This window comes from Sprattus sprattus (genome assembly GCF_963457725.1).
Source record: "Sprattus sprattus genome assembly, chromosome: 2".
Taxonomy (NCBI): Eukaryota; Metazoa; Chordata; class Actinopteri; order Clupeiformes; family Clupeidae; genus Sprattus; species Sprattus sprattus.
Window position 1 is genome coordinate 32009503 of NC_137921.1, and position 72089 is coordinate 32081591.

The 72089-nt window shown below is 40.1% G+C and overlaps 1 protein-coding gene across 1 annotated transcript; it reads right to left on the reverse strand.

Moving 5' to 3' along the window:
* Nucleotides 1-18995: 18995 nt before the first annotated feature.
* LOC308381954 (uncharacterized protein) lies at nt 18996-25435 on the reverse strand (the record flags this gene model as incomplete). The annotated part of the gene is made up of 6 exons (XM_080859625.1): nt 18996-19089; nt 24136-24407; nt 24501-24568; nt 24791-24950; nt 25042-25248; nt 25397-25435. 6 exons carry the CDS (start codon nt 25433-25435, stop codon nt 18996-18998), a joined length of 840 nt encoding a protein of 279 aa, XP_080715751.1.
* Nucleotides 25436-72089: the final 46654 nt, after the last annotated feature.

A 72089-nucleotide genomic window follows, 5' to 3' on the forward strand; every position in this document is an offset into this window, starting at 1 on the left:
GTAATTTATGTAACTGATAACTTAATGTTAAATGGCCATACATTTGTTCATAGAAATTAAGTGATTAAGAGCTTTTATGCTTATAGCATACCCAGGGCCTTAGAGCATCACCTCAAGTGACCAAAACAGTTTGTAACTGTGGTTCAGTATGTTTTTGACTATATTACTGTCAGGGGCTCTTCTCAGGGATGAGACCTGAGTTGCTGGATTTGGGGAACCAGCGCTTAACCCAGTGGGCTACAGACAGGACCCAGTTGCAGGATGTCGTCTTGAGCTTAGCTTCTTTTTATTTTCAAAAACACAAAAGATTTCTCGACAGGAGAAACTACAAAAACGCAGAAAATCAAGAACAGGGCAAAAGGCCATAAACTAAATACTACTAATGTGCTTGAGAGCACTACAAAACAATGTGCTTGAGAGCACGACAAAACTATGGCGCTTGAGAGCACTTCTCTCAACCATGGGGAACAAAGACAATACAACGACCAGAAACAGAGCAGGGAACCTAACCAGGTATTTAAAGGTGAGGGCACATAGTTAGAGGAGGGCACACAATGGGAAACAGGTGAGGGCACACAATTGGGAACAGGTGAGGGCACATAACGAGAAACAAAGGCACATGTGAACACAAACATAAAGTAAAATGTCCTTTTGGCCACTAGATGCCGTCAATGTGCCAAATTACGGGAATCGCCGCCCAAAGTCCTGACAGAACCCCCCCTCTAAGGGTCGGCTTCCAGACGACCCAAAGAACACTCAAAAAGTCCATACCGGGTGGGTGGAGGGGGTCCAGGGTAAGGAGCCAGGACGGCGGGGACTCAGCAGGGTCAGAGTGTCTGGTGGGCGGCCGTGCGGGCGTCCACATCGAGCCAGTGTGTCTGGTGGGCGGCCGTGCGGGCGTCCACATCGAGGCAGTGTGTCTGGTGGGCGGCCGTGCGGGCGTCCACATCGAGGCAGTGTGTCTGGTGGGCGGCCGGGCGGATGGCCACAGCGAGGCAGAGTCTTGTCGGGTGGACGACCAGGACGAGGCAAACGGTCTGGCAGGCGACTGGAAGCCTTGATGGAGCTGAGGAGACCAAGATGCCTCTCCTTGGCCAGGAACTGGAAGACCCCGTCAGAGGATGAGGTCAGGGTTGTAGCACCTGCGGTGGCTGTGGTTGCAGGACCAGTGGCTGGGGTTGACTCGGCACCGGGACAGCCAGGTTCACTGGAGCTGGCAGCACTGGATACTGGGACAGTGGAACCTAGGACAGAGGAGACGGGGGCAAGGCTGCCTGGTTCGCTCGGGGTGGCAGCATTCGAGCTGCCTGGTTCGCTCGGGCTGGCAGCATTCGGGCTGCCTGGTTCGCTCGGGCTGGCAGCATTCGGGCTGCCTGGTTCGCTCGGGCTGGCAGCAGTCGGGCTGCCAGGTTCGCCCAGGCACATATTCACAGAAGCACACACTTTAACACTCACACACACACACACGTGCATACATACACGTACACACAACTGTAAGACACAGAAAAAGATGCACACAGACACAGCCACACACACACACGCACACACGCACACTCGGTCAGGGCTTTTCTCGGGGATTGAACCCGAGTAGCTGGGGCTGGCGGCATCGGGGCTGCCTTCTTCGCCGGGGCTGGCGGTCTCCAGGACTGCTGCATCCAGGCTGGGTGCCTCTGGAACTGCAGCAGCTGGGGAGCCTGGGTCACTCAGGCTAGGGGTCTCCAGGACTGCTGCATCCAGGCTGGGTGCCTCTGGAACTGCAGCAGCTGGGGAGCCTGGTTCACTCAGGCTAGGGGTCTCCAGGACTGCTGCATCCAGGCTGGGTGCCTCTGGAACTGCAGCAGCTGGGGAGCCTGGTTCACTCAGGCTAGGGGTCTCCAGGACTGCTGCATCCAGGCTGGGTGCCTCTGGAACGGCAGCAGCTGGGGGCCCTGGTTCACTCAGGCTGGGGCTTCTGGGCTTGCGACCTCCGGGCTGGCGACCACCGGAACCATAGGAGCAGGGAGGTCGGGGACCGGAAGGGACCAGATATCCAGAGGAACTGCAGTACTCTGTGGAGCAGGGGTACGCCGGGGTGCTGGAACTGGAGCCCGGCGAGGGACAGGCACTGGCACAGGGAAACGCCGGGGTGCTTGCACAGGGAAACGCCGGGGTGCTGGCACAGGGAAACGCCGGGGTGCTGGCACAGGGAAACGCCGGGGTGCTGGCACAGGGAAACGCCGGGGTGCTGGCACAGGGAAACGCCGGGGTGCTGGCACTGGTGAGGGGGTTCCAGGAGGTGCCGGGAAGGAACAGGTTGCAGCGGGAACAAGGGAAGCAGCGGCTGTCGTCAAGTGAGCAGGAGTAGAGGCAGCGTCTCTCTTCAGAGTAGCCCTAATTTGCTCCAGTCCTGACATCCTCTGAAGGTAACGAGCAATGTCCTCCCGCTGGCGAGCGGGATCCCGCTGCTGGAGGATATCTTCCCGCTCCTGCTCCAAGACCTTCTCGCCATGAAGCAGTATCCCCAGTAGCGTCTCTCTCATCTGCTTCAACCATCGCTGTTGGACAACATCTGCTGGGTCCATGATGCTCTGGTCGTTCTGTCAGGGGCTCTTCTCAGGGATGAGACCCGAGTTGCTGGATTTGGGGAACCAGCGCTTAACCCAGTGGGCTACAGACAGGACCCAGTTGCAGGATGTCGTCTTGAGCTTAGCTTCTTTTTATTTTCAAAAACACAAAAGATTTCTCGACAGGAGAAACTACAAAAACGCAGAAAATCAAGAACAGGGCAAAAGGCCATAAACTAAATACTACTAATGTGCTTGAGAGCACTACAAAACAATGTGCTTGAGAGCACGACAAAACTATGGCGCTTGAGAGCACTTCTCTCAACCATGGGGAACAAAGACAATACAACGACCAGAAACAGAGCAGGGAACCTAACCAGGTATTTAAAGGTGAGGGCACATAGTTAGAGGAGGGCACACAATGGGAAACAGGTGAGGGCACACAATTGGGAACAGGTGAGGGCACATAACGAGAAACAAAGGCACATGTGAACACAAACATAAAGTAAAATGTCCTTTTGGCCACTAGATGCCGTCAATGTGCCAAATTACGGGAATCGCCGCCCAAAGTCCTGACAATTACAACACAAGCAAAAAACTGCTTTTCGTAGTATGATTATTTGATAAGGGTGACATGGATACTATTTACATATTATTTAACTTTGTGCATAACTCAAACAGAAAATGTGACTTTGAAACCACAGTTTTAAAGTTGCTTACATTTTCAAAAATATCCAAGCATGACAGAACCACAAATGTGCCTGAATCTAGCCTAAGCCTCCTGGGGGTGAAACAGATTACTGGATTTCCTCGTATGACTTCTCAGATTGTAGTCTCCCTTGTATAAAGCATCCACAGCAGGGAAGGGTGTTCGTTAAAATAGCTTTTCTATCAACACTTGTGCTTTGCAATTCAGATCACTCCGCAGTCATCAAGCATATACCAAGATGGTGACAGTTTGCATTTTTGTTTTGTGTATGAACTGAAATTGCTTCTGTATTCAACCAAAACATTATCTCATTTTTTCAGCATTAAGGCAAGCAGTCACATTTTGTGGTTTTGGATTTCCCGAATGCATGGCTGTTCCAGAAGCCACTGAATTCTGTGATGGAACCATCTCAGAGACATATCAAATATTTGCCTGTGTGCCATGTCTTCTTTGTCAGCAGGCCCTGTAGGGAAAATATGAGCTATTATTTTGTTGTAAGATAAGTGGGAGACACCTCTTGTCAAACTACAGATGAAGGCATGAGAAATGCATGACTATCGCCCCTTAAAATAAAAGGCAAAAGAAAAATGCCACTCAAACCAGACAGCTGTCAGTCGTACAAAAAAGTGTAATCCAGTCATGTTCAACACCGTCTGAGGAGACATTTGCCAATTCAACTTTTAGTGTAAGTCAGACAACAGTATTGTATCTGCTATCTGTTTGGAATACACAACTTTCACCCACTGAATTACACCTCATGTGGATTGGTATAAGGCTGAGCCCTTTCTAGATGAGCATGTTTAGCATAGCTTGATTGCTTCACAGAAATTCTGCCTCTATTTCATGAATTAATGACATTAGAGACTCAAAAAGACCAAAGTAATTCTGAGTGGAGCTGTCCAGTGGTATCTCGCAAATGTCCAAATGACCTTGGAATCCAATTTATACTCCAGTCACGTTACTCCCATACCTTCACCCTCTCTCACATGACATGCAAATGAATGTATCTAAAATGAGATTGAAGGGGTAAACGTTTCCAATTCAAGTAGAACTAATTAATTCCCCAGCAGTCGTATAACGTGCAAGACAACCTCAAATATACAAATCTGTTACTTCAGACACTCAGGTGTCCCCCAACAAATTTACAGTCAGACTTATAATGAGATTTATTAGCAAACCAAGCTTGTTTCTTATAATTTGTCACTGTATATTAAAATCCACTCGCACACAATTTGCAGTTGGTAATAGGGCAAACGGTGCTGCAGAGTTTTCAAAGTCAGTGGAGACCTCCTCCTTTCATCTGAAACCCCGGCTGATACTCTATGGTGTACGTCAGGTATACCAATGAGAACGCCGCTTTGCCTTAAGGAGATGTTAAAGAGAGGGTAGGGTGTCAGTGCTGGTTAGAGAGGCAATATTTCCAGACCAAGTGGGACACTTGTTAATTGACTCAAATATATGTTTGCCAAATACAATTAAGTAGCAGTGAGCATTTGGAGTTGCATACAAGCATATGAAAACGCAGACTGGTCAAAGCAACAATAACAAAAATAAGTGTCTGTGGTGATGAGCGTTTTCCCAATTAGAGCTCTGCTCCTGTGTGCAATGTTTACATGTTTTGGCCAAAACATGCCAGCTTACCAAAGGGAATTACAGTACATCACATGTTCCAGACTCTTTGCTTACAGAGTTTTTTTATGTCATGGAATAGTTTTATGCACACTGGTTGTTATAAGCCTATCTTTGTGGAATTGCGTGGTATTGTATCATTTGTTCATAAAATATATATGGCTTGGTTTTCAGTGAAAAGACAGTTTTTGCCAAAATGCTGTTTTTGCCACAATGTTTCCTTCACTGGGAATATGGCCTGTCATTTTGGCATGCATTAGTCCTCCCAACTAATGGCACGGTTCTTTCAATGCGGCCTGCACAGTTCAAAGTGACAGTATCCTGCCAATTTAAAAAAAAATGAAACATTCATGAAGGATCCATGCTTCACTGTCAACAGATTTAGTCTGCTGGGTAAACGAGTGAAATAAATCAATGCATAGGAACGTGTTAATTTCATTCATTAAAGAGATTAATTTAAGAGTCTTGCATGTAACCAGACTGTCAATGTGAGTGCAGCTATTGTAAAAAAGGGGGTCCACCATCATAAACTGAAGGAGTTTTAATGGCCTTAACCTTGCCACCATTTTGCCATTGGAATGACGCCACAAATACTGATTAACAACAGACCACATTGGGCCGTGGCAGCTCAACTGTATGGGTCCAGTGCCTGAAAGCCCAGGATTTTCACAATTTTTTTCACCTCATGTTCTGTCCTTCCCAGTTGATACTTTTGCTGATGAGACATTTCTTGGTAGAACATCTCAGACAAGCAGACAGTCACAGGTCACTGCCATGCTGATGAGTGTTTCAGCTGATCTGACATGTCCTCAAGCATGGAACATCTCTAGCTGAATATCCTTACGACAGAAACAGACTCTTTTCTTTGACCTGGGACTTGGGGGTTTACAGATAAAGCTGGTGATTGTCGTGGGCTAACAATTAGATATCCAAGTGTGAGGATCCAGTGTTTCCTTGCTGTAATATATAAAAATTACCCTGCAATTTATGCAAATAATGTTGCCAGTGGTTGTGCGGTGGTCATTATTGCAGCATATTCCAGACAGAAAGGGGACTTTCTCAGTTGTTGGTGCTTTTAATAGCTTTTCCATGGCAAGTTTGTTAGTTAAGTCTTCCATTTAGATGCCTCACATGAAGTCGATAGTATGCAAGCAAAGCATCTTAGCATGTGTAGGTGCTTGTGCTTGCAACTGTGATTGTTTTGGCCCTATTTCTTAGCAACACCAACACTTATTTAGATGACTGACATTTATAATCTGATTCTACATTGTTCGGGCCTAATAGCTGACAGTTGGGCCCAGGCTATACCTAATTTCAGAGACAAAGCTGAGAAAATGTGCTCATATTTTGGCATGGCACATGTTCTTAGCCATGTTTTAACAGTTCATTTCATTTATGTATCTTTTCAAGCCTGGAGCACTAGCCAGTTCTTTCCCCCATAACTTACAATCAATGCTCAAATTGAAGCCTGATCCCACTGTAGTTTACCTGCCTCCTACATATTACCAATGACTTTCCATTGCCTACTCCTTAAGCACGATAAGTAAGAGGAAAATGTGAGACATTATAGAGTAGAAAATGTGTGAACTAACTGTGTCATCCAACTTTTAGTCTGGTCAAGCAGATCGGTGCTTCTATCAAGAGAGAGGTTTTCTTTGAATGCAACAGCCACCTAATGAGGAGTTGCTTGATTCTTTCCCTCCGTTATGTTAACTCTCAGTGGAAGTTACTTATATAGCTAAAGATTTTTGGGGTGATTTATATACTGGTGTGATCCAATTAGCTCAAAGCAAAGCGGCTACACTATGGACTACATGACAAAGGAAGGGCAAAGGTGTTCAACGCTCTTCTTGAGTGTTAGTCTAACTGATTGCTTCATCGATCAAGTGCAGATCTTTATTTCTGACTGATTTATGCCATCACAGGAACATGAACTAGGGCACGGGAAGAAAGTGTGGTGGCAGTGAACTAACTTCTGTGTGACTATACATACGTAAGTGTGAAACTCTATGTCAGTGTGAATAAGTGTGTGTGTGTGTGTGAGTGTGTGTGTGTGTGTGTGTGTGTGTGTGTGTGTGTGTGTGTGTGTGTGTGTGTGTGTGTGTGTGTGTGTGTGTGTGTGTGTGTTATGTCCCACTTATGCCAGAGTTTCCTCAGTTGTTTACATATTACACTTTTTGCCATACAGACCAACAATGAAGCCTTGAGTATAACCATGTCCTGTGAAAATGCATTTGTTGTTAATTAGTGTGCTTGCCCGAAGGGAAGCACACTATTGTTCTTCGTTTTTTACTATTTTTTTTATTCTAGTAGTTTTTCTTGCAGCTAACTACTCCTCGCCCGATTGAGATAGAGACGCCGTTCAAACACCAAAACGTCCGGCCCGATCCGGTGCAAGCTGCTATGACTTTTCGTGGCGGTACTCCTTGCCACTCCTTTTTTATTCCTCTTTTTCCATCACCTTTTTTCTCCATAGACTTGCATGGCAGAACTTTGAGGCATTATGACATCATAATAGGCTCATTAAACTGGCTTGCACCTGTGATTCACTGACAACTCTCACTGACACCTGCGCACGGTTCCTCTTCTCTCTCTGTCCCTCTCCATTCAACTGTATAACTAGGAATATTAAGAGACACCTTCCATACCAGGGCTCTACTCACTCATGCATACTCACTCATGTTTACTCACTCGTGCATACTCACTCGTGCATACTCACTCATGCATACTTACTCATGTTTACTCACTCATGTTTACTCACTCATGCGTACTCACTCATGCGTACTCACTCATGTTTACTCACTCATGCATACTCACTCATGTTTACTCACTCATGCATACTCACTCATGTTTACTCACTCATGTTTACTCACTCATGTTTACTCACTCATGCATACTCACTCATGCATACTCACTCATGCATACTCACTCATGCACACTCACTCATGTTTACTCACTCATGCATACTCACTCATGCATACTCACTCATGCATACTCATTTGTGCATACTCATTAGTGCATGCTCATCCAGCAGGGAGAGCTGGAGAGCTGACACCTGCCCCAATTCCAAGGCACTTGTTCTGTCGGTCATGGCCGCAACAGAGCAAGCACACTCTCGCAGTTCGTTCACGAAACGCATTCTAGTTAAGTATGCAATTGCAATGTGATGAAAAGAATGGAACTGAAAATAGACTGGACATTTTGCAGCACAATATAATACATAATTATATAGTGGCATAATAGAAGACACATAAACTAACACTAAACTAGCAACAGTGGAAATCCTGAAAAGAAATACCTGTATCTGTATAACATCAAACAAGCCCAGGTGTGTGAGTACATTAGAGGTAATTGGAAATTACTTAGCTGGCATTGATTGAACTTCCAGGGCCAAATATGCAACCGACAGTATTAGCCAACTGCCAAGCACTAGTACTGAACCTTACATCACAATACAAGTAAGACAGGACAAAGTCCATACAGTGGCTAGTAGAGATGCACCGAAATGAAAATTTGAGGCCGAAACCGAAACCGAAAAATAATGAATCGCTTGGCCGAATACCGAAACCGAAACCGAAAATGACGTTTAAAGTTGTCAAAACACTATTTTTAAATATTGCTTAAATCTACTGCTTACAATAAATGTTTAGACATGTTTTTCAAGGAAAAATGTTTTTGAAATCTTCAAATGTTGGAGAACTGATATTGAGGAACTGTAAGTTTTAGATTTTGAGCTCAGATGTTGGAAGCGACATAGTTTTTTGACTGTGCAAACTTGTATTTCTATTTTTGATCTAGTAAACATTTTTTATTGAAGTTTATGTCGTTTCACGCGTGTCAATTAATAGCTTTAGAACTGGACTCAAAAAACGTGGTACAGAAGACTCATACAGACGGAGTGCCACTACATTTTAGTCAAAAAACTAGCTTATCTGAACTTCGCTGGATTGCCTGTACAAGGAGTGGAACGCAGCTAGCTTGCTGCACCGGTGAAAAGGACGTCTCCGTTGGAACTGGTAATTCATTGAAGCATTCTACGAGAACAGGTATCGAAAAATCCTTTCTATCTTTCAGTATTAAGAAGATACGAAGATATACGGATGAATGAAGATAACTATTGAAATTGGATAAAAACGAAAGTTAAACTGTAACTGCTCCATGCTGGAAATAGCATCGTGATTCACCCTAGCACGAATCTACACTGATAGCCTGCCTTGAATCAGTCATGTGGAGTTTTTAGCGATTTTTGAGAAGCTGCTTTGCACTCGTTTATAAAGAAAAGTTCCGTGTAAGAAAGAGCTTTTGAGCTGTGGCATACAGCTTGAGCATTAACTCTGCAACGTGTACGATGTCTGATGGGGAAGAACAGAGAAGTGTAGAGGATATGATGGCGCAGGGAAGATCACGTAAGCTAGCTGAGAAGGCATTAGAAGACAAATTGCAGAAATACATTGCATTGAGGAGACGGAAATTAGGAACTCTGACGACCCATAAAAAGCTTGAGGGGTGGCGTCATTGTTACATTTTACTATTTTGAGACCGTATAGGTGGCCTGTGCTCCTTGCTTGTGTAATCAGACAAGATTGTATAATTTTGCGTCATCACCACTTTTCGGCCTCCGATTCGGCCACTCATTTGGCTTTTGTGTCTTTTTTTGCGTTTTCGGAAATTTTCGGTGCACCTCTAGTGGCTAGACTTGCAGATGTAGCCTTAAATCACAACAGCATCAAGAAGGTGCTACACGAAAATAAAAAAATTAGGCAGAACATGGATTGTAAACACAGAGGGAGATGCCAGTAGTGGTATAATTTGGGTTAGTGGCCTCCATAGATCCCAGGAATAAAACCTGAACAACCTGAAAAACAACTAGGCCAAAGCACAGCAAAGACATTGTATAGAACACTGCCAGAATTATTTGACCTGATGACCCAGTATTGAGGAAATATAAAATAATCGCAATTTCATCAACTTCATAATGCAGATATAAAACATTCAAACAAATTGCATATCTTGTATACTAGGGGCCTGATTTACTAACAGGATTGCGCCCATTTCTGGCGTAAAATAGCGGTCGTAAACATAAAACGGTATTTACTAAGGGGCCGCAGCGCATATTAACGCCTGTGGGTGTGAACAGGGGCGGTAACGTGGACGTGGGTGGTAACGTAGGCGTGAGTCGCAATTTACATGGGAGGAGAGAAGGTAAGTGCGCCTAATGATGTCATGCGTGGTATTTACTAAACTGCCTGTCGAGCGCACGTCTCCAATTTGCAGGATAATTCTCCGCCTCATAAAAGCACGTCTTAACCAGGAAGCGCATTTCCACTGAGTCTGAATACGTTGATATGGCAGCAGTAATAAGAGCAAAGCGAAGACATAGACAGAGGCAGCGCACGGAAAGAATTTTTTAAACTCGTATAACACTTTTTCAATTAAGCGAACCAGAAATCATTAGACAGTACAGGTTAACCAGCCACGCAATACTTAAATTACTGGACCAGATCAGAGACGACATCGAACCCTCCACCCAGCGATCACATTCCATTCCATCACTTGTTAAACTCCTGGCAACATTGCAAATCTTGGCATCCGGATCATTTCAAACAGTCATAGCATCAGCAGTTGGTATATCTCAGCCTTCACTCAGCCACATATTCACCCAGGTACTCGATGCGTTGCTACACCGCACTAGTCAATACATACATTTCCCCACTACCATAGCCGAAATTACAGCCACCAAACAGGACTTTCTTCAAATTGCAAACTTTCCCAACGTAATTGGAGCTATTGATTGCACCCACATTCAAACAGTCCCACCTTCAATCCATGAACACATTTACCAGAACAGAAAGCACACATATTCCATGAATGTCCAGGTTATATGTGATGCACTCATGACGATTACAAACGTGGTAGCCAAATACCCTGGATCCAGTGGTGGTCCGTCAGGGCCTTCAAGGCCTTCTCTGCTGGCCTAAACATCATCAGAAAATAAATGTAATAAATACATTTAATTTTAATATTTTCTTTTCATAAATATGTATTCAATTATTCCTCATAGTCCATTATCTTCATTTCATAGCTTCCAGCGTTGTTAATTTATGTTAGAGCTTTCATCCAATCATATTTCTATGGAGGATTATCGGGGCCAAAACTAAATAAATAAATAACTAACTAAATAAATAAATGAATGGTTAAATACTTGGATAAATACATAATTATATTTATTTATACCTACATTTATTTATGTATACTTACATATATTTATTTATACTTACATATATTTATTTATACTTACATTTTGTCATACATTTTGTCATACATTTTGTCAAACATTTTGTCATACTTACATTTTGTCATACATTTTGTCATACATTTTGTCATACTTATTGTCATACTTATTGTCATACTTATTGTCATACTTATTGTCCACGGTGTAACTTGCTTGCAGCAAAATAAATCCGTCATCCCCCGTCACCAAGTCAGGGGGCGGGTTAAAGCCTCTGATTGGTGGTTCAACTTGAATTGACTGCTTTTGACTAATTCAAGATGGCAGCACCCGGTGTGGATTAAATAAATGGAATATTGCATGCTACAGTAGTCGAAATGTTGGCTGTAGCTGAGGAGATGGAGGCAACTGCAATTCACATTGTTTTTAAAATCATATTGAGGGCCTCGCTGAGATTATATCAACGGTATCGGCCCTGACTGACACAGACATAGATGAAAATGTGTTCACGATCCTCAGCGAGATGGTAGCAGATGAGGCTGAGTGATGGTCATACATCCTGGAGGTGGTCGTACTCTGTGTGATCTTCGGCTGGCACAATTGAACACTTCGCACTCTCTGGCCTGAAAATACAAGATATTGCGAACCTTTTTCGAGTGTCCAAGCGCACTATCAAGCGACAAATGCAGCAGAGTGGTATCAGGTATTAATAAGAGTAGAATGTGTCTGTGTCAGGGGTATAGATGTTCGGGATCTGGAGAAAGTAATGGGTAAACGTCCCTTGTCATGACTAAAAGGAGAGCTCCAACTATTAACTCTCTAGTCTGAGAGTTGTCATTTGTTGGGGAGCTGTGAGACTCTTTCTCTGAGACTGTTGTAACGTCATTACTGCTTGACTGTCACTATGTTTATAGTATTGTGCCCTATAAAAGATGGTCCTCCGGCCTTCAGAGCGGAGAGAGACATGATTGAGACCTAAGCCTGGTGTTGTGTTGTTTTTTATTGTCAGAGGTCTGGGTTTCTCTCCCAATCTACAGATTGATAAACGTATTAAAATCCAGAACTCAACTGAACGTAGACCCCGTTTATACGGTGGGAAAACGTATATATTTTCATGCGGTTTGGCCTTTCATTTACGAGAAAAAACGGAGGTTTTATCACGGGAAACGATCATTTCTAAAAACTCCGGCCAAAGTGGAGATTTCAGGAAAACTCAGTTTTTGCGTGTGCACTGGGTCAAACGGAGTTTGCGTCACATATGCGCCTAAAATGCATTCGTGATGTGAGTGTCCTATATTTACTGTTTACTGATCATGGATGCTGTTAACGTAGTGCTCATTTATACGTTAATGCAAACGCAGGATTGCATTCTTTCAACCCTATAACTGAATCTCTCAACCCTTCCCCAGTGTGTGACTATTGGCTTTAACAATGGTATCCCCTGCACTTCCACCAGTGGACTACGAGTTTTACATTCCATCTTGTCTACCTGTTGTAGCCAAATAAACGTAAAGGACATATCTAGGACTCATAGCCAATTTAATGGATTAGCAGCCTACTTATGCAAACCTACAGGTTTAGCATAGTTATGATGGCGTTTGGGGGCGTATATGCGGGTTCATGTAAACAGAAAGTTTTTTGGAAAAAGACCTTGTGTGTACGACGTTATTTTTGAACGGAAGGGCAGAAATATTCTCTATTCTGTAATTACCCGGCTATGTGTAAATGTGGTCTTACTCTTAGTCATCCGTTTATGAAGAGACGGACAAAACACTTTCTTCATCACTGGTGATTCAAAAACTGAGGACATAAGAACCATGCTACAGCGTAACATTCTAATAGCAGCCTGATGCAAACTATGGAAGAGATAGACGTGATGGGGTAACGACAGCGCTACGACCTGGCTACGACTACTACGGCCAGTGCACCCAGTAGGCCACATTAAACCCAACATTTCATAACACTACTAGAAATACTACTAGTAGTAGACGAGTTGAGGGCCTCTTAAATTAAGGATGCAGCCTCACGCAGCAGCTGAGGGTATGTCTTCTGGGACATTCTGGTATCTTGATTTATTTAAATAATGCTCAAAAACTTTCATTAAACTAAATCTGGCGCTTGGCATCCATAAACGCCAAAATTCAGTATCCCTCGAGCCTGATCGACTGGTTGAGCCTGCCTGGTGTGTAACACCAATCAGAGGCTTTAACCCGCCCCCTGACTTGGTGACGGGGGATGACGGATTTATTTTGCTGCAAGCAAGTTACACCGTGGACAATAAGTATGACAATAAGTATGACAATAAGTATGACAATAAGTATGACAAAATGTATGACAAAATGTATGACAAAATGTAAGTATGACAAAATGTTTGACAAAATGTATGACAAAATGTATGACAAAATGTAAGTATAAATAAATATATGTAAGTATAAATAAATATATGTAAGTATAAATAAATAAATGTAGGTATATATAAATCTAATTATGTATTTATCCAAGTATTTAACCATTCATTTATTTATTTAGTTAGTTATTTATTTATTTAGTTTTGGCCCCGATAATCCTCCATATATTTCAGCTATCATGTGTTGCCACGCTCAGAGAAACCTTCCCCGAGAACAGAATTCTTCCCTGAGGCCTTCAGAATTCACATTGAAGGCCCGTGTACATCTGATTGGCTTTCACAACTGGCTGTTTCAGTTCATTTAAGTTGAATGAACTGAAACAGACAGTTGTGACAACCAATCAGATTTCGAGTTGGCGACACTGGGCCTTCTAGAAGGCCCGGAATATTTCTTTCCTCGCGTTGAACGTGACACGTAAACGTCCTTTGATTGGATACTGAGGCAGACCGGTGCAGTGCTTCAGTGCTCAGTTTAGCTGGCTAATGCGAAAACGGAGAACGACGTACATCGGTTTCAATGCTTATTATGCTAGTTGTTTCAATTGGTAAGACTAAACTAGTTTACACCAACTTCATAATTCCAGTTTTTGATACAATTACAACGCCATTTTCAAGACGGAACTTTCAAGAAAAACTGGATATCGTGAGGATGGGAAGTTTAATGAAACTGCTTTGCAGGTGGGACAATGCGATGTTTAGTGGACAAACTTGTTTAAGCTCTCATAGGCTACTTTCGGTAGACTTAATAAAACTTTGTAGACTAATCCCTGAAAATCGCCTTTTATTTTTAAGTTGTGACAGTAATATCCAAGCGATCATATAACTGAGAGTTTACTACTCTCAATGTATTGTTAATACGGGTGTATTGATTTTAAATGCTCCGGAAATATTAATAAAGTCTGTTGTACTCGACTATGTTAAGGTGATGCAATGCTCACTTATACTGCCTTTCTGGATAAATATAATGGTTCGAGAGCCATGGCGTCATAGTGATAGTATTAGGAGGTGGATTCACTCAGTTTAACATCGTGTAGGACATCGCTGAAGGCCCAGTCGTGAAATGCACGGACCGCCACTGCCTGGATCTGTCCATGACAGTTTCATATTCAGGAATAGTGCCATCTATCCAAAATTGAGCAACGGGGATTTTGGAGAGGCCTGGCTACTTGGTAAGTTTATTTGTTTCAGTGGGGATATATTGTAGTGAACCCATGTCTCTTGTAGAAATTATTAATCACGCCATGTACACATCTATATTGTTATATTAGACATTTTATGCATTAATGCCACCCAATAGCATATTCTTTATAATCTTGTTCTTTTAAACATCTCGCTGTAGGTGATGGCGGGTATCCCCAACAGCCATGGATTATGACTCCTTGTCCCAACCCAGCATCGGCGGCAGAGCAAGACTATAACCGCGCGCACATCCAGACAAGGGGAGTAGTTGATCGAACGTTTGGTGTCCTAAAAAGCCGTCTGCGCAGCTTGGACCGAACAGGGGGAGCGTTATTATACTTGCCACAGAAAGTTTGCAAGATTGTGGTGGCTTCCTGTATTGTCCACAATATAGCGATCCGACACGGTATGCCTCTGGAGGCTCCAGGGGACGTAGAACATAGATGCCCCTCCCTACGTAGGGAATGAAGTGGCTGAGGGAAGAAGGTCGCGCCAAGCAATCATCGACAGATATTTCACTTAAATTACGTTTCAATGTTTTGTATCTGTAAATAAAATTGGAATAATGTCACAAACAAACCAGACTGTTTTATAAAGTGATTTATTTCGCAGGTCTAGTCCTTAGACTTCGAGTCTGCTGTGAGGTGGATGGCCCGTCGCCAGAATCAAAGCCTCGCTCTGGTCTGCCTCGCACTGCTCTCCCTCGCACTGGTCTGCCTCGCACTGGTCTGCCTCGCACTGCAGGTCTGCGGGGTAAGGGTATGGGTGGCGCAGGTGCTGGAGGGTCCTCCTTCGCACCACCTGCAATGCTTGCAGTGATGGCTTTTAAGCATACATTTGTCTCCTGCTGGTGGCGAGACAACGTTTTAATCGCCCTCACCAGCCCATTCACAGCGCCCACGAGCTGGCCTGAATCCCGCCTGAGACTCTTCCTCATCAGGCGGACGTCCTGCGACAAGGCTTTAAGAGCCCTCGTCTGCCCGTGTTGCTCTGTCAGGAGCTGGAGGTCAATCTCCTCGACATTGGCAATCCGTGCAGGGCGTTGAGAGGAGGCGGCTGTAGGTACAGCAGAGGCTGTCGGTCCGGGTTCTCTGCTTGCTAAAGGGCAAACACAGGATTACACGTTACAAGCATGACACATTATCACACCAACGAAATAAAAACAGTTACAGGTCCGTTCCATTTGTAACGAAACAAGTTGTTTTAACATGACAGGCTGCTAAATGAAAAATATGTGCGTGCGACATCAGGGTTGTTATACAGGTAAAATACAGGTATTTGTTAAAATGTTATATGTATATTTCAAATATCATTTAATATAGGAATATAATAATGCTGTAATTTGTCCAAGTTCACAACCCGGTACTAGACCATACATACCTTGAACAGAGGGCTCCACGGTATCGATACCCCCCTCCACACCTTCCACCTGTTCCGACACCAGTGTTTGGTGGACCAATGCCTCCAAAACGGTTAGTGGTTCGGATACTGGGGGGCCTGAACCAGTCACCCTGGTCTGTGCAAGATTGAACGCGGCCTTCTCCTTAGTGCGCCTCTTTATATCCTGCTACCTCTTCTTAATCTCCTCCACTTCCCGGCGTTCTAGTGAGATGTCATTCACTGTTGCGGTAATTGACTGCCAGATGGCAGTTTTTTTCCGCGGGCAGTGTATCCCTACCTTGAATTTGGTTTATGTTCGCAGCCACCTCGCAAACCAAAACTTCAATCTCCTCCTGGCTGAACTTTTGCTTTCTTTTTTTTTGTTGACTCATGTTGGCAGCTAACATGCAGGCGATTTCTCCCGTCTTTTAACGGCGCACTAATTAACACGCGTAGTAAGGCGCTGTTTGCCCAACGCGGATCTGGCTTGATAAATACGGAAAAACAGCGTGCGTTAATGTGCGCTTGGCAAAGGCGCAGATTCATCTGCGGTCGCAATCTTAGTAAATCAGGGCCTATATAGGGCGGAGTAAACACAGATTGCCCAGCGCAATCTGGTTTGATAAATACCAAGTAAAATGCGCAAAAACACTGTGCGTTAATTTGCGAACGCAGATTAAGCAGCGCTCGCATATTAGTAAATCAGGCCCTAGGTATAGCTAAGTAGCGAAAGGTTGGAGTCTTAACATTTCTGTACAGAAACCTTGATGAACCCTTAGAAATTCACTTGCATTCTTTGCTTTAAAATGAAAAGCTTTCCTTCAGCACACAAATTGAGGCCATTGGCCAGCAGGCATAATTGAGTTACAGTCATAACAGAGGAAGGTATTTCTTGCATCTGTCGCTTTTTGTTCTTATAATGGTCTATCGTCGATTTGTACATTTGTATTCTTCCTGAGGCTCTTATTCTGTGTTTTGTCCCACTCTGACACAGAACATGGTCTGCAAGGGAGCAATTACTAATCAAGTGTTGTTCTTTCCCCTCAGTTCTGTGTACGAATACATAAAGGTCAACAGAAGCACTTAAGAGCTTGTTCTTCCATTACTCATCATAACTGGGCAGTTGACACTTGTGTCCCTCGGGGCCCAAGGGACTTCATTTTTGGGGGAGGGAAAGAGATGCAAAGATAAAAAACCTCTTAGTGCTACTGCCGTCAAGCAATGCTTAATGTGTTGGTTAGTATCACTTATTAAAATTAATGCCTGAATCACCTGCAATTTAAAGACCGTAAGTTGTATTAATTGTACCACAGCACCATCTTGATTTAGGATCAAACAGAGCAGTTCAGAGTCCTGAACGATTTTGTTTTTGATCAAAAAAAGCCACAGCGACTAGCACAGACGGAAAATAACATCTGTTTGTATTCATGCCAGTGAAACTGTATTGTCTGCTCATTCAGAATGATATTCTCACATTTGAATACATCCACTGTTGACATAAACCATGGTACAAAATACACTTTTTAACATAATTCTATCAGTACAATGTCAACATGCCATCTGGAGCTGGATCTAAACCTTTCAAAATCTCATGTGGGAGACCACTCTAGGACAAGCTTTGACATATGGATCATCATCATGTTTGTCTAGCTGTTAGGTGACTCTACATGCCTTGTGGGAAAAGCTGTTGCCAACTCACCAGTTTGACCTGACACAGTCCCTCCTCGTCCCTCCACCCACCTATGCCAGTGCACCCCACCACACCCCACTCACAAATTCATGGGATGACGGTCAACAGTGATTAACCTTGCCCTATTTTATCAAGGGGGATAACCTCTTACAAAATATACATGGAAAATGCATCACAAAACAGTCTATTATTTGCACCCTGTGTCACATGTCAGTCCGGGGTATTATTGTTGTTGATAGTGTAATCATGTGTGTGGTGTAATATTATTGTGTGTTGTGCTGTTACCAGTGAGCAGGGGGGAACGGTGTGGCAAGAACTCTAATATGGACTAATGAGCTGATGGACTAATGGCCACGGACTTTGAGTGAACTGATGTGATTGGGACGCTGGCCGGAGAAATCCTTTTTATACAGGGTGACGGGAAAGGAACAGGTCTCAACTTCCCAGGGGACCCTGGGGCAATGACGCCACCCAACTGCGTCAGTGAGGAGGCGACACGACCGATGACAACAACAGCCAGCCGGCGTGTGAGACAGAGATGCGTGGTAACTCGCCAACTTAAGGAATGTCATTGTTTTATTGCAAAATAATATGTTACTGAATGGGTCAGCTTCGAGCCTGCCATTGGTTTAGTGTGTGCTTTTCCTTTGTTACGGTGGTGGAATCCGGAGCTGCAGCCAGAGAGGACGCAGGAGTGACATCGGAGGGGAGAGAGAGACGCAAACTTTAACCAGCCAGAGTTTGTGGAAGTGCGACGGTGGCGTGATCCGCCCTCCGTCATCACGTATCGGCGAAGCTCTGCTGCACCTACTCCTGGACCGAGTAACTGTAGGATTTGTTATTGTTTTGTTTTGGTCGGCGAGGTGGGACGCCGCCGACCAAAAGGGTTTTCTTCACTTCGCGATCCGGCAGCGCACCCGCTTTGCGGGACAGGCAGTGACTGGGTGAGCCCCTCTTAATGGGTTACACATACCGGGGAGGTAAGGCAGCCTATGTGACGAGCGACTGTTTATGGTGACAAGGAACTGTCACAGGTGGGAGGCGCTGGGGCCTCCACTTAAATCTATAAACTGTCACCCTGACTGAGGAGCAAAACCGTATCCCCACCCCAAAGATGATGCCAGACTGCAGGAATCAACATTTAAAAAGTTTAGTTTATTTAAATAGTTTAAAAAAGAAGAGTCTCTATAATGGTGGTGTAGGGGGCCGAGGAATGGTGCAGTGGGTGCCTAGTCCGTGGCACGGCGGTCGTTCACCATGCCTCCTGTAGAGGGGTCTGGGGCAGTTGGTGCATGTTGCTCCTCGCCTCCTACAGCAGGGGACCTTAGGCCATGGAAGATTAGCGGAAACAAGTCATCAGGCGAGCCCTGTATATATGCATTGGTAACGCCTACCCAGGCTACGTGTAGCCAGTCACCCGGAACTGTAGTAGAACGACAGTGCATGGACTTGGTGGAAACTTGTAACAATCACTCTTTCGTGTAACCCGGTAACGTCACTCCAACAGTGGCACTCAACACAGTGAACTCACGTGACTTAAGTAAAACAACAGGGACAGTCTGGGCAATAGGCTTCCGTGGCTAGCTGGGTGGTGCACCAATGTATTTCTGGAGAGCAGGGGTAAAGCGAACGCAGCAGGAGACAAAAGGTAGCTTCCTTGAGAAAAGAACAGGTTAACCATTAGCCAGCGGCTAACCTGAAGTTGACAGTCTGTAAAACAACAAGGAGGTAGGTTACTTAGCGTTACAGGGGGGGAGCTCGCGGCGTTCAGCTCCGACACAATGCCGGTTTCTGGCTGGGGAAGACCACGATGTCCAGCTCCGGCAGTATGCCGTTCTGTGAGCTCCGTTCCGTGGCTTGCATGTCGGTCTGTCAGTCCGTCCGACCTTCCTTGGTCGTCTGGGACTGAGGCGCCGTACCCCGTTCAGACCCCGGCCTCTCTAGCTCCTTCACCTCCTTCCTTCTTCCAAGTCCTTCCCCGCCTCCATACTGACGGTTACCTGTGTATAAAAGTACTCCACTCCTGCAGTGAGCCAATGACTAGCTAGGTTATTCTCTGCTTTGCAGCTGTAGCTAGTTTGATACGGCAGATAATGGGCTACACCTGGGCTGTTATTTTTTCTAGGTCCAGGGTGCTACGCTCAAAGTGTTCCCCTGGGGACCCAATTCCCGAGGGTGTGGTTCCTCCCCCACAGAACGTAGTCACCCCGTGACAGAACAAAACTAACTTTTTAGAGGTGTAGCTTGCTGTGTGTGTGTGAGCCATCTTTGCAGTGACATTTTTGTACATTGACATTTCTATGTGTGATCACGTGTGAAATATAACGCCAGTGTTGGGCCTAGCTGGGGGACTGTATTGAGGGCTTCACTATGAGATTTGTGTTTAGCTTCCAGTGCATGTATTTATTCTAATTTTCCTCTGCCAATAGGCTGTACCCCTCCCCCTTGGTGGTGCCTATCTGTGGCTATAGCAGCCTCCTGTGTCTGATTGGGGTGGGTTATGTGGAGATAGGCTGGGCCTAAACCATATGCTGAATCTTGCCCAGTGACTGTAACTAAGCTTGTGTGTGGCTGCCGGCCTTTAAAATAAAATTACTAAACTTGATTCATGTCTGGTGTGTTGTGTCCCCGAGGGATCAGAACAACCTGTGACCTGTGACAGTTATGTCTCAGTGACACCTTCATTGCATAGCCTTGCTCTACTAGCAATAAGCTAGCAGTGCCCTTTGAAACATAGGAATGTAAGAGGGATGTACCCTTAATACTAGTAAATGCTATATGAACAACCACTCACTTATACCTCAATTTGCTACTACAAGGCTAACCAGAAATTATTCCAGCCTTTTTGTGTCCATATCTGTCCATAGTGATATGCTAATGGATTCTTTTAACTGCAGATCCCATATTGGCACTGAAGCTGTACGTTCTTCTCCACATAATATGCCCCTATAACCTTCATTCATACATTTTAATGTCAGGAAACTAATGACCCATTAATAACCCTTGTATTTATTCTTTAATGGAAAAGGTAAAGGATAAATGTTATTTTTGTTTTGTGGTACGTGAAAAAGTAAGGCATGTTTTTCTTTTTGTATATGTGTATGTAACTAATTCTGCCACATATGGTTTTAGTAATGTTGTTATTAGTAATTTATTCTGGGTGTATAATGGGACAGCTAATATTGTAAGGCTGTGGCTGGTTTGCACATTATTTGTCAGAAGCCTTCTTGGTGTCATAAAAACAATACATATTTGAACAGAGCATGTTATGACAACAACATCATTTAGATATATCCTTTTTGTCATTAAAAAGTGCTGAACTGCATTCTAATGCAACAAAGGAGACAGATTAGTCCCTAGTGTTAACCTGTCATATATAAAAGAATAAATCTAAAGCTTGCTGAAGCAGACAGAGAGTCGCTACTTTTCAGCCCCACATGAGCAGATGTGTCCGCTGGTTGGAGAGCACAGGAAAGGGAGACAGTGCTGCCTGCAAGGAGTGAGGACGTGTGGGCAAGGGGTGAAAGGTCAGGGCCTGGCATGGTACAGATTGTAGCCAGAAGCAGAGGTGGACTGCCCGTGATGAATGCCTCATCCTCTCTATTTGCTCTGGAGAGATTATTAAAGGGCAACCGGGAACGTGGCTGTGACAGTGGCCGTGAGGTGGGGTGTCCCTGGTGTTGCCTGGGGAAGCTTCTCTGTGATGCCTACAAGGGATGGAGGTGTTCTAAAACTAATTAGTAAACCTTCCACATCAGATTAAAATCATGGCCTAATAAAAGTACCCTGTGAACACAATTAGGCTCCTAGATGCTTTTTAATTGCCTAAAGTTAAATCTCAATTTGCATTTTTCCAACAGGGTCAGATAAGCCTTAAGATATATGGAAGGGTACTCAAAACTTACAAGCATTACTAACTAGAATGCTTTCGTGAACGAACTGTGAGAGTGTGCTTGCTCTGTTGCGGCAATCAAGCACAAGCAACTGCAGTGGCCGAGTGCGCATATGTTGTTGAGGGGCCTCACAGACTGAAATCTGAGAACAAAATCTGTATAGTACTGTGTTTTCTTTGTTCAGTACAACGTTGAATGCAGGTTGTAGGATGAATCTTCCAGCCTTCCAGTGTAACCATCTGCAGTGACACTGAATACACCTTTTTGTTTTCAACCAATATATTTTAGCAAGCAACCAAGCTCAACCATTATATTTTGGCTCCACTGACGTTTAGACATATGAGGGTATCTTTGTTGTTCTGTTTTTGTTTGTTTGTTTGCTTGTTTATTGTGAAAGGGTCTAGTGTGTTACATTTAGCTTGGAGAAGTCTTAAAATAGGCTCCAAGTGACATTATCTCTTATGGGGTGTAATTATTCCTCCAAAGGTCGTGTGAGGGAGACTTGGGCTTGTTTTGATTTTGTATTGGTTGCGGATGCAATACATCTTGTCTGTGCTTCAAATATAAATATATTTATTGTCTCTCTATAGTCTATGGTGGAAATCAGATGTATTATGAAACTTGCATATTTACTAAGCACAAACATTTCAGGTGTCATGGTCATAATAGTTCCAGAGGTTTCGTTATACTGACTTACTGAGCTAAGTGAATTGTTGAAATTGTTATCTTGGTAAAAGGACACATCTCTGCAACAATATATATGAAATGCTGTGAAATCTCATAACCAACAGATTTAGCTAGACGGATAGTTTTGACAGTTGAAAGTGGTGTCAATGATAATAACAACTGCCCAGTTAGCTAACGTTAGCTAGTGACATGAGTATTAACGAGTTAACAATGGATACCGACAGTTAGCATACCTAGCCAGGTAGCATTACCATTGGATGTGAATGACAGTTATGCTAGGTCTTGCTAGCCCTTTGGTAAAAGGAAACATCTCTGCAACAATATATATGAAATGCTGTGAAATCTCATAACCAACAGATTTAGCTAGACGGATAGTTTTGACAGTTGAAAGTGGTGTCAATGATAATAACAACTGCCCAGTTAGCTAACGTTAGCTAGTGACATGAGTATTAACAAGTTAACAATGGATACCGACAGTTAGCATACCTAGCTATGTAGCATTACCATTGGATGTGAATGACAGTTATGCTAGGTCTTGCTAGCCCTGGCTGTCCCCAAGGAGGAGGGGGATTTTCACTTGACGAGCGGGGGCAATACAGTCATCTGGAGAGTTCAAAATGATACTAAACGAGGGGAAATCTACTGTATGGAGATATTTCTGCTTAGTAGACAATTCAGATTCTAATTAGGCTGTTGGATCATATGTCCAATGTAAGGAGTGTGAAGTTTTAATGAAATATGATTGATGCAGCTGTCGTTCTCCACAACAACATGGATAAACCTGGATGGTTGGATGTAGTTTCAGAACGAACGTCAAAGATCTTCAATGGTAAGACTTGTCTGTTGTGCCTCTGTTGGTGTCTCATAAAACGTGAGTTTTATTAAAGCATAGCGTGTGTATTGTGTAGCTATTTCATTCGGAGATTGCAGGGGAGTAAAATGCTCCGCTGGCAAAATAGATAACATGTTTTTAACTTCGGGGTTAATTCCCTTTCCTTTACGTCTGCTGCTGGTTAGTAAATACAGACAGCCGGAAATGTTAACAAACGGAATGAAAGAGCTACACATTACACATGCTATGCTTTAATAAAACCCACGTTACTCACATACTGGTTAACACTGTTAGAGTGGGTGTATAAACTGTACCTGTAACTGTTGCCACTACATTCGTTTTAATATTTTGCACTCTCTATCTAACCACTCATTCAGGTGACTGGTTAACACTGTTAGAGCGGGTGTATAAACTGTACCTGTAACTGTTGCCACTACATTCGTTTTAATATTTTGCACTCTCTACACTCTTAGAAAAAAAGGTGCTATATAGAACCAAAAAGGGTTCTATTGCATGCTTCATATATGGCACCCCTAAATGGTTCCATATAGAACCCTTTTGAAGGGTTCATCAAAAGAACCCTTAAGGGTTCTTTAAAGCCTAAATAAAATGGTTCTATATGGAACCGAAAGGGTTCTTTAAAGCCTAAATAAAATGGTTCTATATGGAACCGAAATGTTTATTTGAATAAATTAATTAACCGTTTCAGTAAATTAAAATACTAAATAAATGATTAGGTTAATCAATGACTAAATTCATATTTTAGAAATTATATTTTAAAGTATAGCTTTATGGTGTGCTCTATTAACAACTCTGACTATAATGCTGATTAGCACCATGAAAGTGATGAAACAAGAGAAGCTTTTTAAAAGGTAACAATGAATTTATTGTATAGAGGCAAAAAAAAGAAAGATAAAAAACAGAGGTATTTAATCAAATGACATAAATTGATTGTACATTTTAAGGACAGGGATGGGGATTTTTTTATTTTTTGGACATAAACGGAATAGGAAAATTTGGATGAAGGATAAAGTATTTACAAGAGGGGCGGGGTATGATACGTTAAACAAAAAATATGAGTTGAAGAGGAACTCAAGGGCCTCGGCTATGGCCATTTCCCCAGTGGTTAATGTGGTCATTGTAAGTCCATCCAGCCTGATGGTGATTGTGTCTGCCTTAAGAACGTTGAGGGAGCCATGGAAAACTGCAGTTGGACAGGGGTGGTTTTCCTGTAGAGGAAAGAAATAGGGGAAACATCAGGTTAGGTAATCTTAAAATTTAGTGTGGATTCAAATTATGGAAAAGGAACAGACCACACTTACGTTTTCAACGCAGTACAAAAACTCAGTTTTTTCTTTAAAAAGTTCCGGCAGCAACAGCAGTGCAGCATCTGTAAAGAGACATTTACCCAAATGATGAATCTTCATGCTTAGGATTATCAAGGATATCATTGCAAAAACTAAATGTAGCATAAACATTCGTGAAGATTTCAACAAGAAAAATACAACATGTAATATTTTTCCATCCTTTTTGTCATTCTCTTTGTCAGTGATTCTTGAAACTCAAATATGTTTATGTTTGAATATTATGCAGCCGAACCACAACCACTTACCGTTTAATCTCTCACTCGTCGGCTCAATGAGGGAGGGTGAAAATCTTTTGTGACTAGTCTCCTTTACCACCCTGAGTATTCTGGGGGCCAACTCGTGAATAGCAGTCTGTAGGTTTACGTCCGTTTGAATGCCAAACCTCATTTGCATTTCATGACGCATCTTTAAGGTGAAAAGAAAATTGCAGTGAATAAAAAATAGAATTTAACCACTGTTAGAATTGTGATGACTGTCTTGTTCACAATTGACTTACTAGTTGTGGGACACTTAGGAAGGGAAACATTTGCATGACATTTGCTGTTGACAGGGTCATTGATTGCATGCGCTTAAAAAGCGTCCTCCTCATCCTGATTTTGATTTCATCTATATTGGGCTGTTTCTTGGCCGACTCCCTTGCCATGTAAATAAGATGTTCCTGATAACTGGTGTCATCCTCGCCAACAACTTCCAGCTCTAAAACCTGAGAACACAACACAATTGTATACATTTTGAATGTGTTATCAAAGAGTGGCTTATTCACCACAAAACTCTTTGTTTCTCTTTTGCTTGTGGCACTTATCCACAATACAACAATAATAAGGACGTATGAGAAGGAAAACATACAATACCTTGAGCGAGGAAATGGAGTGTGTTGCTGAATGATCCATGAAGTGTTTTCTTCTTGTAGCCAGCTAAAATGGACAGTATTTCGTGTCATATAGGATGGGTTAGGATCCAATAAAGAAACAATCAGCAATTCCTTATTTTATGTTTTGAACATACTTACCCAGTTTTGACAGTTTTAAAAGAATAAAGATTGAAAAAAACGAATAGCCTAATGTACCTCAGGTTCAGCGGTAGTGTCCACACAGGATGTTTGCTCCACTTGTCTTTTTTTTTCAAATTTGTTTTTCATTGCGAGGACTGTGGATATGTGCACAAGTGGAATCCTTTCCTTTTTAAATTTGTTGCGGATGCATTCCATCAATGTCTCCTAGACACAAGGAAGCAACCAAAATAATAATGATAAAAGGTAACCCAACCAGAAAAAGTCTTTTGGAGATGACTCTTGAAAAGCATTAATGTACATACATGTCCAGATGCACTGCCATCTCTTAGGAAAGGGAATTTTGCGATCAAACTCCCCAGGACATCCGCATAAATTTTGTGACTGGGATACCTAAAACAGCATTGTAGACATTTTGGAAAGACTTGAAAAAAATTGCCATCTCATAAGACTACTTAAGGACTTTTTTAGTCTCATCCTAGTAACAGTCTAGTCATCATTTTCACCGGAGTTCCACTTTAACTTACCAAGTGTGTTTAGTGATATTGTCAAACAGCACTTGAATTAATAAAGCCCGTAGATGGGATTTGTCCTTCTTTTTAAAGGCCGGATCTTTCCTTGTGAGTGCAGCTTGCAGTTCAGGGGGGAAGGTGGGTAGGCTGAAAACTGCCGGCCATGGTTGGATATGAGACCCAGAAGGTACTTGTCTAAAAAGAGAGAGGACATTATTCAAAACAATGTTATTATTTGTGCCGACAACATATCAATATACTGTTTCCAGAAGAGATGACTTCTGAACACTTGGCCAAGACAAACAGACATGATAGTTTGTCGCCTATTGTAATTAAGGCGGAGACACCATCTTATTGGTCACACCCTGATCGACACCTCTTCTATCCAATAATAGTAATTCTCATGTTTAATGGTATGCCCATTGCCTGTCTTTGAATAATTTTAGGGTATGATTGGTTCACGCGTAACCGAGGTTCACATTTGCGCTTTCCATGCGCCAGAGGAGTCATTTCAGGCACAGGCTTTGCGCATTCAACACAACTCATGGAATTCGCCTATCCACACATTTTTTGACCACGAAGGTCAAAAAGATCAAACGCGTTTTGCTTCGTGACTCCATCGGGATCCTAGCCATGACATGTAAGTTTATATATCTGCATTTATGTTTACAGACACACATAATACTTTAAGAATGCACGTTGGTATGTTTCCATAATATTGGCTTGCCTATGTATTTGTCTTACAAATTAGCCAGCCTTCATTGGTCAAATGAAATGTAATTTGTTTCATGCAATATTTTGATGTTTGAATGTAATATGTATCTTATTTTGTTACTGTTGTATGCACTGAGTAACGTGCGGTAAAAGGTTGCAAAACCCCGCGAAAGGGAGAAGAGAGTTGGAGAGAAGAAGCCACATGTGAGGAGACTGCGCATGAGAGACTTCCCTGTCGTTGCTGGACGACAACTCGACGGAAGCTCGACAGCACTTGGATTAAGGTAGCGTCAGTTAATTTTTCTTGCTCCAAAAAGGAGTGAAGGAGTTTGTTTTTTGCCACACCGAGCACAAGCTACAATTCAGTACTGCAACGGTTAGCTGCTAGGTAGCTTCCTAGCTCATTTGCCGGCTAGGACTGGTGTGGGTGATTCACTGGTGAGAGAGTGCGTGTATGTGTGTGTGTGTGCATGGGCCCACCGATTGTGTTTTGTGCTAATGCTATGTGTCGTGTATTGCTAAATGTTAGCTGAATGCTAGTTATAGTAGCCTACTAGCTACTATCATATGGATATCTTTAAGTGACTGTATACGTAACTGTAATTATTTGATTTCTGTATATTTGAAGGTTTATTCAAACTTGAGGTTTGTTTTAATTTCATTTTATTCAAAAGCTTTTCATACATGGTGTATCCCATTTTGTTTTCATTAAGAATGTATTACATTGATGATTTTAATATTTATTTTCTTATTCAAATCAGTAAACTATATTTTTATTTGATAATTGAACATCACCAAGAACATCATCTGAGTTCTGAGTATTTCCCTAGTGTTAAGACATGATTGGGTAATAGTGTAGGTTTAAAAGGGTATTTCTTTTGAATAATAGTTAAGTTAATAGTTTAAATGTGCAGAGCACATGTAAAATATAGCATCAGACATTTAGACAGAAGGTAAGCAAGAATTAAATGTATTATATACAGTACTTTACTGGGATTAGTTTAGGAACCCAGGAACGCCCTTTAGTGTCGGAAATAGGCCTAGGGGGGCGCTACACAGTAATCTATTTATTTATTTATTTATTTATTTTTTTGCTGGGTTGTTTTTGAAACATTTGCCAATTGATATATTTTTTCCAGAGATGTCCCTGCAGGAGATACATCTGTCTGCTCCCCACTCATCTCATCACACCACCAACACCCGACTTGTGTCAACGACCTCAAACGACTCAATGACGATGTCCTATAATCTGCCTGGCGTGTCTCCACCTTGAAAGCTATACTCACTGTGAGCAAGGCATATGGTCCTCCATGGGCAATCCAGCGTCATATCTAGGTGATGAGAGGGAAAGTAGTAAGATCAATTTCAGGTGTAAATTGAAATGCTTACTTATTTACAAATCCCTACTCACTATAGACTGGCTAACACATCTTACTTACTGTTCTGGGATGGAATGTGAGTTCTGGGAGTTTCTCAATGTAGTCAGCTCCTTCATAAACATCACCTGCAACTTCATAAGAGGGAAAAGTTTCTCCACCATCCTCTCAGTCAGGCCCAGGAGAGTCTCCCCATCAATTTCCTGTTCTATAAAAAAAAAAAAACGTCAAGTTAGTTCAAGTGCGTATGGTGTCACTGTGCACTGATGTATTTATAACACTGGCATACTAAAAGTAATCCATCTGTTCACCTTTAACTTTGCACACTGTGATGCAGCGTGATAAATAAGTTGTCATCATGAACGTAAGAGTCAAGAGCGTGATAATCCTTCTCCTCTCCTGGATGAACAACAATCCAAGTCTTTTGATCCTCCAGTTTGAAGGCATGGTAATGTTTGTCAAATGTTTTGGGAATCAACAACCGTCCAAATATCATCCAAACACCCCTTAACTGGACAATCTTGGCAATCTTTACAAAGACGGGAATATCCTCTTCCACAGTATCTATAATGAAGTTGTCATCCACTGTATACTTGATGTTGTTGGTTGAGAGGGAGCTGACTACACTTAGTTTCTCATCACTAGGGATGTCCACAATCCCGATTTTTGTTCTCACTCCTTCCTGAATGTCCAATGACAAAGCCCGGAATGGAACAAGTCGCTCACCCTCAGTGTAACTGCTCTGATGGAGTACGTCTAGTGATTGAAGTTCCCAGCACTGTCTTAACTGGTGTCTTTTAGAGAGGGTGAAGCACAGATTTTTATAATTACAGGTGTTTCGGGATAATCTTTTAAAATACTGATGCTTCCCCTCAAATCTCATGCACCACAGCTGTTTTAAGGGGCCAAACTCCAAAATCAGGCGGGGATAGTGAATCAAAAAGTGAAGCTTGGGGGTGAAAGTCTCAGGGAATGCAGATTGGAAATGAGAGAGGAATTCACCTATTTGAAGACAGAGAAAAGGTATCATCCCTTTCCGTATAGTGGGGGAAAATATTATTTCGCCTATCTCTCGACACCTCAGGTAAATATCCCAGTGGACCTCACCTTGTGGGATATAATGTCCGATGAGAAAAGGCAAAATCCTGAAGAGGCACCAATTTTGTGCTGCAGACCCCTGTAGTCTAGTCTGTTTTAATACGCTTTGAGGCAATTGCTGTGGGATGTTGCTTCTGTCATTCCTCCCTATTGCAAACGCATCCAACTCGGCATTGATGTCAGTAAGGGAGACGATGCGCATGGAATGTAATGCCTGGAGGACCCGACAGATGACCATAGGTACAATGCCCTCCAAGAAATCATGCATTAAGTCCGGTGGAAACGCTCTTGTTACATCGAAGTAGTTAAGCTGACTAAATGGACATTCATTGACCACACCATATGTCCGTTTGGAAACCTCGCTGCTCTCCTTGAGTGCTTCAAGGTGGTACTTGTGCACCTCAGAGGATCTTATCAGAAGTTCGTCTTCATTTACATGGGACTTCAAGCAATTGTAGTTTATCATGCAAAATCTGCAAACCCGTCCACTGCTAAAACAGCAGGTGAATCCTGCCAAGCTATGTGCTGATAAGTTGTCTGCCGACACAGTGGCTAGAGCACACTTTAAATTTCTAAGTTGGTGATTCACAGTGATCCAGAGACCATCAATGTACAGCGTTTTAAGGTCATCTATAAGGGGTTTCAAAACATCCTGATATGAATACCTTTGTAGCAATTTGTGCTTCACTAGTATGCACAGGTGTATGAATCTCAATTGAGATTTAAAATTTGTTTCTAGATTGCCAATTGTAAAATAAAATGCTGTCAGCTTGTGAATTGATTTTTTGGAGCCTAAAGGGTTAACAACTTCAAATTCATCAGTGTAAAGATGCAATCTAACAATACTAGTGTCACCATAAAAAGGACTTCCTTGAAAAATCTCCCCATCTGTGAAGTCATTTAAAAGAAAAGTACTTGGGGCTCTCTCACAGGTCCTTTGGAATGACTCATAAATATCCTCTTTCTCCAAATGGGTCTTTAGAACATCCCCTATTGGGATATACTGAAAAGTATCTTCACCACCCTTGTCGTTCTTACCTAGAACCTTTTGAACAGGCTCTACTAGACGAAGATGCTGTTTGCTATATTGAAGAAGTTTGTATTCTGACTGCACATATTCAAATACGGAATCAAATACTCTGTCATTCGAAAGCAAAACATCCAAGTCGTCATGGTCCTCTAATATGAAGCCTGAGTTGTCTAAATTAAATTTGATGATTTCAGCGTAATTCTGCTGGAAAAACTTCAATACGAATTGTAAATTTGTGACTATTGTGTCTTGTGTCACTTTTGGTAAAAGATGCTTCTCTTGGAGATTTAAAATAAAAAGAGCCACATGCTGTTTAAGTCCAGACAAAAGTGTGTCCAAATTATTTGTTTGCAAAGATCTTCCATTTACTTCCTCACAGTCATCTACTTCAAAGACATCCTCCTCTTCTACCTGCTCAAACACTGCTGTTTCTGAACTGGAACTTCCTGGCTGTATAGCTTCTCTGTGTTTCCTATACAGGTGGTTTCTTAAACATGCAACACTTCTGTAACTTCTACTGCATCTGTCTACATTGCAGACAACGTTGAAATTCGGCTGCTCGTTGTGCAATAGCTGCAAGTGTGTTAAGTATTTTTTTAGCTGGAACTTCACCACATCACAAAACGGGCATTTGAAGAAATCCATAAGGAAAAGGCATACCCATGAACGTTTCTTTGAAATCCACTAACTGTAAGCTTTGAAGCCACTTGCCAACCTCATGTTTGGTCCATTTATCCACCATTATAATCTGGAATAAGAGAAATTAAGAAGAAAAACATTTATTTTAGTAGGCCTTTTGACAGACTTTTACTTTGACATCATACTCATCGTGGGATAGGGAACACCTGGCAGTAACTTAGCAACGCACATATCTAGTAAGCCTATTCAATTATGCTTTCCCTCGCACCCTCCAAAGCAGTGACTACGTCCCCACCCCCCCCCCCCCCCCCCCCCCCCCCCCCGCTGTCTCACACTGATGAATATGTTTGAGTGACCTATGTTTGAATTATATGAACTGTGTTATGTTCGTTGAAACGTCAAATTGAATTATTATTCATTTATCGTAGCGCGACCTCTTAGCCCCCATGCGCTGCTACACATTACCTAATATTGATTACGGAGTCAACCAGGATAACGGATTTTAAACAACATACGCTCCGGCCCAAAAGGGGTATTTAAATTGTATGTGTGCAACACATTACAGTTGTAGAGCGTGTACTTGACAGCCATTTATTTCGGTGTGTACAAACTGTCATGGAACGAACTGAGCGAATTCGATTTCGCGACGAGAACTTCAGAGGGTCATACAGTTTTCAACCGACATCGATACCGCTCTCCCTCTTTAAGTTGAGGTTCAACCGCTTATCACAGGGACGACAGTTGACTACCGAGTTAGGAGATGTTCACGAGGTATTACGGATTCTGATAGAGATCATACTTGGTCATATCGGTAATGTTTTGCTAATGTTTTGCTTATCTCCTTACACCACACGTACCACAGTTAAATCACGATTGGGTGTTAATAGACAAGACCTGTATCAGCTAATTTTGCGTGTTGGTCTACACAGCGGGATAAAACCGAAAACACGTTTCAGTTGAAATCCAGTTACTTGTCTTAATCTAGACACCCACCGCTACTGAAATATGTACAAAGATTGATTAAAGATTTTTCTATCTATTAAGGTTTATAACTGTTTCATCTTTTTAATAGTTGGGGTGTTAATAGGTGTGTTTAGTATACGTTCTAATATGTGACACCGTTAGCACACAATTCATTCATAACTCCGTTGGTGGCTAACGTTAGCACTTAGTCAGCTGTGCTGTAATCTATTGTTGCTCTGATTCTTGGTGTAATAGTAACTTGTTGTGTTAAGTAAGATACTATTTTCTTTTTCTTGTGTACTATTGTTTCACTCATAAGTATTCACCTGACATCAATAATAAAGCAGCAAGGCGCTTGCTACCTGGCTCTATTTTGGCTGACGAACATACTGTCAACTCACTGAACACGTAGCGAGAACAGTACACAGACCTAACTAAACTTAGCTAAAGTTTTTTTTGTGTTGTCCCGCTGCAATTAAAACATATAATCGATCGTTGATTTTATTTTCAGCCGGACGTAGGGTAAACGTATCTCAATGATGGATACACTAGGGTGACAGGCTAGGCTAGCTAGCGGATGCTAACATCATTCAGAGACGGCTTATATTATCGGTTAACGCCCACTGACGTTTACGAGGAACGCCCATTGTTTTTTTTACTAAACGGAGGAGGCCTATTATGTTTTGATTTGCAGACAACAGGGGTAATAATTATGAATGAAATTAAGGAGAAGAAAGTTGTGTGTCACTTACCGTTAAATCCAGTGAAGAATAAACGTCTTCTTGAGAAAGGTTCTATAAAGGTTCTATAAACGTTCGTTGAAGTTCAAATAATCCTCACGTGAATTAAATAGCACCCTTTTTAGGCAAAAGGTTCTATTTTCTTGGCTAAGAACCCCCATGGTTCTATATAGCACCTTCATGAACCCTTTTTTCTAAGAGTGTATCTAACCACTCGTTCAGGTGTTTTCTTGAGTTGGTACAGCCAACTACTGCACACGTAGTTCCCGAACCACTTTTCCTCGTTAAGTTTTCCATCCTTTTTCACACGGTGTCTCTGCGTCGATATCGGAGATACCTAGCAAAACTAGAAAATGCATTTCCTGAAGGAAATACCAGTGCATGAAATGCAAAAGTTAGGAAAGGAAGAAGAAAAGAAAGAAGAGTGAAAGAAGGAAAGAAGAGTGAAAGAAGGAAAGGATAGAAGAGTGAAGAAAGGAGAGAAGAGAGGATGAAGGAAAGAAGAGTGAAAGAAGGAAAGAAGAAAAGAAAAAAGAGTGAAGAAAGGAAAGAAGAGTGAAAGAAGGAAATAATAGTTGAAGAAGGAAAGAAGAAAAGGAAAGAAGAGTGAAAGAAGGAAAGAAGAAAGGAGAGTGAAGAAAGGAAAGAAAAGTGAAAGAAGGAAAGAAGAGTGGAAGAAGGAAAGATGAGTGGAAGAAGGAAAGAAGAGTGAAAGAGAAAAAGAGAGTGAAAATATTGAAAAAAGGAGATAAAAATGGAGTGAAGAAGAGAGATTGAGTGTGAGAGAAAGTAGACTGAGAGAGAAAGATGGAGAGAAAAAAAAATTGAGAATGGATGGTGTCTTAATGTTCCTAGTTACAGTTAAATTGAGAGGGACAGAGAGAGAAGCGGTTCCTTTGATTTGGCGCAGCTGTTAGTAAAGCACAGGTGCAAGCCAGTTTAAAGACCCTATTATGATGTCATAATGGCCCAATGTAAGTCAATGGGAGAAATTTATATTCGTTTTTCTTTAATATCTTAAAAAGTATAAAGTTTAGAAAAGTGAAAAATACATAGCATAAGTGTCGTTTACAAGACCTACGCGACGCAGTTTGAATGAAGTTTCTACGTTAAGCGGCTCGGGCTGAATTAATCGCAGAAAAAGGTAACAAGAATAACTAGAAAATGCATTTCCTGAAGGAAATACCAGTGCATGAAATGCAAAGGTTAAGAAAGGAAGAAGAAAAGAAAGAAGAGTGAAAGAAGAAAGGAAAGAAGAGTGTAAGAAGGAAAGAAGAGTGAAGAAAGGAAAGAAAAGTGGAAGAAGGAAAGAAGAGTGGATGAAGGAAAAAAGAAAGGCAAGAAGAGTGGAAGAAGGAAAGACAAAAGGAAAGAAGAGTGAAGAAAGGAGAGAAGAGTGGAAGAGGGAAAGAAGAAAGGAAAGAAGAGTGAAAGAAGAAAAGAAAGAAGAGTGAAGAAAGGAAAGAAGAGTGGAAGAAGGAAAGAAGAAAAGAAAGAAGAGTGAAATAATGAAAGAAGAAAGGAAAGAAGAGTGTAAGAAGGAAAGAAGAGTGAAGAAAGGAAAGAAAAGTGGAAGAAGGAAAGAAGAGTGGATGAAGGAAAAAAGAAAGGCAAGAAGAGTGGAAGAAGGAAAGAAAAATGGAAGAAGAAAATAAGAAAGGAAAGAAGAGTGGAAGAAGGGAAGAAGAGTGAACAAGAGTGGCTCTGGATGAAGAGATAAAGAGAGAGTGAAAATATTGAAAAAAGGAGATAAAAATGGAGTGAAGAAGAGAGATTGAGTGTGAGAGAAAGTTGACAGAGAGAAAGATGGAGAGATGGAGAGAAAAAAATAGAGAATGGATGGTGTCTTAATGTTCCTAGTTACAGTTAAATTGAGAGGGACAGAGAGAGAAGAGGTTCTTTGGATTTGGCACAGGTGTCAGTGAAGCATACTAAGGCAGAAGGCAGTAACTTCTATGCTATGTTAAAGCTCAGTGGTATGATAACAATGGAATAATGACCCTATTAATTAATCAGTAGTAATACTATTTCATTTATCACAATTACCAATACAATGATTATCACACACACACACACACACCATTGAATTATCACATTAAGCACATAAAACAATGAACTTGAATTGTCACATGAAACTCATAAAACATCTATGTCAGTCCATTGGGGTGTGTGTGTGTGTGTGTGTGTGTGTGTGTGTGTGAGAGAGAGAGAGAGAGAGAGAGAGAGAGAGAGAGAACGATAGAGAATGAGGCCCATTTTCCCCCTCCACATGCCCCCGCTCGCCAAGCGAAGTTACCCGATTTAGATGCACCTTTTTCGGACTAGCCACAGGCACTGGGTGGGGGAATAGCCCGATAGCTTAGCATATCTGCCATGCAATTCTAATGGTAATGCTACCTAGCTTGGTATGCTAACTGTCGGTAGCCTATACATCGTGAAATCAACCAAAATACTGATGTCACTGGCTTTAATTTGATAATGGCATGTTAGTAGTACATTTAATATCAGTACATTTGTTTAATTACTGCTGATATTTTACAAATACGTCAAAAACTCATTTTTGACCAAACTTGAAGTTACGGTCTTTTGCCTTAGCAAGGCAGAGTAAAGCACAGGTGCAAGCCAGTTTAAAGACCCTATTATGATGTCATAATGGCCCAATGTAAGTCAATGGGAGAAATTTATATTCGTTTTTCTTTAATATCTTAAAAAGTATAAAGTTTAGAAAAGTGAAAAATACATAGCATAAGTGTCGTTTACAAGACCTACGCGACAAAGTTTGAATGAAGTTTCTACGTTAAGCGGTTCGGGCTGAATTAATCGCAGAAAAAGGTAACAAGAATAACTAGAAAATGCATTTCCTGAAGGAAATACCAGTGCATGAAATGCAAAGGTTAAGAAAGGAAGAAGAAAAGAAAGAAGAGTGAAAGAAGGAAAGAAGAAAGGAAAGAAGAGTGTAAGAAGGAAAGAAGAGTGAAGAAAGGAAAGAAAAGTGGAAGAAGGAAAGAAGAGTGGATGAAGGAAAAAAGAAAGGCAAGAAGAGTGGAAGAAGGAAAGACAAAAGGAAAGAAGAGTGAAGAAAGGAGAGAAGAGTGGAAGAGGGAAAGAAGAAAGGAAATAAGAGTGAAAGAAGGAAAGAAGAAAAGAAAGAAGAGTGAAGAAAGGAAAGAAGAGTGGAAGAAGGAAAGAAGAAAAGAAAGAAGAGTGAAATAATGAAAGAAGAAAGGAAAGAAGAGTGAAGGAAGGAAAGAAGAGTGGAAGAAGGAAATAAGGAAAGAAAGAAGAGTGAAAGAAGGAAAGAAGAAAGGAAAGAAGAGTGAAGAAAGGAAAGAAAAGTGGAAGAAGGAAAGAAGAGTGGATGAAGGAAAAAAGAAAGGCAAGAAGAGTGGAAGAAGGAAAGAAAAATGGAAGAAGAAAATAAGAAAGGAAAGAAGAGTGGAAGAAGGAAAGAAGAGTGAACAAGAGTGGCTCTGGATGAAGAGATAAAGAGAGAGTGAAAATATTGAAAAAAGGAGATAAAAATGGAGTGAAGAAGAGAGATTGAGTGTGAGAGAAAGTTGACAGAGAGAAAGATGGAGAGATGGAGAGAAAAAAAAATAGAGAATGGATGGTGTCTTAATGTTCCTAGTTACAGTTAAATTGAGAGGGACAGAGAGAGAAGAGGTTCTTTGGATTTGGCACAGGTGTCAGTGAAGCATACTAAGGCAGAAGGCAGTAACTTCTATGTTAAAGCTCAGTGGTATGATAACAATGGAATAATGACCCTATTAATTAATCAGTAGTAATACTATTTCATTTATCACAATTACCAATACAATGATTATCACACACACACACACACACACACATTCACACACCATTGAATTATCACATTAAGCACATAAAACAATGAACTTGAATTGTCACATGAAACACATAAAACATCTATGTCAGTCCATTGGGGGGTGTGTGTGTGTGTGTGTGTGTGTGTGTGTGTGTGTGTGTGTGTGTGTGTGTGTGAGAGAGAGAGAGAGAGAGAGAGAACGATAGAGAATGAGGCCCATTTTCCCCCTCCACATGCCCCCGCTCGCCAAGCGAAGTTACCCGATTTAGATGCACCTTTTTCGGACTAGCCACAGGCACTGGGTGGGGGAATAGCCCGATAGCTTAGCATATCTGCCATGCAATTCTAATGGTAATGCTACCTAGCTTGGTATGCTAACTGTCGGTAGCCTATACATCGTGAAATCAACCAAAATACTGATGTCACTGGCTTTAATTTGATAATGGCATGTTAGTAGTACATTTAATATCAGTACATTTGTTTAATTACTGCTGATATTTTACAAATACGTCAAAAACTCATTTTTGACCAAACTTGAAGTTACGGTCTTTTGCCTTAGCACGGCAGAGTAAAGCACAGGTGCAAGCCAGTTTAAAGACCCTATTATGATGTCATAATGGCCCAATGTAAGTCAATGGGAGAAATTTATATTCGTTTTTCTTTAATATTTTAAAAAGTATAAAGTTTAGAAAAGTGAAAAATACATAGCATAAGTGTCGTTTACAAGACCTACGCGACAAAGTTTGAATGAAGTTTCTACGTTAAGTGGTTCGGGCTGAATTAATCGCAGAAAAAGGTAACAAGAATAACTAGAAAATGCATTTCCTGAAGGAAATACCAGTGCATGAAATGCAAAAGTTAAGAAAGAACGAATAAAAGAAAAGTGAAAGAAGGAAGGAAGAAAGGAAAGAACAGTAAAAGAAGGAAAGAAGAGTTGAAGAAGGAAAGAAGAAAGGAAAGAAGAGTGAAGAAAGAAAGAAGAGTGGAAGAAGGGAAGAAGAAAGGAAAGAAGAGTGAAGAAAGGAAATTAGAGTGGAAGAAGGAAAGAAGAAAAGAAAAAGGTAAGAAGAGTGGAAGAAGGGAAGAAGAAAGGAAAGAAGAGTGGAAGAAGGAAAGAAGAAAGTAAAGAAGAGTAGAAAGAAGGAAAGAAGAGAGGAAGAAACAAAGTAAGGAAAGAAGAGTGAACAAGAGTGGCTCTGGATAAAGACAGTAAAGAGAGAGTGAAAATATTGAAAGAAGGAGAAAAAAAGAGTGAAGCAGAGAGATGGAGTGTGAGAGAAAGTAAAGTGTGAGTGATAGAGAGAAAAAAAAGTAGAGTATGGAAGGTGTCTATTAATATTCCTAGTTGTACAGTTGAATGGAGAGGTACAGAGAGAAGAGGACCCTTGGAGGCTTGCCGCAGGTGTCAGTGAAGCACAGGTGCAAGCCAGTTTAATTACCCTATTATGATGTCATAATGGCCCAATGTAAGTCAATGGGAAAATTTAGATTCGTTTTTCTTTAATAACTTAAAAAGTATAAAGTTTAGAAAAGTGAAGTTTAAAAAATACATAGCATAAGTGTCCTTTACAAGACCTACGCGACAAAGTTTGAATCAAGTTTCTACGTTTAGCGGTTCGGGCTGAATTAATCGCAGAAAAAGGTAACAAGAATAAGAAGAAGAAGAAGCCTAGGAATAACAATACAGGGCATTTCATGCACTGTAATAAGAAGAAGAAGCCTAGGAATAACAATACAGGGCATTTCATGCACTGTAACTAGAAAATGCATTTCCTGAAGGAAATACCAGTGCATGAAATGCAAAGGTTAAGAAAGGAAGAAGAAAAGAAAGAAGAGTGAAAGAAGGAAAGAAGAAAGGAAAGAAGAGTGTAAGAAGGAAAGAAGAGTGAAGAAAGGAAAGAAAAGTGGAAGAAGGAAAGAAGAGTGAAAGAAGAGTGAAGAAAGGAAAGAAGAGTGGAAGAAGGAAATAAGGAAAGAAAGAAGAGTGAAAGAAGGAAAGAAGAGTGTAAGAAGGAAAGAAGAGTGAAGAAAGGAAAGAAAAGTGGAAGAAGGAAAGAAGAGTGGATGAAGGCAAAAAGAAAGGCAAGAAGAGTGGAAGAAGGAAAGAAAAATGGAAGAAGAAAAAAGAAAGGCAAGAAGAGTGGAAGAAGGAAAGACAAAAGGAAAGAAGAGTGAAGAAAGGAGAGAAGAGTGGAAGAAGGAAAGAAGAGTGAAAGAAGGAAAGAAGAAAAGAAAGAAGAGTGAAGAAAGGAAAGAAGAGTGGAAGAAGGAAAGAAGAAAAGAAAGAAGAGTGAAATAATGAAAGAAGAAAGGAAAGAAGAGTGAAGGAAGGAAAGAAGAGTGGAAGAAGGAAATAAGGAAAGAAAGAAGAGTGAAAGAAGGAAAGAAGAAAGGAAAGAAGAGTGAAGAAAGGAAAGAAAAGTGGAAGAAGGAAAGAAGAGTGGATGAAGGAAAAAAGAAAGGCAAGAAGAGTGGAAGAAGGAAAGAAAAATGGAAGAAGAAAATAAGAAAGGAAAGAAGAGTGGAAGAAGGAAAGAAGAGTGAACAAGAGTGGCTCTGGATGAAGAGATAAAGAGAGAGTGAAAATATTGAAAAAAGGAGATAAAAATGGAGTGAAGAAGAGAGATTGAGTGTGAGAGAAAGTTGACAGAGAGAGATGGAGAGAAAAAAAAATAGAGAATGGATGGTGTCTTAATGTTCCTAGTTACAATTAAATTGAGAGGGACAGAGAGAGAAGAGGTTCTTTGGATTTGGCACAGGTGTCAGTGAAGCATACTAAGGCAGAAGGCAGTAACTTCTATGTTAAAGCTCAGTGGTATGATAACAATGGAATAATGACCCTATTAATTAATCAGTAGTAATACTATTTCATTTATCACAATTACCAATACAATGATTATCACACACACACACACACACACACACACCATTGAATTATCACATTAAGCACATAAAACAATGAACTTGAATTGTCACATGAAACACATAAAACATCTATGTCAGTCCATTGGGGTGTGTGTGTGTGTGTGTGTGTGTGTGTGTGTGTGTGTGTGTGTGTGTGTGTGAGAGAGAGAGAGAGAGAACGATAGAGAATGAGGCCCATTTTCCCCCTCCACATGCCCCCGCTCGCCAAGCGAAGTTACCCGATTTAGATGCACCTTTTTCGGACTAGCCACAGGCACTGGGTGGGGGAATAGCCCGATAGCTTAGCATATCTGCCATGCAATTCTAATGGTAATGCTACCTAGCTTGGTATGCTAACTGTCGGCAGCCTATACATCGTGAAATCAACCAAAATACTGATGTCACTGGCTTTAATTTGATAATGGCATGTTAGTAGTACATTTAATATCAGTACATTTGTTTAATTACTGCTGATATTTTACAAATACGTCAAAAACTCATTTTTGACCAAACTTGAAGTTACGGTCTTTTGCCTTAGCACGGCAGAGTAAAGCACAGGTGCAAGCCAGTTTAAAGACCCTATTATGATGTCATAATGGCCCAATGTAAGTCAATGGGAGAAATTTATATTCGTTTTTCTTTAATATCTTAAAAAGTATAAAGTTTAGAAAAGTGAAAAATACATAGCATAAGTGTCGTTTACAAGACCTACGCGACAAAGTTTGAATGAAGTTTCTACGTTAAGTGGTTCGGGCTGAATTAATCGCAGAAAAAGGTAACAAGAATAAGAAGAAGAAGAAGCCTAGGAATAACAATACAGGGCATTTCATGCACTGTAATAAGAAGAAGAAGCCTAGGAATAACAATACAGGGCATTTCATGCACTGTAACTAGAAAATGCATTTCCTGAAGGAAATACCAGTGCATGAAATGCAAAGGTTAAGAAAGGAAGAAGAAAAGAAAGAAGAGTGAAAGAAGGAAAGAAGAAAGGAAAGAAGAGTGGAAGAAGGAAAGACAAAAGGAAAGAAGAGTGAAGAAAGGAGAGAAGAGCGGAAGAAGGAAAGAGGAAAGGAAAGAAGAGTGAAATAATGAAAGAAGAAAGGAAAGAAGAGTGAAGGAAGGAAAGAAGAGTGGAAGAAGGAAATAAGAAAAGAAAGAAGAGTGAAAGAAGGAAAGAACAAAGGAAAGAAGAGTGAAAGAAGAAAATAAGAAAGGAAAGAAGAGTGGAAGAAGGAAAGAATAGTGAACAAGAGTGGCTCTGGATGAAGAGATAAAGAGAGAGTGAAAATATTGAAAAAAGGAGATAAAAATGGATTGAAGAAGAGAGATTGAGTGTGAGAGAAAGTTGACTGAGAGAGAAAGATGGAGAGATGGAGAGAAAAAAAATAGAGAATGGATGGTGTCTTAATGTTCCTAGTTACAGTTAAATTGAGAGGGACAGAGAGAGTAGAGGTTCCTTTGATTTGGTGCAGCTGTCAGTGAAGCACAGGTGCAAGCCAGTTTAAAGACCCTATTATGATGTCATAATGGCCCAATGTAAGTCAATGGGAGACATTTATATTCGTTTTTCTTTAATATCTTAAAAAGTATAAAGTTTAGAAAAGTGAAAAATACATAGCATAAGTGTCGTTTACAAGACCTACGCGACAAAGTTTGAATGAAGTTTCTACGTTAAGCGGTTTGGGCTGAATTAATCGCAGAAAAAGGTAACAAGAATAAGAAGAAGAAGAAGAAGCCTAGGAATAACAATACAGGGCATTTCATGCACTGTAACTAGAAAATGCATTTCCTGAAGGAAATACCAGTGCATGAAATGCAAAAGTTAGGAAAGGAAGAAGAAAAGAAAGAAGAGTGAAAGAAGGAAAGAAGAAAGGATAGAAGAGTGAAGAAAGGAGAGAAGAGAGGATGAAGGAAAGAAGAGTGAAAGAAGGAAAGAAGAAAAGAAAGAAGAGTGAAGAAAGGAAAGAGGAGTGGAAGAAAAGAAAGAAAAGTGAAGAAAGGAAAGAAGAGTGAAAGAAGGAAAGAAGAAAGGAGAGTGAAGAAAGGAAAGAAAAGTGAAAGAAGGAAAGAAGAGTGAAAGAGAAAAAGAGTGAAAATATTGAAAAAAGGAGATAAAAATGGAGTGAAGAAGAGAGATTGAGTGTGAGAGAAAATAGACTGAGAGGGATAGAGAGAAAGATGGAGAGATGGAGAGAAAAAAAGTAGAGAATGGAAGGTGTCTTAATGTTCCTACACTGTAAAAAAAAAAAAAAAAAAAAAAAAAGTTGGGTGAACTCAAAATTTTAAGGCAACAAACTTCAGTAAAATTTTAAGGCAACAAACTTCAGTAAAATTTTAAGTTGGGCAATTAAACTCAATATTTTAAGTTTTGCTTTTGAGTTTGCTCAACTCTGAATTCTGATTTTGGTCAACTCAAGAGTAAGTTCTACTAACTCATAATTTTACATTGTAATAACATTTAATCCTTACTTGTGCCAACTCTCCCCTAAGTTGTACTTACTTATTATTTAACATTGTAATAACATTTAATCCTTACTTGTGCTAACTCTCCCCTAAGTTGTACTTACTTATTATTTAACATTGTAATAACTTTTAATCCTTACTTCTGCTAACTCTCCCCTAAATTGCACTAACTTATTATTTAACGTTGTAATAACTTTAAATCCTCACTTCAGCTAACTGTCCTGTAAATTGTAGTAATTTATAATTTTACATTGTAATGAGTTCTTATACAGAATTCACTTTAAATGGGTTTAGCAGAATAATTTAAGAGGAATTTAAAATCGCACACTGCAATAGTTTATAATGTAACTCAACTTTATAATTTATAACCAGGAACTTCTAATCAAATGTATAGATAATTACAGACGCAACATATACATTCAAAACATTTGTTTTATTTATACTGTATCAAATCCCTTCCAAAAGGGGCAAGTAAATGCAAACTATCGAGACCATGTAACATGTTTCAGAAAAACCAACCAAAAAAAAAATGTTTACAAGGGAAGGCCCTTTAAAGCTGCAGTTTGTCTATGTGCAGATATGTCAGATGTCTGAAACAAGAGTTGCATGAAACATTACAAGATGTAATTGACATATAAGAAGTAGAGTAAACATGCAGGCAGCTGTCCTTTTCAATATCCAAAATGATTGCTACGATTACGATTGCTCACTGTGAAGGTATATCCACTGGAGGTGCTTTTTGTGTCACTGACAGGCTCATATCATTATCAGTGTCTGACAACATTATGAAAAGGCTCCCCACAGAGCAATGTCTTTTTGTTTTTAAGATTAAAATACCCTTTGTTAAACAAGAAAAAGCCGCTATATCACCTCGATTTGAAAACTGAATCAAAAACGTCTAAAAATGACCTATATATTCCACAATTCACACTACATGGACAAAGATGTAAACAGTGTTGTTGGACTGCTCATTAACTTCACTGGAGCAATTCCAAGAACGCGATTGGATAACAACGTCAAAACGTCACGATTATCGGACCCAAAGTGTAGCTGCCCTCTCCATTTGCCTCGGGAATAAAGTTATCGATAACAACTTAATAAGCAATAACTGCAAGTGGCAACAATTTTTGTCTAAACGTGAATACAAACGTAGAACATATTTACAAAAACATGGCTTCTCCATATCCAGGGAACGTTAAAATGCACGAAATCGCACCTCGGCCCACCACCTATTAGGGGAAGCCAAGCTTTAAAGAAATCGCCACTGGTCGTAAGTGTGAACTAGCCAGGTAACAAACTACACACGATGGCAGACAATGCTAATATTTGTATGATGTACCCAAAAAATGAGCTCCCCCTCTTTGAAAGATTAGCAGCCGCCACTGGTGGGGCAGGCAGCACACTAATTGCAGAACCGAGCAGCAACCTGTCGCTGGCCCCGCGCTCTCTCTGTCCCTACTAAACCAGCCTGCTCACCTGCTACCTGGAGCAGAGACGGAGCATGACTACCACTGTGTAGGAACACTACACTTCTGAAAGATGGCATAAAATGTCAGCTAATGTTGCAACCACAATTTTGAGTTAGCATTAATACCCTAATGTCTTTTTTGTATCTGTAACAAGCTGGCAAACACGAATTAAAGCAGCACAACGGATCAATAGCTAGCTATACGCTAGCTATATGCTATCAGCTAAAACTGACGAAATCTCTTTAAATGAGCTGACTTTGACATTATTACAAACTAGTTACTCAACAACTGTCCTTACACAGTCAAGCAAGTGCAACACAAGACAAAGCAAGATGGCACATAAGCTTACTAGTTCAGCAGACAGTGGAAAGTTGGGCGGCAAAACTACAGAACGAAGTTATGCCCAGGGTATGACGCGTAAACTTGTCTATAGACCCTGCATAGCAATGGCGCGGATGCAATTCTCTATATTAAAAGTCATTGTAGCGCCCCAATTTTTTTCAAGCTGTTATTTTTAGGTTAAACTGATTATCCTAACCATAATCCTGAAGTATAATTGTTGCATTGTGTTACTTTAACACAATACCAACAGTCAGAAGATAACATGCCTGTCCTGTTTGAATAGGTTGCCTGACTGATGCTAGCTTTCTCTAATGACTGAAAAGCTTTGTGTAAATGTCTTGGTCGCTTTCTCCATTAAACGACGTACAACATAGGCCTACTGCACAACACAACTCAGAATAAAATTCGCGCATCATTTTAATTTAATTAAAGGTTGATTTAAAACGTACCTGTTTGGACTCCAGCAAGAGACAGCAGCACAGCCAGAATGAGACTTCAATTGTAAAGTGCCAACGGACAGTTGGCTTTTTCCCGCATGTCACAACAAAGAGGGCTATATATTTTCAAGTTTTACCAACATAAAGTACTGTTTTAGGCCAACAAATACAAGTTGCTTTTTTTACAGTGTAGTTACAGTTAAATTGAGAGGGACAAAGAGGTTCCTTTGATTTGGCGCAGCTGTCAGTAAAGCACAGGTGCAAGCCAGTTTAAAGACCCTATTATGACGTCATAATGGCCCAATGCAAGTCAATGGGAAAATTTCGATTCGTTTTTATTTAATATCTTAAAAAGTATAAAGTTTTGAAAAGTGAAAAATACATAGCATAAGTGTCGTTTACAAGGCCTACGCGACAAAGTTTGAATGAAGTTTCTACGTTAAGCGGTTCGGGCTGAATTAATCGCAGAAAAAGGTAACAAGAATAACTAGAAAATGCATTTCCTGAAGGAAATACCAGTGCATGAAATGCAAAAGTTAGGAAAGGAAGAAGAAAAGAAAGAAGAGTGAAAGAAGGAAAGAAGAAAGGAAAGAAGAGTGGAAGAAGGAAAGAAGAAAGGATAGAAGAGTGAAGAAAGGAGAGAAGAGAGGATGAAGGAAAGAAGAGTGAAAGAAGAAAAGAAAGAAGAGTGAAGAAAGGAAAGAAGAGTGAAGAAGAAAAGAAAGAAGAGTGAAGAAAGGAAAGAAGAGTGAAAGAAGGAAATAATAGTTGAAGAAGGAAAGAAGAAAAGGAAAGAAGAGTGAAAGAAGGAAAGAAGAAAGGAGAGTGAAGAAAGGAAAGAAAAGTGAAAGAAGGAAAGAAGAGTGGAAGAAGGAAGGATGAGTGGAAGAAGGAAAGAAGAGTGAAAGAGAAAAAGAGAGTGAAAATATTGAAAAAAGGAGATAAAAATGGAGTGAAGAAGAGAGATTGAGTGTGAGAGAAAGTAGACTGAGAGGGATAGAGAGAAAGATGGAGAGATGGAGAGAAAAAAAGTAGAGAATGGAAGGTGTCTTAATGTTCCTAGTTACAGTTAAATTGAGAGGGACAGAGAAGAGGGTCCTTTGATTTGGCGCAGCTGTAAGTGAAGCACAGGTGCAAGCCAGTTTAAAGACCCTATTATGATGTCATAATGGCCCAATGTAAGTCAATGGGAAAATTTAGATTCGTTTTTATTTAATATCTTAAAAAGTATAAAGTTTAGAAAATTGAAAAATACATAGCATAAGTGTCCTTTACAAGACCTACGCGACAAAGTTTGAATGAAGTTTCTACGTTAAGCGGTTCGGGCTGAATTAATCGCAGAAAAAGGTAACAAGAAGAAGAAGAAGAAGAAGAAGAAGCCTAGGAATAACAATACAGGGCATTTCATGCACTGTAACAAGAGTGGCTCTGGATAAAGAGAAAAAGAGAGTGAAAATATTGAAAAAAGGAGATAAAAATGGAGTGAAGAAGAGAGATTGAGTGTGAGAGAAAGTAGACTGAGAGGGATAGAGAGAAAGATGAGAGATGGAGAGAAAAAAAAGTAGAGAATGGAAGGTGTCTTAATGTTCCTAGTTACAGTTAAATTGAGAGGGACAGAGAAGAGGTTCCTTTGATTTGGCGCAGGTGTCAGTGAAGCACAGGTGCAAGCCAGTTTAAAGACCCTATTATGATGTCATAATGGCCCAATGTAAGTCAATGGGCACATTTTGATTCGTTTTTATTGAATATCTTAATAAGTATAAAGTTTAGAAAAGTGAAAAATACATAGCATAAGTGTCCTTTACAAGACCTACGCGACAAAGTTTGAATGAAGTTTCTACGTTAAGCGGTTCGGGCTGAATTAATCGCAGAAAAAGGTAACAAGAAGAAGAAGAAGAAGAAGAAGAAGAAGAAGAAGAAGCCTAGGAATAACAATACAGGGCATTTCATGCACTGTAAATACAACTAGAAAATGCATTTCCTGAAGGAAATACCAGTGCATGAAATGCAAAAGTGCAAAAGTTAGGAAAGGAAGAAGAAAAGAAAGAAGAGTGAAAGAAGGAAAGAAGAAAGGAAAGAAGAGTGGAAGAAAGAAAGAAGAAAGGATAGAAGAGTGAAGAAAGGAGAGAAGAGAGGATGAAGGAAAGAAGAGTGAAAGAAGGAAAGAAGAAAAGAAAGAAGAGTGAAGAAAGGAAAGAAGAGTGGAAGAAGAAAAGAAAGAAGAGTGAAGAAAGGAAAGAAGAGTGAAAGAAGGAAATAATAGTTGAAGAAGGAAAGAAGAAAAGGAAAGAAGAGTGAAAGAAGGAAAGAAGAAAGGAGAGTGAAAGAAGGAAAGAAGAAAGGAGAGTGAAGAAAGGAAAGAAAAGTGAAAGAAGGAAAGAAGAGTGGAAGAAGGAAAGATGAGTGGAAGAAGAAAAGAAGAGTGAAAGAGAAAAAGAGAGTGAAAATATTGAAAAAAGGAGATAAAAATGGAGTGAAGAAGAGAGATTGAGTGTGAGAGAAAGTAGACTGAGAGGGATAGAGAGAAAGATGGAGAGAAAAAAGTAGAGAATGGAAGGTGTCTTAATGTTCCTAGTTACAGTTAAATTGAGAGGGACAGAGAAGAGGTTCCTTTGATTTGGCGCAGCTGTCAGTGAAGCACAGGTGCAAGCCAGTTTAAAGACCCTATTATGATGTCATAATGGCCCAATGTAAGTCAATGGGAAAATTTCGATTCGTTTTTATTTAATATCTTAAAAAGTATAAAGTTTAGAAAAGTGAAAAATACATAGCATAAGTGTCCTTTACAAGACCTACGCGACAAAGTTTGAATAAAGTTTCTGCGTTAAGCGGTTCGGGCTGAATTAATCGCAGAAAAAGGTAACAAGAATAAGAAGAAGAAGAAGCCTAGGAATAACAATACAGGGCATTTCATGCACTGTAACTAGAAAATGCATTTCCTGAAGGAAATACCAGTGCATGAAATGCAAAGGTTAAGGAAGGAAGAAGAAAAGAAAGAAGAGTGAAAGAAGGAAAGAAGAAAGGAAAGAAGAGTGTAAGAAGGAAAGAAGAGTGAAGAAAGGAAAGAAAAGTGGAAGAAGGAAAGAAGAGTGGATGAAGGAAAAAAGAAAGGCAAGAAGAGTGGAAGAAGGAAAGACAAAAGGAAAGAAGAGTGAAGAAAGGAGAGAAGAGTGGAAGAGGGAAAGAAGAAAGGAAAGAAGAGTGAAAGAAGGAAAGAAGAAAAGAAAGAAGAGTGAAGAAAGGAAAGAAGAGTGGAAGAAGGAAAGAAGAAAAGAAAGAAGAGTGAAATAATGAAAGAAGAAAGGAAAGAAGAGTGAAGGAAGGAAAGAAGAGTGGAAGAAGGAAATAAGGAAAGAAAGAAGAGTGAAAGAAGGAAAGAAGAAAGGAAAGAAGAGTGTAAGAAGGAAAGAAGAGTGAAGAAAGGAAAGAAAAGTGGAAGAAGGAAAGAAGAGTGGATGAAGGAAAAAAGAAAGGCAAGAAGAGTGGAAGAAGGAAAGAAAAATGGAAGAAGAAAATAAGAAAGGAAAGAAGAGTGGAAGAAGGAAAGAAGAGTGAACAAGAGTGGCTCTGGATGAAGAGATAAAGAGAGAGTGAAAATATTGAAAAAAGGAGATAAAAATGGAGTGAAGAAGAGAGATTGAGTGTGAGAGAAAGTTGACAGAGAGAAAGATGGAGAGATGGAGAGAAAAAAAAATAGAGAATGGATGGTGTCTTAATGTTCCTAGTTACAGTTAAATTGAGAGGGACAGAGAGAGAAGAGGTTCTTTGGATTTGGCACAGGTGTCAGTGAAGCATACTAAGGCAGAAGGCAGTAACTTCTATGTTAAAGCTCAGTGGTATGATAACAATGGAATAATGACCCTATTAATTAATCAGTAGTAATACTATTTCATTTATCACAATTACCAATACAATGATTATCACACACACACACACACACACCATTGAATTATCACATTAAGCACATAAAACAATGAACTTGAATTGTCACATGAAACACATAAAACATCTATGTCAGTCCATTGGGGTGTGTGTGTGTGTGTGTGTGTGTGTGTGTGTGTGTGTGTGTGTGTGTGTGTGTGTGTGTGTGTGTGTGTGTGTGTGTGTGTGAGAGAGAGAGAGAGAGAGAACGATAGAGAATGAGGCCCATTTTCCCCCTCCACATGCCCCCGCTCGCCAAGCGAAGTTACCCGATTTAGATGCACCTTTTTCGGACTAGCCACAGGCACTGGGTGGGGGAATAGCCCGATAGCTTAGCATATCTGCCATGCAATTCTAATAGTAATGCTACCTAGCTTGGTATGCTAACTGTCGGTAGCCTATACATCGTGAAATCAACCAAAATACTGATGTCACTGGCTTTAATTTGATAATGGCATGTTAGTAGTACATTTAATATCAGTACATTTGTTTAATTACTGCTGATATTTTACAAATACGTCAAAAACTCATTTTTGACCAAACTTGAAGTTACGGTCTTTTGCCTTAGCACGGCAGAGTAAAGCACAGGTGCAAGCCAGTTTAAAGACCCTATTATGATGTCATAATGGCCCAATGTAAGTCAATGGGAGAAATTTATATTCGTTTTTCTTTAATATCTTAAAAAGTATAAAGTTTAGAAAAGTGAAAAATACATAGCATAAGTGTCGTTTACAAGACCTACGCGACAAAGTTTGAATGAAGTTTCTACGTTAAGCGGTTCGGGCTGAATTAATCGCAGAAAAAGGTAACAAGAATAAGAAGAAGAAGAAGCCTAGGAATAACAATACAGGGCATTTCATGCACTGTAACTAGAAAATGCATTTCCTGAAGGAAATACCAGTGCATGAAATGCAAAAGTTAAGAAAGAACGAATAAAAGAAAAGAAAAGGAAAGAACAGTAAAAGAAGGAAAGAAGAGTGGAAGAAGGAAAGAAGAAAGGAAAGAAGAGTGAAGAAAGGAAAGAAGAGTGGAAGAAAGAAAGAAGAGTGGAAGAAGGGAAGAAGAAAGGAAAGAAGAGTGAAGAAAGGAAATTAGAGTGGAAGAAGGAAATAAAAGTGGAAGAAGGAAAGAAGAGTGAAGAAAGAGAAGAAGAGTGGAAGAAGGGAAGAAGAGCCGAAGAAGATAAGAAGAAAAGAAAGAAGAGTGAAAGAAGGAAAGAAGAAAGGAAAAAGGTAAGAAGAGTGGAAGAAGGGAAGAAGAAAGGAAAGAAGAGTGGAAGAAGGAAAGAAGAAAGTAAAGAAGAGTAGAAAGAAGGAAAGAAGAAAGGAAAGAAAAGAGGAAGAAACAAAGTAAGGAAAGAAGAGTGAACAAGAGTGGCTCTGGATAAAGACAGTAAAGAGAGAGTGAAAATGTTGAAAGAAGGAGAAAAAAAAGAGTGAAGCAGAGAGATGGAGTGTGAGAGAAAGTAGAGTGAGAGTGATAGAGAGAAAGAAGGAGAGAGAAAAAAAGTAGAGTATGGAAGGTGTCTATTAATATTCCTAGTTATACAGTTGAATGGAGAGGTACAGAGAGAAGAGGAGCCTTGGAGGCTTGCCGCAGGTGTCAGTGAAGCACAGGTGCAAGCCAGTTTAATTACCCTATTATGATGTCATAATGGCCCAATGTAAGTCAATGGGAAAATTTTGATTCGTTTTTCTTTAATAACTTAAAAAGTATAAAGTTTAGAAAAGTGAAAAATACATAGCATAAGTGTCCTTTACAAGACCTACGCGACAAAGTTTGAATGAAGTTTCTACGTTAAGCGGTTCGGGCTGAATTAATCGCAGAAAAAGGTAACAAGAATAACTAGAAAATGCATTTCCTGAAGGAAATACCAGTGCATGAAATGCAAAGGTTAAGAAAGGAAGAAGAAAAGAAAGAAGAGTGAAAGAAGGAAAGAAGAAAGGAAAGAAGAGTGTAAGAAGGAAAGAAGAGTGAAGAAAGGAAAGAAAAGTGGAAGAAGGAAAGAAGAGTGGATGAAGGAAAAAAGAAAGGCAAGAAGAGTGGAAGAAGGAAAGACAAAAGGAAAGAAGAGTGAAGAAAGGAGAGAAGAGTGGAAGAGGGAAAGAAGAAAGGAAAGAAGAGTGAAAGAAGGAAAGAAGAAAAGAAAGAAGAGTGAAGAAAGGAAAGAAGAGTGGAAGAAGGAAAGAAGAAAAGAAAGAAGAGTGAAATAATGAAAGAAGAAAGGAAAGAAGAGTGAAGGAAGGAAAGAAGAGTGGAAGAAGGAAATAAGGAAAGAAAGAAGAGTGAAAGAAGGAAAGAAGAAAGGAAAGAAGAGTGTAAGAAGGAAAGAAGAGTGAAGAAAGGAAAGAAAAGTGGAAGAAGGAAAGAAGAGTGGATGAAGGAAAAAAGAAAGGCAAGAAGAGTGGAAGAAGGAAAGAAAAATGGAAGAAGAAAATAAGAAAGGAAAGAAGAGTGGAAGAAGGAAAGAAGAGTGAACAAGAGTGGCTCTGGATGAAGAGATAAAGAGAGAGTGAAAATATTGAAAAAAGGAGATACAAATGGAGTGAAGAAGAGAGATTGAGTGTGAGAGAAAGTTGACAGAGAGAAAGATGGAGAGATGGAGAGAAAAAAAAATAGAGAATGGATTGTGTCTTAATGTTCCTAGTTACAGTTAAATTGAGAGGGACAGAGAGAGAAGAGGTTCTTTGGATTTGGCACAGGTGTCAGTGAAGCATACTAAGGCAGAAGGCAGTAACTTCTATGTTAAAGCTCAGTGGTATGATAACAATGGAATAATGACCCTATTAATTAATCAGTAGTAATACTATTTCATTTATCACAATTACCAATACAATGATTATCACACACACACACACACACACACACACACACACACACACCATTGAATTATCACATTAAGCACATAAAACAATGAACTTGAATTGTCACATGAAACACATAAAACATCTATGTCAGTCCATTGGGGTGTGTGTGTGTGTGTGTGTGTGTGTGTGTGTGTGTGTGTGTGTGTGTGTGTGTGTGTGTGTGAGAGAGAGAGAGAGAACGATAGAGAATGAGGCCCATTTTCCCCCTCCACATGCCCCCGCTCGCCAAGCGAAGTTACCCGATTTAGATGCACCTTTTTCGGACTAGCCACAGGCACTGGGTGGGGGAATAGCCCGATAGCTTAGCATATCTGCCATGCAATTCTAATGGTAATGCTACCTAGCTTGGTATGCTAACTGTCGGTAGCCTATACATCGTGAAATCAACCAAAATACTGATGTCACTGGCTTTAATTTGATAATGGCATGTTAGTAGTACATTTAATATCAGTACATTTGTTTAATTACTGCTGATATTTTACAAATACGTCAAAAACTCATTTTTGACCAAACTTGAAGTTACGGTCTTTTGCCTTAGCACGGCAGAGTAAAGCACAGGTGCAAGCCAGTTTAAAGACCCTATTATGATGTCATAATGGCCCAATGTAAGTCAATGGGAGAAATTTATATTCGTTTTTCTTTAATATCTTAAAAAGTATAAAGTTTAGAAAAGTGAAAAATACATAGCATAAGTGTCGTTTACAAGACCTACGCGACAAAGTTTGAATGAAGTTTCTACGTTAAGTGGTTCGGGCTGAATTAATCGCAGAAAAAGGTAACAAGAATAAGAAGAAGAAGAAGAAGAAGAAGAAGAAGAAGAAGAAGAAGCCTAGGAATAACAATACAGGGCATTTCATGCACTGTAATAAGAAGAAGAAGCCTAGGAATAACAATACAGGGCATTTCATGCACTGTAATAATAAGAAGAAGAAGCCTAGGAATAACAATACAGGGCATTTCATGCACTGTAATAAGAAGAAGAAGAAGCCTAGGAATAACAATACAGGGCATTTCATGCACTGTAATAAACCTGAGCCTGGGTGAAGGCTAAATAGCTCTCTAGCTATCATCACTCTATTCACGATTGTATCTATCAATTGTATCTAGGTTTTCTTTGGTGACTGTTGTCGCATTCAACAGCACAACACATCCCGGGCCTTTTGAACTGTCTGTGGGTTGTGAACGCAAACAACTCGCTAGCTATTACTACTACTGTATCATGATATAAAGCTTGATGGTGGTTTTCGATTTACATGATTTTTATGGCATTTAAGAGATATAAAGCTTGATGGTGGTTTTCGATTTACATGATTTTTATGGCATTTAAGAGAGATTCTCCAATCTCAAAATTTGAGATGATCTAATTGATCTATCTCATTTAATGATCTATCTCATTTAATGATCTAATTTCAGTTGGCTAGAGTGGGTGATGTCACAATGGCTCAACATTCCACCATGTTAGTCACTGAGAGAAAAAGGTGATGAAAAAGAGGAATAAAAAAGGAGTAGCAAGTAGGGCTGAACGATTTTAAGAAAAAATTGAAATTGCGATTTTTCTGGTAGAGATTGCGGTTTCGATTTCAACCACGATTTATTTTCTTTATATCAAGTTCCAGTATAAATTAATATAACCAATGAATTCCATTAAGGTAATCAGGGCTCAAAATTAACTTTTTGGCTTACCAGACAACATGACATTTTTTACCAGCCAATCATATTTTTTACCGGGCAAAATTAAACCTGCCATTTCAGACCTACTCTGACATTGTTTGATATAAACAATCTTTACCTATGATTTTAATATCATTGTTAATCACTCTCAGAATGGATTAAAAGAAATCAACCAATATTGCCCAATTGGCTGGTGACTTCCGCAACACGCGCTGTATGCTATACCCGGGAATCCTTAAAGGCCCTCCTTCACGATACAGTCATTATTTAATTTACTTTTGCATGACCACAATTTTTTAAAGCACATTCAAGAGTTGGCTATTAAAAATGTACTTCAGATGAATTAATTTAACCTCATAAGAAGCGCTGCATTAGGTCTAGGCTACTAAAAAAAAATCTAAATTAAGCTTTTAAATGACACTTATATGATAGATAAATATTGTCCAACTAACACTACAGCATGGATATTCAAAAGCTTATTATACTATAGTCTTACTGATCTGACAAAAAACCGCATTGAAAAAAACAAAGGGAAGGCAAACAGTACCTCTGCTTCACTGAAGGGGGCGTGCGAGAGCAAAGGAAAAAAAACTTACCGGAGCATGACACTGTGTAGTGGGCGAAAGGCTTGATGTTATGAATACATGTGTTACACAAAATAAAATGAGCCACCTACTGCAACATGCCCTTGGTGTAGCTGTAGCTGATGTTGTGGCTGTTGTTTCTTCCACCCTAGATGTTCTCTGCACCTTTGCTTGAGGTGATGCAACGGCAATGAATCAGCACATTATTTTAGCTTTCGTTTAACTGCGTTAACTTGCGTGTGGTCAACTAAGTCGGTTTCAACTTTAAAATTGCGCTCGAAATATTAGAACTTTATAACCTTTGTATTCGCCGGCAAAGTATTAGAACTTTGTATTCGCTGGCAAAATTATTGTATTAAAAAGCTATTTTTAACCATGACGGGCGCAATAGTCGGGAGATTTGCTCCGCAATGTCACTCGCCAAGTGGCGGAGCATCGGAGACAATTTAGTCGCCAGCCCAAGATAAGTAAAAAGAGTGAACACCTTTTCTTAACGGAACAAAGTCATGTCAGGGTAAGGTGCAGATAAGGGATTTTAGGGTAAGATGCAGAAGAACAACAACAAAAACCAACTGGAAGTTTTCGTTCACGAAATGCACCGTCAAACTCATGTATGGCTCGGTTGTTCTGCTTGACCACAGAGTTGACGCGTAAAACTCCATGTTTTTCCAGCTCATTTACAACTTTGGCCTTGCATTCTCCGTACAGCTGTGGGATGGCGACTTGGTTAAAGTAGGTGCGGGAGGCCAGAACATACCTCTTGTCCATTGTGCGCAGCAAACTTTTAAATGAGTCTTTGGTCACTGTGTTTTGGCCTCAAATCCAAAATACTGCCAAATGACCGACGTGCTGTTTTTCTTTGACAATAATTTCGTCGGCTCTGCGTCTTCTCCCGCTTCAGCCATATGCTTGAAGTTGAATGTCGTGCTACACTGATTGGAGTGGAGCAAACGTCACCTGGTCACGCGCAGCCTGCAGCTTTGTGATTGGTAGCTGATACAGAGCCTTTCTACACCGGCATTGAGCATGCATGGGAATTATTGACGAAATTATTAGGCCTAGGCTATTATTATTCAGCAAGAAAAACCGCAGCTTTGACGATCCCAAAATCGTAATGCTTGAGATTGCGATTTTCGGTCGAAAACGATAGATCGTTCAGCCCTAGTAGCAAGGAGTACCGCCACGAAAAGCCATAGCAGGTTGCACCGGATCGGGCCGGACGTTTCGGTGTTTGAACGGCGTCTCTATCTCAATCGGGTGAGGCGTAGTTAGCTGCAAGAAAAACGGGGAGAATAAATAAAGAAATCTTATGAAGAACAATACTGTGCTTCCCTTCGGGCAAGCACACTAATAACTTTATCTGGATAAATAAACAAACAATGCTTATGTAATAGATTGAGTAAATATATGTACACTGCCAATTATCATTGATTCAGCAATTGGTTCAGTGTTATGATAACAATATCTGAACTCTAGCCGTATTCAGCGAAGCAAGTAGGATGCATACCATCATCTCATTAAATGTTATGAGTCAATTATTTGTACGACAGCAAATTAAATACTCGACTTTGATTCACTGAAATTGGCATTGTTGACACTGAATGAAATCAACCAACATATCTGGGAAACTGTGATGATGATCAATGATAATGTTACTATATCAACACCATTTATAACTGATCAACAAATTAATAATTTCATATATGTGATTTGTTGTTAACATATTTCCGTACATTTTTTTGCTTGCACTGTTATTGTCAAATCTGTCAATGACCTGCAAAGTATCGTATCAGCTATTCAGTACAGCAAATGGATTTTTTTTGTATTCTGGTGTCAAATGAATTGTGAGACAACTTCAGTGTGATTAACCATATAGTTTCCTTTTGTAGTTTCCATTTTCTACCTCCTACCTCATGGACACAAAACATTTGATCTGTTGTGTAAAATGAACCCATGCTGTGACCTTACTGGTTGTTAGTATCCCACTCCACCTATTCAGCTGTCAGATGTTTGATAGGAATACCATGATGTCGGTATGAAGCCGCGCTCTTAGCAGTTTTTAGAATTGTTTGTAGAACAGAGGAAGGATAACTAATTGGCAAAACAGCTGAGCACAAATAAACGTAGTCAGAGGGTAGCAGACACCTCAGATGTTTTGCTTGATGAGCTTCTGCTTTGATCTATGGTGTGAAAACAAGCAAAACAAATAGTTTGCCTGGTTTTGCTCCCTCTTGATGTCTTTGGCACGACAACCTTTGTTTGAGTATTTAGCTGTGTCTATATGTCCGATTAACCTTCACCTACTGGACATGGTTAAATCACATCTCTAGTTTTCTTCCTAACCACATATATTAACAGCAAAAGGCATTCGTTATAGAGCATTCCTTTTTCATGATGATTAATTGAATAAAGCAAATAGCTATAAAAGCCTGATGGCAGGCACTTGGATGTTCAGATTAAGCCTAATTATCTTCTCAGTCAGGGACTTTGAGGTCCATCAGGAGGCCACTGGACGCGGGCAGTCAAAGGCCAGCATTAGATTGAGGATTGATAATTGCAACTGCTGTGCGACTAATGGATTTTTTTTTTTTAGGGATGTGGGGGCCATGGGTGGGGGGTAAATGGCGGTATGATTTCTTATTCCAAAGAGAACAGTGTCCTTAGTTCAGCTGGAGCAAATCCAGAGCAAAAACTCGCTCCCAACATAATCGTAAACTACAACTATAATAATAATGAGAAATGTGTGTAATATGCTGTACATGGACTAGGCCAGACATGGGCAAAGTACGGCCCAATGGCTTTTTAATCCGGCCCTAGCGTCTGCCCCCCCCCCCCAAAAAAAAATGTTTTATTAAATGACGATTCGACTATAAAAATCCACGTCAACCATTTTTCACAATCGACTTCGTCGATTTTGTCGACTTATCGTTGCAGCTCTATGCCGCACAGAGCCTGCGTGGCTGCTCTAACATGTAAATAATAAAGAAGTTCAAGTGAGGTAATTGGTTTGGGCGCAGGCCTTCGATGTTTTCATGATGTTTGATCAGTCACGTTACGGCATGTTTTTGTATTGTTCATGTTCATGCAATTTGTTACATTGCCTTGCAAATAAATGCTTTGCTACCTGTTAAAGGCCAAATCCTTTAATGTGATGATTTATATTAGGTCACACAAACACTCCATCCATCTGTTCCTGGCCCGGCCCCTCTGTCAAATCTTAGAACCCATTGTGGCCCACGAGTCAAAAAGTTTGCCCACCCCTAGACTAGGCAGTTAAAACATTTGATTCCCTAAAGATGCAATATGTAATGTCCGTCCCAACGAATGATCCATGGAACTGATTATGTATACTGCAATGTTTTAGATTTGGAGTGAAGAAGCAGTTGCAAAGGTTTCAATGCCTACACAAACTAGCAGAAAGCAGAATGATGGTCAGAGAGATTCAAGGTTAATCAGTGGGTTCAATAATACATAGGCTGCCATTTTACTTTTTTGTGATTTGAAAAAAATTATGTGACTTAGGCTTTGTAACAGGCCAAACATAATTAGCAAATGCAGATCAGATTTACTATTTAAAACAGCAACTTCATCACAAATCTTTGATAGTAATTTGAATGGACACGCTTTAGTGTCTTATGACAGGGTGCAGTGCACTTGTGCATAATTTGGTTTTCTTCATGTACATAATGTACTTTTAAAAGCACCATATTTGACTTAAAATTACTATTTATCTCAGTTAGTAGTATTTTGACAGTCAATAATGAGCTTGAAAAAGCATTCACACTTCTAGTGGGCAAGCCATTTAATTATTTTCAGGAATGGCCTCAGTCCTCTTTGCCCATATGCACTTGCTGACACATATCACATATCCTTTCCTAGCTGTGTCCTCTTCTGTCAATCAGCTAAAAGCTGAGTCTGTACTTGTGCTTAAATTTGCTCTTGACATTTCTCCACCACTCCTGACATGGCGAAACAATTATCCCCTGGCCACCAGCGGTTCATACACAAAAGGTAAGTTTGAGTTATTTTATCACGTTGGCAATTAGAGGGTGTTCCAGTGGCAGGGCCGGCCTCACTAGAGCCTGTGAAAATGCCATCTGTCATTAGGACACACTTCATGAAATGCAGCGCTCTGCTTCGGCTCAACTGTTTTCTTCAGGGAGTCTCAGAGATCGTTTAAGTTGAATGGATCTCAGAGAAAACAATGAATTGTTTGCGCTGAAAAATGATTTGGCAGTAGCTGAGTGTTCCATGCACTGCAGAGTGTGGAGACACTCCTTCGTCTGACTTCTAATAATAGCACACAGGAACGGAAATGCAAAAGAAATGTTGTTTTTGTTCTTGAGGCTGTTTCTTCTATTGTGAGGCCACTGTATACATATATCTGATATGAGAGATAGGTTTGTAAACTAAGATTAACTGTTAGCGATTTAAAAAAAAATACCTACAAATAATGTAACCCTGTTAGTATATTGTTTTTTGTTTGTTTGATTTGCCTTTTCAATAAAAATGGCAATTCCTATACAAATTAGCAGTATCTAATCTTCTTTGCTTTTGTAACATAGAGGGTAAACATTCTTTTATTCCAATTTACCACTTAGTAGTCACTTGTATGTCTGTTGGTTGTATCGGTTTATGTCTCCTTGCTGTCCGGGCTATTTGCCAATATATCTGATCCCTTTCAATACTATTTCTCTTCAAGCTTTTCCTTTTAAGGGAACGGGGGTTTCAACTAGAAGATAACTTTCCTTTCTTCCCCAAATTTAGGCTGTCTTGCAGATGTCAGTCAACATGACTGGCTGACCAACAAGTAAAATAATCTGCTATAATTTATTTTTTACCTTTTTCCCGGTATTTACAAAATAAATCAATAACTGTGTTATTGTACAGCATCAGAAGCTGTTATTTTCAGACGGTTTGCCTACATCTCCACAATCTGTAAAGCCTCTAGTCAAGTTTGGTATATCCATACATATATGTAATGGATATTACGTGCAGATGTCGGCGGTGTCGGGAAAAAAGTGTGTAAATTGGGCCTTAGGCATGAGCCAAAACTAGGCATATTTGCACCCAGATGATGATTACCATCAGTGCCATTTATAAAAAAAAAAAATGACACTGTTGTCTTTGTCATGCTGAGCCTGTTCCGGGTGTCATTATATATGCCATACAAAGTGACATTTGGCGTAGGCAGTGCTCCTTGCAAATGTGACAGAATTTAAAGCAGGCTGACAAAGCTCACTAACATTCCAAGGCAAACCCACATCTGTCCCTGTGGAAAAAGTGATATTTAATTTCTGTATTTTCCATACTTTTACCACAGGGAAATGTCATTGTCTTATTCATTGTGCGTACACTCAATAATATTAACCGTAAGATATACCCCTAAAACACACATACAGAGGGAGAGAAAGAAAGAGAGATGGAGGGAGGGAGAGATAAATGTCATTCTTTCACACTTAAATTTTTAATTTTATTTAAAAAGTATTATCTTTTCTCCCTGACTGCATATAACACATGCTTTCCAGACACTACAAGAACATGTGCTAACAGATGTTTTAGTTTAAATGACCTTCTATCTCTGCCAGCAGCTGTATAGGTCACTGCATCATACAGAATGCAACCTAGAACCAAGAAATGTTTTATAGTTTAACCTCTAAAAAAGTACTGGGATTGAAACAATGAAGTATCATGGAACACAGTTTCTGGTCAAACCACTTTGATTGATGATGAAACTATTGATAGCAGCAGGGGACTGAAGTTAAAAGTGTGCAGAGTTATGGCTCTTCAACTGGCTCAATGCTACAGTCACATAAAGAGTCAGAGGAACTGAGCTCCGCACTGCTCAAATATAAGCCCCTTTACACCGGTTATACTTATTCCTGACTCTATTTTGCTGTCAGGTCAATCTCAAAGTAGTTGGTGATGAGAAGGTGTATGTATTTTTAATAGTAAAAATAGTAAACAGTGACATACTTTAACTGTAGCCCAGTATAGTTATCATTTTAGCTTCTGGGTAAGCATACTTACACCCAGTTTAAAGTTTTACAACCTTTTTTAAGCAACACCATTTTCTCCTTCTGAACACATGTCTTGCCAGCCCTCTGTTACCCTGTCAAACTTGTCAATGATTAAAAAAATGATGCCTGACAAAGAAACCTGACTTGTCTTCACCAACTGTCGAGTTAAATGATCCACAGACCCTTCATTTCACCTTGCATTCTTCACTTTTACTTTTCCAGCTCTTTTCGTCCTAAAGCCCCATAGTTTTCATAGTGTGCAGCACTTTCCTTTTTAAAATGTTAAACTTGTGCAGACTGCCAAGCGTATTTTCAATTAATGAATATCTCGATCACTCAAAGTCACTCTATCTAATGGTCATCTCTCTTGTCCTCACACATTCACACCTTTATTCAGGTGTTTTTTCTGGGCTGGAGGAAATATGGACTAGACTATAGCCACTGGAGGTACATAATTGGTGACGCATTATCATGCTCAATTTGCACTGGTCTCCTCTTTTGTGGAAATATGAACAGAGGGTTAAAATGGCTAATTAAACTAAAGGTCTTACAGTTTGAAAAAAAGGAACGAGACATTATTCTTGGCCAAAACGTAGCCATTCATGACAAAAAAGAAAAACAAGGAAGGAATTTGAAAAGAAAAGAAAAAGAAGAAAAAAAACTAACACATGGTGATACAGCGGCTTCTGTCCTATAATTTTCTGATAACATTGAGACTTGCTCTTTTGGATTCGGATGGAGTAGAGAAAGGCAAACCTGGACGGGCACAGTTTCCAGTCGTGTTAGCTTCTTTGTAAGAGAGGCAGCCTGCAGTAGGAGATAAAGCGACAGAAGGTGACAAATTCATAATGGTTTTGTGTTCTCACAATTCACAGAGAATTTTCTGAGGTTGGCCCTCAAATAAGGTGACATGGCTGACAGGGATTTCATCTCCCTGAACTGTACGGCAACAAAGACTTCAGTCCTGACAAGATGCTGAGGATGTTATGCTACTGTCCTGATAAGGTCTCTCAACTGCTCTTTCTGTATTTTATTAGGCAGATTAAAACACTTATAGGGGTCCTAAGGATTACTTGAAAACATCTTATACATGTGTCATCTTTCCAGAGACGCAGTGTGGTTTTTACGTCATGGCAAATTATGCCCCTGGGATGAATCGCAAACTCAAATATGCCACTGAAATCTCAACAATAGTCATTGAGAAGGTCACCTGAATGGCATTTTGAGGTTAAATTGGTCATTGGTTCAAATGACAAGAAACATTTATACCCACCTGATGAAATGGGTTTCAGCAACAACAACAAAATTAAAATACCACACCGGTACAAATATCTTCTTAGCCTTTAAAGTATGTGTGGATGTTACTCTGCACACTTAATACAGCAATAACTATCAATCCACCTAGGAAATGGATCTTGCATGGATTCATGCCATAAGTGTGTTGAATGCTATGCAGTATTTATAGGGCATTTCAATTTTGCAATTAGTGACCCACCCCTATCAGAGGAGAAAATAAATAATGCTCTCCATTGACTTTCTTTTATGTGAAGGTGCCTTCTCCCAAACTCCGTCTGCTAACAAAAAAATGAAAAATGCCTAAAAGCTGATGTTTGGTGGGATGCACTACCAAAAGGGTAAAGAGCCCAGAACTAAAGACACAAGGAGGAACATTGGGGATGCCATTTTCATTATTAAATGCAAGGCCTGGTTTTCATCTTTGTTAGGTTAAATGATGATCCTTACTAGGGGGTATTCCAAGTATGTGGTTTAGTGACATACCTTGGTAAATAAACTTAGAGTAGGTGGTAAACCTCCTAATAGAGGAGCCCTATGCAAATCAAAACAAGTGACATGGAAAATATGTTATTTTGTCATTGAAACACATGGGAGATGTGCGGAGCCAGCCAGCAGGGGAGCTAGACCCTGGTAATTTCACTTTTTAGAGATTATACGCTGTCCCTGATACACTAAGAAACCACGTGATGTCTTCTGCAACATGCAAGTTGGTCTTTTTTTATGTTTGTCAACAGACCTGGATGAATGAGCTAATTCACTTGCACATGATATCCTCATTTCCTTTTCAAGAGTAAGTGGATTGGCTACCTATCTTCTTGAGCCGGAGCCGTTAGCATAAACTTGGTGAAGGAACCTTGCCCTACTCTCTGGTTTTTCCAAAACTTCTGGATCCACAGTTCACTGACTAATCTGGATGACGTTCAGTTTAACGCGTCATTGATTTACGTAACACTCAGTTTAGATTTTAAAAGTGATTAGAATCTAAATGAGCAAACCAATGTTGAGGAACGCTAATGCTCAGAGAATGCTCACAGCTAGTGCTCAGAGAATGGCCTGCCTGATTGTAGAATATGTTGGCATTTATACCATTCAGGCAGGTGGACTACAGGAGGGGAGGGGAGACCACACCCCATAGGTGATGTCAGGAAGGGGAGACAGTGGGTAGAGGGATTCACCTATGGAGGAGAGGGGGGGGGGGGATAACAGAGGACACAGGGTGGTAGCAGGAAGTAGGCTAATCACATGCTAATTGTTCAGACCTCAGTGAGACATTCACAACAATCCAATGGTATGAGTTACCGATACAAAGTAATGCTACATGTTGTTCATGTCTCTTACAACAGTAGAACAATATTTCCATCAAAAGTGACAACCCATTTTCACATTTTTAAGTTAGAGTTTGGAAGAGATCATTATCTTATGAGTTCATAGCTAGGCTAAGCTACTACTGTGATGGTTTTATACAAGCCTATATTTGGAGTCAAGTTGACGCAGCATGGTATTAAATGTTGGTATGTGTCCTGCTGTCAAACATATTTTTACTCTAATTAGCAAGACAAAAATGTTTCCACACAAAATATGATAAAAATAGATGAATTCTTTGATGAATGAATGAATTGGTTAATTATTAAAACTGTTTTCACTGTTGACCAGATGCAAATGCTGTACTGCAAAATCTATTCCCTACATCCGCTGTTAGAGAAATGGACCCACTCAAACAGAGGACTGCAGAAGGCACACACACAACCCAAGACTGCAGTCAGAATAATCACTCAAAACAAAACAAAAGATGCAGGTTGGAGCAAAGGATAGGAACCTGCGCTAGCAAATATAGCCTGTGTTGGGAGGGTTACTTTTAAAATGTATTCCACCACAGAACACCTGCCCTAAAATGTAAAAGTATTCCGCTAGATTACTCGATGTGAGCAACGTATTCTAAATATTTAGAATGTTTAGCATCGCCTGTATCCGCTGTGGGTGAAACGGTTATATCAGACAATACGTCACCACTACCACCAACCAACAACCCCCCTTTGCACGAAGGATAGAAATGTATTATTATTATTATTATTATAACGATAATTACTATTATTAGCCATTTATAATAGCCATGTGTGTCCATGAAACATTATACATATTAATAATCATATTTTCATTTGTGTCTAAGAATGTGACCCACGACTGGCCTTAAACGTGTTGGCTGGATTAAATGGCTTGCAACATGATAAACTGATTTTACAGGTTTTTATTTAGGCTATTATAACTTGAGAGAAATGATGCATCCGAGAGATGCACCTGGACCTGAATAGCCTTTGCACAGTGTAGGCTGACCTCTAACCTAACACATGGGGCAGACCATAATGCAGTGAATGATGATATCATTCTAACGTGATGGGTGCACCTGCTTTCTTGCTACTGATGAACGAGGAAGACAGTATGACACAGACTCTCAAAGTGGGCAATGGACTCACACAGCACACACCAACATTTGAAGAATGAACCTGAGAGACGAGTGAAAGTTTCTATTCTATTGTTTTTATTCCAGATTTATACAAACTGCAGTTAGTCACCCCAAGTTTCTAGCATAGGATCAAGAGAATGATAACCTCGTAATAAAATATTTAGTTTATATCCCAGTCAGCCATGGGAGGATGGAGAGGAGTGATGATACAGGCCTATGGGGTGTGCTTATAGGTTGATGGGTGAGGAGGGAGCGATCAATTAGGGTCTACCTGGGGAGGGGACGCTGGTGTGTGAGATGTGTGAAAGCATATAAATACACTGAAAACAGGACATCCTTGCTGCTCAAAATGGCCATAAATGGCTGAGACAAAGGGCAGAGTACAGACACAGAAACATGGGTCATAAAATAAGTTCATAGGTGACCCTATCGACTGTATATAGAGTCTTATACAGAGTATGAGCATACAGTCATTGATTTGGTATACTACAGTCATTGATTTGGATCCTTTATTAGCTACTCCCTCAGCCAGTTAAATGAAATTACATTTTTCTATAGGCCCACTACATTGAATGTTTGGCATAGCAATGCAAGTGGTTTGTGGGATTTTATATGAAAATTAGGAAATTATTTTACACTTATATTTCTTAGGCTACTTTCCTAAAGAAACATAATATTCCTTACAGTAACAATTATGAGTAGAGCCAGGGCATGATTCCAAATTCCCTGCATCTGTTCAAAACTTTTCATTAACTTCTGAAATATAGTAAACTACTGAAAATATATATAAATATCTGAATGTCTTTCTGTTGATAGATGGTAAAACATTTTGAAACAATATTCAACTGAGTCCAGCCTCTGAACTTTCTACAAACCTTTGTTTAAGTCACTTCTAACAAGCCATTAACAATGGGAGATTTTAATGTTGTTCTCAAGCAAAAAAAAAATCTCTGATTTTAAACTTTAACAAGGACCGCCATCTGGTGCGTCCAAACAGCTTTCCTTCAAAGTCAAACAGCCACACTCCCATTTGGGGGGTCATTAAGGCACGCTCTGGCTCCGCTCCCATAATGAGTCCATTAGAGATTTTCAATCCAACTCAGCAGGCGAACGAGAGCAGATAAGCTTTTTCCCGTTTCTCAAGCAGTTCCATGTGGCTATTCCGTATCAAGAAAAGACGAAAAACAGTGACTAATTAATTTTCAATCAAGTTAAACATCTCCTTCTCAACAGCAGTAAACTCATGGGTCCTCAAAAATTAGCTTTTTTCTCTCTCTCTTTCTCTCTCTCTCTCTCTCTCGCTCTCTCTCTCTCTCTCTCTCTCTCTCTCTGTGCGTGTATGTGTATGGAAATGGTCAGAGAGGTTTTCATTTAGTATTTGAAAATGCTTTAGTTCTTCAAGGAACATGGACAAAGTAACATTTGTTTATTTGAATTATGTCTTAAACAATTTTGAAACCAATGGCCCAACGACAAAATACGTGGGGAAGAGTAAGGACAAAAGTAAAGAAACGTCGAAGGTTAAGACCTCCATCACTTATTGTAGCAAAAAGATGTGTGTGATGCATGGAGCTGTGAACTTATTTCTCTGAAAAAGGTTACAATCACAATTACCCTCTCATTGTTCCGCCTGCTTGCCTGACACCATTGTTTCGCAGACAGAGCCAGAGGTGATCTGTCTACAGTATACGGAAAGAGAATAAACAGTCTTTTATTTTCTTCTCTGAGGTTTATGTTAAAAAGCCATTTGGGGGGCTTTTGTTCTTTTGTCTGCCCTTCTCCAAAAACAGGTTTGAATATTCTAACAGGGACACGTTCCTGTCCCAATTTTTGTTTCACCTTCCTTGAAAACCCTGAGGGAGTCCTTTGTATTTTTCTTCTTCTGTTACATTTGCAAAATTTGATTATTTCTATTACACTTGTCCATCTCTTATTGCATTATGAAAATAAATCTCCATGGTGTCAAACTGGTGTCTTTTAAAGGATTTTATATTCAGGAAAAACAAAAACGCAGGTCACATTTAGTGGCAACAAACATTATCATTGCCCAAGTAGGAATGGGGAATCATGCTCAGTAATGGCACCCATCTCTTAATGGTCTGCACTAATTTGTTGTGGTCCATTACCACAGATATTCCTAGACGAACACACCAGCCTCGAGTTTTTTTTTTTTTACAGCTAATTGGGACATTTGCATTGTTCCAGCCTATGAGTCCAATACCGTGTTTCTTCAAGAGTTAAGAGGTCTGCATGTACTAGTGCAGGTTATTGAAATTAAAATATGAACATTTGAATTGAGCATACAAAGGTAGCCTTTTATTTAGTTTTAGTCAAAGCACACAATGATAAACATGATCATTTATGATGACTGACTGATTCCAAAGGGTATTAAGGATATTTTCGTTGTAATAGCTCAGTGTATTTGGTGTTTGCCTCAACCAGTTATATGACAGTATCATGTCACTGGTATCTGTAACAGACACGACAGGTCACATTAAAATCATCTTAAATGTATTATGAGGTGTGCATTTATCATGGCATGGATATGTTAGTGTCATGATTGGGGAGATAATGTAGTGATTATCAAAATCTGGAGAGCAAGTAATACTGCTCGGGCACAGACTTCCACCTCCTAAAAGTGTTCAATTAGTCTATCACATAGTGTATATTTGAAGGGTGTATTTCTGTTAGCCAAAGCATATTTTTCTTCCAACAGTAGTTCTACAATATAGTTCAGAGCCAAGGATAACAGCCACTGGGCCAGTTGAAATGCGACAGATGTCCGGGTCAAATACGGTTTTCATTATTTGTCCAGCAAGTAGATAAGTAGATGTTTCATTCTCTTACCAAGACCTGGTTAAATACGCTCAACATATTAATATTAAATAACTTCAATCTGCTGGGCAATCCTCCACTCTGTCTCTCAGAGTGAATGTCTGACATTTGTCCTATATATAGCTTCGATGCTGCCGGGCTTCCAGTAGGTTCTGTGGTAAGTTTGAAATACTCTAATTACTCAAATTTTTGCCATTTTTGTCTAGTTTAGACTGTGATTCCCAAACTGTAGCGTGTGCACCCCAAAACGGGGGTGCAGGAGGCAGGGGTGCTGCCAGGAATTTTGGGCCCTATGAAAGATTGTAGGGGAGAGGCATGTTTGCGTGCGGAGCGCGCGGCAATTTTTTGGGGTGCCCATTTGAAATAAATCTTCATTATCAATGATAAATATATTGTATAATGGGCTGAAATGGAAGGCACCCAATGCATTCACTTTAATTATGTCAAATTAAGATTCACTAGCATTAATAACTGATTATAAAAACCAACATTCTATAGGTAGGGACTGATATTATTGTTTCGAAATACTAGAGAGATATTAATGCAAAGAATAGAGAGATGTCTGTAGTTATTTCTTGTATTTCGAATTTGCTCGTTCACACTAACAAAATAGCTAGCTAGCTTAGTGTTAACATAGCCCACTACATTACAGTATTCCCTTTCATTAACCTCAAGTAAACCTACATTTGAGCGGGTAACAATCGTTAACAACTACAGATAACAGATACAGCCACATTCTGTAACTACCTGTACTTACAATTTCTCTCCTTGCACCGTTTACTTTGAGCTAAACTCCAAGGCTATAATCCTGGCTGTCTTGAAGAGACGTTAGGCAGAAACAAATACATTGTAACACTGGTTGCACAGGTTATGCAGACGCAGACCACTTTGATTGACTGACACACGCACACATTGTTCAAATCATACGCTGGACACTTTATTAGTATTTCTACATGGGTTTAGATAATGATCAGGCTATAATAAGACCACATCGGCTATGTAATCGCTGACAACCGGGACGATTTCATAGTGGTTGGTGTAAACCGGGACATATTAGCGTCCCGACAGGTTTTTGTCGGGACGCGGGACACGCAACTCAAAATCGGGAGGGTCCCGGTAAAACCGGGACGTCTGGTCACCCTAGGTTAAGACCTGACCTCAGCCAGCCGAGCCGCTCTGTACACCTGCTGCCAGTGCAACTTCAATGCCTCGGTTGCGGCCGAACCATTTCGCAAGAGCTCAGGGGGAAGGGCAAATGACAATATGTTAAAAAACTAACGAAAACGTTATGGAAATCGACAGTTGTGAGTTTAATACGTTTATTTCCAATTACCATTTCTTTGTAATGAGACATTTAAAAAAAAAAAAAAAGGCAAGAATATTAATATTATATTATTAATTGCCATCCGCGGGCCGTGGGCCGTGCTGCGTTGGGCTGGGCCGTTAGAATCAGTACCACCTTTCCCCGCCAGTCAGCGCCCCTGGCAGGAGGACCTTCGGGATTTCATAAAAGCATATTTGTAATGTTTAGAAGGTATCTCCTTCTACAAGTTTAACATCACTTAACCTACACAAGTTTAACATCACTGTCTATTACAAGCTCAGTGCAGAAAAACAGTGTTTTGCTTCAGGTTAGGTATGGCAACCAGCATTGAGCCCCAGAAATAACCAACTGTGGGCACAAGGGACTCTCATGAGCCTCCCTTACGTGGTGGTGGCCTCCCATGGAGTCCAGGCTTCCATGCTGTTATTTACTCAGTGAAAACACTAGGCCTATCATGTTTGTGCCTCCACTGAAAAAAAAAAAAACCTCGATTGAGTGTCGGGATGACTGAAACCGCCTCGACTTCCATACGGACAGGGTTGTTAAGACCACCGACGATGATTGAGTGACTGGAATGAACATTACCTGGTGTAATGAGGTCAGAGAAATACCGGACTTGAAGATCTATATTTTCTGGGACCAAACCTCTCAGTGTGGGATGGAGAGCTATGGAAGGGTAAAAGATAGGAAGACAAGAGCTGGTGACCATCTTCATACCTGAAGCTGAACCTCTATCCCTTTATAGCTCAGAAAAAGAAGCAAGAACATAAAAGGGGATATGGGTAATACACCACGTCACACATTAACAGCTTCATTGGATGATACATGTTCATGGTGGCTAATGGAGGATAGGTGCCTTACTATAAACACATTCCCTGATAACTGAAGTTAGTAAGAATCATGACAATGCATGTAATTGTACGGTATTTTTCACATAACTCAGTGGCTATAGGCATGAAGTTATAACTAACACCACCCTCCCCCTGTACCTGTAAGATAGGTTTTTTCAATGTACTGCAGCTGAAAATAATCTTATCTCATGAATCATGGTAAATAAAACCATAACACATAAATGTACTGTTTTTTTAGTGTAAGTCATTGCATCATACAGCCTAAATGTAGGCTGCTAATATGTGTTCTCTGTCTCAACCCTGTTACTGTGCCAGAAAGAGTAGGAACTGTAACCTATTTTTCATAAAGTAATGTCTGACCTTTAAGCTTCAAAGGTTTTCTTGCTGGAAAAAGGAATACCCAGATAGTTTAAGATTCAGTACTGCATACCTGCAGGATTGCAACAGTATGATTACTTGTGTGAAGCAGATGTCCTGATAAACTACCCTACATCTCATTTCTGTGACTGTGGTCAATAAACTGCCTGTAATGAGAGTAGTTAAATTAATGTGTTTCATTTCTGTTTGGATGCATAAAATGAATGCGGGTACGAATAAGGGTAAAATGAGTTTACCTTGAAATTAAATTAAATATGTGCTTTTTTTTAAAATGGTTTTATGGTTTGTGGCTACTTTTTTCAGTCAATACTCAAATCGTATAACCCAGAAGATCCATACTTGTAATTATAGCTTGGTGAAGTAGGGGCTGTGATCCTCACTGTATGGACCTTATGGTGTTTCCTAAGTGTTTCCATTCTGACATTACGTTCTAAAACAGCTCAATGCATGTGACAGCCAACAGATCTATAAGCTTGGCAGCAGTATCATTTTGTCACCAAAAGAATGGACTAAATGTATACAGAGTTTGAAATCAGTGACCAAGCAGTGATCAATACTTATTGAGTTGGGAAAGGGCTTTCTCCATAAGCGATTGATCCCCTCAGCTTTATAAAGGCCGTTATATCTGATTTAGCTAATCAAACACAATTCTGTCCTTTCACAGAAAGCATCTGGCTGTAATGCAGGGCAACCTCGAAGCCTCGTTACACAGTCTTCTGCCCACTGCATGCCAAAGTGTGTTCTATTTGTCCATTCAACCGTGAAGTTTACAACTAGGGCCAGGGACATTACCCTTGCCTTGTGTTGTGACATCCCACTTGTCACAACGGCAGCAGTATCTTATTGAGAGGGAGTATGCAGCAGGATTTTCAGATCACATGTTAAGAATTTGTTGTGCAATCTTTTATGGAATATTCTTTTTTTATGGTATGAAAATTGTTCTTGTTATTGTGAACAGCTCAGCATTAGTTGGCACTTTGCACTAACTGGAAACACAACCAGAACAAAAGCATCATGAATACAACTCCAATAAGGAACAATAGTTTTCATTTAATACAAGAACAGGTATGGTCATGGTGTGTATAGGTCCATTTTGTTCAAAAAGGTCAACATCTCAATGTTCATCTCAAATGGACCTATATAAATATATATTTTGTAATGGATGATTTGTCTTCATTTATCCCAATACTACTTACACCTACTTGTTAAAATTGGACCAATTTTTAGGACAGTTTTTTTTATATTTGGCATATATTTGGTGCAAAAAAAAACGGTTGGGTTGCCAAATATTAAAAAAAAACTGTCCTAAAAATTGGTCCAATTTTAACAAGTAGGTGTAAGTAGTAGTGGGATAAACAAAGACAAATCATCCATTACAACATATGATCAACAACATACCCTGCAAGGGTAATATTTCTAGTAAGTCTGCTTTTGAAATGTGTATTTACTGCAAAAAAAAAACACTTGGATTGCTGTCCCCTAGCTCTACCTATCATGTAGTTCACATGGTTTAGTCACAACTTCAAAACATTACTGGATATTGGATTCCTGTGCTGAGTAACTGAGTCATGTCAATGTATATTTAGCACCCCCCTCCCTATTTACAAAAAATGGGAAAAAGGCTCCAATTGAGTGTCCAATTGAGTTGAAACCTGAAATTGAGCCTTTTCTGACCTAAATTAACTTGAATTGCATTGAAATTACAGAGGGTGAGGTATAAATCCCCATTCTTGGGAGGTGATCTCTCATAAATCTCTTGCCAGTAGCACTTCTAGAGGTGAATGAAGTCTGACAAACATGTCAATATAGATTAAATCAAAGACAGCACAAGAGATGTTTGCTAATCAGTTTGAGTTGAATAGATGAACTTTAACCTCAGATCAATGGCATTGTGCAGTCTCTCTCAGCCATTGTGCTGTTTTCATCACCATAATAGTTATCAAGATGTACATGTTTATTACAATCTTGATCATTGTGAAATGAAGGCTGGGGTGACACTGACAATTTAAGACTTTTTTTTTTAATGCAAGGTTAGTTGGAAGGATTTATTTGTATTGCGCCAAATTCTGATTATTCCCAGAACTGATAGTGGTTGTGTGTGTGTGTGTGCGTGCGTGTGTGCGTGTGTGTGTGTGTGTGTGTGTGTGTGTGTGTGTGTGTGTGTGTGTGTGTGTGTGTGTGTGTGTGTGTGTGTGTGTGTGTTTCATGCATCACATAGACAGGACTACAAATCCTTTGTAACATATGCTCTCAACTGCTGTTAGAGCTAGGATGTTTTCGGATTAAGGTGCATTTGGTTTGTCAGAGTTGTTTCAAGAAATAATAAATAGGATTGGAAAACAAACAGAGAAACGTCACACCCACTCCCGTTCCTCCTGCCAACACTCTTTAGACTTCAGATGGCACTGCAGTCACAGTGGTGCAGGGATCAGTGTATGGGGTCACAACACCATAAACTATATTAATGTTCCTTAGTGCATGGACATTCATTCTATCCAGACATTTCCCTGTGATGAGTAATGAAGTGAAACTAGTGTCAGGAGTCTTGGATTGAAATAATCATATATACTGTATGACCGTGACCTGGAACAGAAAGAAGGCAGAGCAAAAGCACTTGGATTTAGAAAATGTTATTGTACTTTTACAGTCAGAGACATACTATCATGGTGACTAAAAATTGGTGAAAGTAAAAAAAACAAATGTCTCTGCAAATGGCATTATGTTGATCAAATCTGCTTTTCTGTCGTCTTTAGATTCCCCTTAGTTGAGATGTATTCTTCCACTAATGGGCTGTACAGTGTCTTTGGCCTGAATCCCGGGCTTCATGCTATTTCATCTGAGGCAGTCTCAGAGGTGTCTGGTGTGCTCAAAAGCTGCAGTACGGTAAGAGAGCCGTTGCCTCAAGCAAAATCTCTGTAGATTACAGCAAAAATAGCCAACCTAAAAGATACAAAGCACGCATGATCTTGACAGAGATCCAGCCAAGCTCACTGTATGGGAACATTCAGTATCAAAGAAAAGCACGTTAGTCTCCAGTCATTTTATATATCTAATATTAGTTGACAGGCAGTTGTCTTTTTTGATATCCTATAAATTGGCAGGTAGTTGTTGAGAAACAGAAATTAGGATTTAGGTGTAGGCTTAATGAGAATTCAGGGGTTTAGGATAGGGAGTTGTGTAAGGGATTGGGGTCAGGCTTTAGTCTACATTAGTTGACAAGAGTTTGGTTAAATTTGTAAACCTTAGAGGTTTAATATGACATCAGAGATCAGCTATTTCTGAATAACAGACTGCTGGTTTCTGTAACAGATAAGTTCCTGGATGAATGTAATGTGTTACAATAGTAAGCAAGCTAATATTCAAATGAGCAGGATAATATATTGTGAACCAGTCATTATCACAAAGTAAACCCATCCAGGGCCATTCCAGATTCTGATCCTGATCACCATTTAGTCTCTCTCTCTCTCTCTCTCTCTCTCTCTCTCTCTCTCTCTCTCTCTCTCTCTCTCTCTCTCTCTCTCTCTGTACAACACACAGCATTCTGACTGCAATCACTTAAATGGATAATATGAAAGAATACACTCTGAGATTGAGGATATGTGGTAACAAATGTAACAATTTTTGTGTCAAGACATCTCTTTTCAATGATTCATCTATGTGCCTGTCAGTCATTTTGATGTGCAGAGCATAGTAAGTGAGATAGTATTGGCTCTTGATAGAGGACTGTAATGGAATGAGCTCTCAGCCATATATTTCCAGCATGAATTGACAAGAGCAAAAGTCACCAACTGTACCGTTAAATACAACACAGTGTATG